Source organism: Phaseolus vulgaris, chromosome 3 (assembly GCF_000499845.2).
Source record: "Phaseolus vulgaris cultivar G19833 chromosome 3, P. vulgaris v2.0, whole genome shotgun sequence".
NCBI classification, from domain to species: Eukaryota; Viridiplantae; Streptophyta; class Magnoliopsida; order Fabales; family Fabaceae; genus Phaseolus; species Phaseolus vulgaris.
Window position 1 is genome coordinate 29,185,733 of NC_023757.2, and position 72,089 is coordinate 29,257,821.

At 33.2% G+C, this 72,089-nt stretch overlaps 4 protein-coding genes across 4 annotated transcripts; 3 read left to right on the forward strand and 1 right to left on the reverse strand.

Moving 5' to 3' along the window:
* The first annotated feature begins 23,159 nt into the window (after window positions 1–23,159).
* On the forward strand, window positions 23,160–24,963 carry LOC137805857 (GDSL esterase/lipase At4g16230-like). The gene is made up of 5 exons (XM_068605758.1): window positions 23,160–23,450; window positions 23,548–23,675; window positions 23,821–24,066; window positions 24,161–24,416; window positions 24,520–24,963. The coding sequence occupies exons 1-5, from the start codon at window positions 23,219–23,221 to the stop codon at window positions 24,741–24,743; spliced, it is 1,086 nt and encodes a 361-aa protein (XP_068461859.1). The 5' UTR covers window positions 23,160–23,218; the 3' UTR covers window positions 24,744–24,963.
* A 6,971-nt stretch (window positions 24,964–31,934) lies between these two features.
* Window positions 31,935–32,318, forward strand: LOC137805517 (uncharacterized). The gene has a single exon (XM_068605458.1). It carries the CDS (start codon window positions 31,935–31,937, stop codon window positions 32,316–32,318), a length of 384 nt encoding a protein of 127 aa, XP_068461559.1.
* A 12,721-nt stretch (window positions 32,319–45,039) lies between these two features.
* LOC137805858 (protein EXORDIUM-like 6) lies at window positions 45,040–46,087 on the forward strand. Its single transcript, XM_068605759.1, has one exon. It carries the CDS (start codon window positions 45,094–45,096, stop codon window positions 46,000–46,002), a length of 909 nt encoding a protein of 302 aa, XP_068461860.1. The 5' UTR covers window positions 45,040–45,093; the 3' UTR covers window positions 46,003–46,087.
* Window positions 46,088–52,739: 6,652 nt separating this feature from the next.
* On the reverse strand, window positions 52,740–54,287 carry LOC137805518 (uncharacterized). Its single transcript, XM_068605459.1, has one exon. It carries the CDS (start codon window positions 54,285–54,287, stop codon window positions 52,740–52,742), a length of 1,548 nt encoding a protein of 515 aa, XP_068461560.1.
* Window positions 54,288–72,089: the final 17,802 nt, after the last annotated feature.

Genomic DNA, 72,089 nt, shown 5'->3' on the forward strand with positions numbered 1-72,089 from the left:
AAAGGCTACCCCAATCACAAAAACGACGCGAGAAAAACCAATCCAGAATTTGTTCAAATGAAAACATAGCTGCACGTTATGATCTGTCCAGAACAACTAGTCGTCTTTGAGTTTGAAATGCGGAAAGTGGATGCAGATTCGGTCTCCTTGAGGAACATGCACGCACTCACTCTTCCTTCGTCGAGAGAAACCTGGAAGCGTTTCTAGTTGGCGTGCTCTGCACCGAGTTAGCTTTGGAATGCGAGTTCTCGATCATAGCGGAGAGCCTGAGAGTGGCGCTTCCGAACTGAGGCTGGCGAGCAGGTTCGAGTTTCTAACAGTAAGAAAGGGTCCAGTATAGAGTTCAATGGATTTTCATAGGTGGAAAGAGAGAGGAAAAGAGTAAGAGAATCAAAGTGAGAAAGATTATACCTAAAAACATTTTCTTGAACCGATATAATAAGCATTTGTTATGTCAACTAAAAAAATAACTGACAAAATAATTTTGTATTTATCTCTATGACTTTATAGGATTGTAATTTTACACACTAGCCATAGAATTGTAATTTTGCACAGGGAATTTGTGTGAGAAATCCTTTTACATGTTTCTTGTTTTAGAAAGTCGATGTAGTATGACATTGATACGAACTTTGATACGATGATACGACACGAACACGAATATAATTTCTAAAATGTAGGACACAAGGACATGAATATGTATATTATATAATTATGAATTATATAAATTGACAATACATATTTATGTGCACAAGTATGTTTTAGTTTTTTTTAGTAGAAAGATATTTTTATGGCTAATTCAAAAGGATTTGTTCCTTGTTTTTATAATTATATTAAAAATTCATATAATAAGTTTGAGTTTTTAGAAAATTAATGTATTTCTTCTTTTTAAAATTGTGTTAGAATCTTGCTAAAATTATAAAAAAGTTAACAAATATTTTTTTTATTTGACACTTCACTGATATGTATCTTTCGAGTATCGGTGTCCGATATGTATGATCGACACAGACACGTCATTTAAAAAGAGTGTCCGAGCCTCATAGCACCGCATACCATGTAATCACACTCTTAATAAATAAATGAATTAATATTTTTATTATTTTTATTTTTATTTTATAAAGGTTTGTGAAATAGTGTTATTCATTGTTTGCAGTGTCAACAAAACCTTTTCGCTTTTTAGAAAATTATAGAATGGTTGATAACTTTTATTCATTTAGGTTGTTAAATGTTGATTTTTGTTGTTGTTTCACATACTATAGGACATTATATCCATACTATCTTTAAAACTGTCAAGAGACATGGTAATAATATCATCCAATGTCGATGTTATTAATGATTAATTTCTTTTTATCAGGATTTTTTTTTAACATTGTGGTGTTGCTTATCTTACTTTTTAGATGTCAATAAAATCTTTTCCTATTTTATATGATGCTTGTTTATATGTCGATGTTATTAATGATTAATTTCTTTTATCAGAGTTTTTTTTTTTAACATTGTGGTCTTGCTTCACAAATTGTATCTGGGTTTATAACTCTTCACTGTTTCATTCTCAAACCCAAAATATGTCTAGAATAAAGAAGATAAAAGAAAAGAAGAAAGAAAAAAATTATCCAAAGTTTAAGGAAAAGATTTTGTTTGACACCTAAAAAGTAAAAACTTACACTTGACACTTCTATTATAACAATATAATAATATTTTTAAATTAAAAAATAAATTAAATATAATTAAAATATTAATTTTTTAATATGTGAAGTGAATGTTTGATACTATATATGATGTTAATGTATGGTCACCCAAAGTTTAAAGATGAATGAAATTTTTTAGTTCATTTTTTAAAATCACTGTCATGCTCGGGAATGATGTCAAGAGTGCAACTGCTACAGCCATAATGGTGTGGCGTGGCTTACTATTCACCAGGAAATATTTCATTATATATATGAAGAAAGTTTGAGTAAATTTTTGGAGAAAGTTTGGATTCAGAAAATTAAGTGCTGCATGAAGAGAAAATGAAAGATTTGGGGATGTTTTGTCTCCATTTATTTAGTTAGTCATTCTTTTTATTAAATTATTTTTGTTAATTAATAAATAATATTTTTGTATTAATAATTCATTTTTATTAAATAATTTATTTTTATTTTCTCAAATAAATTTCTAAGAAAAAATGTTTAAATTTTAAAATATACACTAAAAACATTTTAGACTTTAAAAAAATCATATCAATCTTCATTAACTTAATCAAATCAACCATATATACTAATAAATTTTCTACTCAAATTTCCTATATTTCCACTAATTAAATCACTTTAATTTCTATTATTTTCTCTCCAAATCAATCCTCTAAACCCCTCAACTAATCAAAATGTAAACAACACTAGGATTAGTTTGTTGCCTTGCTCTTCTGTGTAGTTTGATAGAGTTTTACTGGGCTTTGTCCAATTTTCTTGTTTGAAAGTTTTATTTCTAGAACTATGCAATTTACACTCTTCTTTTCGCTATATACACCCAATTTGGTTTATTTCATTTAAAATTCACTAGTGCAAAAAAAAAGAAAAGGATACGCTTTATTTAGTGCGGCTTTTGCGTTACCCGCTTTCGTAAAAAACGCGGTGGCATTTTTGAAATTATTTTGATTTACGAATGCGGTTATTTGAATAGTCTCATTCGTAAATCAAAGAGCTTGATTTACGAATGCGGCTATTTGTATAACCGCATTCGTAAATCAAAGCGCTTGATTTACGAATGCGGTTATTTGAATAACTGCATTCGTAAATCCTTTTTTACCCTAAATTTTGAACCGCGCCACACACAATTTCAAACTTTATTTCTCGTCTTTGCCTTCGTTTCGCGTTCGCACTCTGAGTTCGTCTCCTTCTGCTACATCTGCATTCCATTTGTGCAATGTAAGTTTCTTGAACTCTCTTTCTTCATCTTCATCTTCACAAATATATGCATAAATGTTTTTCGTTTTTCTTATATATATTTTTTTCCTTGCATTGGTGGTCTCGAAGCACTGTTTCGTTGGCTGACATTCGTTTTTCTTACATTGTTTGGTTTATCGCTTTGCTCAGTACTCTTTCATTGTCTTCGTGGTTTCTTGTAGATTTTTTGGTTTGCTCCGTTGCTGCTTCCCTGTCCGCTGTCGCTTCTGCTGCCGCCACCGTTGTTCGCTCCCGTGACTCTTCATCAACGTTGGCTTCACACAAGATTGACGACGTTTTAAAATTTTTAATTTTTTTTAATGATTTGGCATATACAAGTGCGGTTAAAGCAAATAACCGCACTTGTAAATGGTATTTATAAATGCGGCTATATAACCGCATTTATATTTCTTGATTTACAAGTGCGTGTTGATCAAATGCGGTTATAAAGCCGCATTTATAAATTCGAAATAGCCGCATTTGTTTTATGTTTCTGCACTAGTGATTATACGAATAAATTTAAATTTCCCTCTTTTTCAAAACACACATATCTCTTTGTACTCACTCACACACTCCCTACATGCTATACATACCCTTTCAGTTCCTCAGCTACGTGACAATGCTTTCGGTACATAAAGATTCAACTAAAATCAAGTTTTTTTCTAGCCAATTGATTAAAATAACTTTCTCTCCTTCACCTTTATTAAGGAAATAATAATTATCAAATTATACATAACTATTGTATATAATTATTGTATGATATTGTGCGATATTATACACAATTATATGTAATTAATTTAATAATTATATAATCCCATGATTAGTGGATCCCTACCTAATTAGCTTGTAATTTGTAATTTGGAGAGAGAAAGACTCCATACACTTGTATATATTTTCTATACATTGAGTGATGTAAATACACACAAGAGAATAAGAAATATCTTTTTTTCTTGCCATCATTTTATTATATATATCATTTTTCTTATATGGTATCAGAGCACCGATCTCGGTGCTCTAACAACCTCTCCATTTTTATCCCCCTAAATAAGAGATCATGTCTGACACATAAGGCATTAGTAATCCCTACTATATTCATCATTAAGACCAACTAGGAAACATGTTGGTGTCGACCAAATTGAACGACGCCAATTATCAATCCTGGAAGACAACAATGGTACACACACTCACGGCGAAGAAGAAACTCGGATTTGTTGACGGTACCATAGAAAGATCGTCACAAGAAAAAGACCCATCCCAATTCGAATTGTGGAATCAATGTAATTCCATGATTCTTTCATGGTTAAGTCACTCCATCGAGACAGAGATAGTCGCAAGGGTAATTCACGCGAAGACCGCCCGTCAAGTTTGGGAAGATCTTCGCGATCAGTTCAGACAGAAGAATGCGCCAACCATTTTTCAAATTCAGAAGGAAATAGCAACCATGTCCCAAGGTACGATGCCAGTGGTTTCATACTACATCAAACTCAAAGCGCTGTGGGATGAACTCGAGCTATATCGTTCACCCATAGTTTGTAATCAGACAAAGGAACACCAGATCGAGAAGGAAGAAGATAAACTGATGCAATTCCTCATGGGGTTGAATAATTCATTCAAAAAAATCAGGTCCAATATTCTCATCATGAACCCTCTACCAAATGTCCGACAAGCATACTCTCTGATTGTGCAAGAAGAGACACAACAACAGATGAATTAGGATCCTGACAAGAATTTTTCAATCGCGACATCAGTACAGGGTCGATCTGTCAATTGGAAGTAATTAAAAGGTAAGACCTGTGAACACTGTAACAAACCAGGTCATACCATAGACGAATGTCGTACTTTGAAATTTCATTGCACATACTGTGATAAAAGAGGACACACGGAAGATAGGTGTCGCATAAAAAATGGGACGTGGAACTCCAATGGGCGCCATGGCCAGGAGCATCAAATAAAAAATAACCCCAAAAGCTCTCATTCATCAGCAATAAACATGGCAAATTCCTCTTCATTACCACATGACAACAATGAGTCTGATAGAAACCTTGTACAAGGGTTCACTGCTGAGCAAATTCAGCAATTGGTAAAGGTTGTTTACTCGCTCAACAATAATAGTAAAAGTGAAGGGTTTATAAACGTTGTAGGTCTATTTGCTCATAACTCGTATATTAATTCTGCTTTTACAAAACCATGGATTTTGGATAGCGGGGCAACCGATCACATTGCATCTGATTCACAATTTTTCACACACACTTCATCATCATTTATTCTAAATGTTAATCTGCCCACATGCTCAATTGCGACCATCTCATCTGCAAGCACGATTAAATTCAATGGCAATATCACTCTCAAAGATGTTCTTTGTGTTCCTTCTTTTAATTTAAATATCATGTTTGTTAGTAAGATAACCAGTACACTAAATTGTTGTGTCGTTCTTTTTCCACATGGTTGCATCTTGCAGGACTTGGTCACGGGGAGGATGATTGGCTCGGGTAAACAATATGCAGGCTTATACTACATGTCTCCTCTTCCAAACTAAGCCCACGCATCTTAAATTTCGACCGACCCTGATTTATGGCACAAGCGCCTCGGACATCCTTCTCCAACACATCTACAACTTGCATCTTCATTACTACCTATCAATAAAAATCTCATTTCCATTCATAATAATTGTAGTGTTTGTCCCAAAGATAAACAGGCAAGGCTACCCTTTCCTTTAAGCACAATAAAATCTCATTCTCCATTTAATTTATTGCATTGTGACATTTGGGGTCCTCATAAAACCCCAACTCATTTTGGAAAACGTTTTTTTTTCACTATAGTCGATGACTATACTAGATGTACTTGGCTATTTCTTATGAATCACAAATCTGAAACCCAACATCTTTTATAATCATTCATTACATTTGCACAAAATCAATTTCAGGCATCTATTAAAACCATCCGCGTTGACAACGGATTGGAATTTATTTCAATGCATGATTTTTTCCTCAAAAAAGGTATTGAATGTCAACGCACTTGCGTCTACACTCCTCAACAAAATGGAGTAGTAGAATGCAAACATAGACATGTTTAAAACACAGCACGAACCCTCCTATTTCAGTCCAATTTACCATTAGAATTTTGGGGGGAATGCGTTTTAACCGCCACATATATCATTAATCGCTTGCCATCACCTTTACTAAAAAATAAATCACCTTTTGAGCTACTATATAATCAACCACCTTCTCTTTCTCACCTAAAAACTTTTGGTTGCCTCTGTTACACAACTGTTGTTTCACCTAAGCAAAAATTTGATCCGCGCGACCGAAAATGTATCTTCATTAGTTATCCTCACAATCAAAAAGCATACAAATTATTTGATATAGATGCAGACACTTTTTTTACAAGTCAGGATGTCACCTTCCATGAAAGTGTTTTCCCATTCTGTCAACACTCTCAGACGCAATCCTCACATCCAATACTAGATATTTTGCCCGCCATTGACATTGACTTACCCACTTCTGTCCAACATTCACTTGATCCACCATCTTCTCCTACTGAACCTCCAGCAGATCAACCTTCTTCTCCCGCGCCAGGAAGTCCTACACCCATTACCAAACCTTCTCCAGCCAACCTTCCTGTTCGACGATCAAGTCGCACATCAACCCCACCTTCCTGGCTTCAAGACTACATAACGGAATCCCAAGCCAATCATTTGACCACTGCCCAAGACCGACCGAATGGAACCAAGTATCCTATGCATCATTTTCTTTCTAATTCACGATTTTCTTCTATACATAGTGCATATCTTGCTAACATCACAACCACCAAAGAACGTCACACTTATGCTCAAGCTATCCTTGATCCAAATTGGCAAAAAGCAATGAACGAAGAGCTTTCCGCCTTACAGCTAAATCAAACGTGGACCTTGACATCGTACACGCTGGACAGAAACCCATAGGATGAAAATGGGTCTATAAAATAAAGTACAACTCAGATGGCAGCGTCGACAGATATAAGGCGCGCCTTGTCGCAAAGGGATACACTCAGATTGAAGGTGTTAACTATTCTGAAACTTTTTCACCAACAACAAAATTAACAACTTTGAGGTGTCTCCTCACCATTGCAACAACTAGAAGTTGGTTTAATCACCAACTAGATGTGCAAAATGCCTTCTTACATGGCACATTGCATGAAATTTACATGAACTTGCCACCCAGGCATCATCGACAAGGGGAGAACATTGTATGTCGACTCAACAAATCCCTTTATGGTCTCAAACAGGCATCCCGGACATGGTTTTCAACATTTTCTTATGTGATTAAATTTGTAGGATTTCAACAGTCCAAGACAGACTACTCTCTATTCACAAGACAAAATAACTCATCATTTACTGCCCTTTTGATTTATGTGGATGATATGCTTTTGACAGGAAATGATTTGACAGAAATTCAGCGTGTTAAAGACTGTCTATTACAACAATTTCGCTTTAAAGATCTTGGAGAATATTTTCTATGGATTGAATTTTCCCGTTCCAAAGCTGGTATTTACATGTCACAAAGAAAATATGTGCTTGATATTTTGCAGGATACGGGACTCACCGGTGCTCATCCAGACAAATTTCCAATGGAGCAAAACTTAAAACTCACACCAGACGGTGGAGAGTTATTAAAAGATCCAGTCAAATACAGGCAACTTGTGGGATGACTGATATACCTCACGGTTACTCGGCCTGACATAGTATTTTCGGTTCGGACCCTAAGTGATGGAGATCAAGCTCAAGAGGACATGGAGGCCAATCAACAAGATCAAGAAGAGGTAGAGGCACAAATGGAGGACGCCCATGGAGGTCAAAGCCCACCTCAAAGGATTACAAGAAGCATGTTCAAAGCTTTAGGAGCTAGGGGACATTTATTTTCTCTTTTTGTAATTTCTTTAGTTGAAGGTGCTTAGAGGGAAACATTAGAAACCTCTTTTGTTATAACATCTTTTAGGCTTTAGTTAGGAGCTTTAGGGGGGGGGTGTTAGTAGATAGGTGTAGAAGTAGAATAGGAGGTGCCAAAGTGAAGGAAGGAGTCACACCTTCCTCATGACTTGAAATAGGCGCCGGTTTTAGCTTGCTTTAGGAGGGAAATTTGAATTGTTTTAGCTTGCATTTTCAGCACCTTAGGCTATAAATAGAGGTGCTCTCTTTGTAAAATTCAGATTTGAATTTATCTAAAGAAACTATACTCAAAATTGGAGTGAGCATTTGGAGAGCTTTTGAGCCTTCTTCTCTAGTCTTATCTTGAAGGATCCATGGTGTCCTCAAGTGGCGGCAACACTCTCATCTAGGAGCAACCACACTTCTAGTGGCGAGATCATCCAACCATTCTTCCATCTTCATGAGCACTCTCTTCTCCTTCCTTTCTTCTCTTTCAATTGTTCATGTTGTCTTGTTTTCTTGAGTTTTTGGTTCGGTTCTTTGGTTTTTCCAGCAACTGTTCTTGTTTTTCTTGTGTTTTGGTTCGGTACCTTTCATTTCCAGCTTTCCTTTATAGTTTGGTTGCCTTTTACTTCATTTTGTTCGGTTCAAATGTGTTCTTATTCAATTCTATTCGGTGCTTTTTAGTTTTACCTCTTTTTGTTGGTTCAATTTGACAATATGTGGAACATCCAAATGAGTTTGGGATTTGGTACTAGTTTTTGGTGAGTTCTTGTCTTAGAACAATGATCCAACTCTAAGAAAAGTGCCTCAATAATGTCCAGCTCAAGGTGATTCCTAAGAATGTCAAGAATCATTCTCTATATGGCTAGTGGAATCACATCATGTGGTATCATGAGTCTTAGGTTCTTCTTGTTTAATTGTTGAGTTGTGTGCACTTTAATTTCAAGAGCTCTTTAATTTTTCTTGCAATTTAAGTTTCTGTTTTAGATTTTTACTTGAGTATTCTTGCTGTTTTTCTTTTATACCAAGTGTTTGTGAAAAGGTTTATGACACTCATTCTTCTTATGAGTATGGTTGCTCTTTTGGAATGGCATTATCCTTCCTAGAGTTTACCTTAAGCTTCCTTTCACTTGTTGTTAAAATTTGTGATGTGTCTTTTAATTTTGTAATAATCATGTCAAGTTTTGATTTTCGGTTCGGACCCTAAGTCAATATATACAGGCTCCACGGAAACCTCATTGGGATGATGTAATTTGAGTCCTAAAGTACATCAAAGGATCACCGGGACAATGATTGTTATTGCCATCTGAGAACAATTTGACATTGAGAGCTTATTGCGACTCAGATTGGGGAGGTTGTCAGACAACTCGGAGATCAGTATCTAGGTATTGTATTTTTCTTGGTTCCTTTATTATCTCATGGAAATAAAAAAAAAAACAGAATACCGCACGATGACCAATACTTGTTTGGAGATAGTTTGGTTGCGATATCCGTTGTAGGATTTAAAGGTGTCATGTAACTTGCCAGCTCAACTTTTCTGTGACAATTAAGCAGCATTACATATAACAGCAAACCTAATATTTCATGAACGCACAAAACACATTGAGATAGACTGTTACATTGTGCGAGAAAAATTGCAAGTCGGGATAATCAGTCCTTCATATGTACCGACACAGTATCAGCTCGCAGATATTTTTACGAAGGCACTGGGCAAGGAACAATTTTTGACGTTGCGACACAAGTTGGGAGTTTATGATCTTCACCTACCAACTTGAGGGGAGTATTAAGGAAATAATAATTATCAAATTATACACAATTATTTTGTATAATTTGATAATTATTATTTCCTTAATAACCTTCATTATTTTTTCTTTCTTTTTCCTTTTTTTACAAAAACTTTGGACATAAATGTGTCTTCACAATTTTTTCTCAAAACACATATTTGGTTTGTTAATAGTTTGAAGAATACTTTTCGTAATATCTTTTGATTTTTCTGTTTAAAAAAAAATACTTTCCAAACCAAATTTTAAGAAAACTATAAAAAAATACTTTTAAAATGCATTTCTCGAGTTCAAAAGATAAATATCTCGTTATGGTGTCAATATGCTACTTTGGTGTAATTGAAGACATCTGAGTGATAAATTACACGAGTTTTGGAGTGTCTCTTTTTAAATGTAAGTGGGTTGACACTAATAATATCGTGAAGATTGGTGATCTAAGTTTTACCTTGATTGATCTAGAAAATGTAGGTTATATTGAAGAGTCATTCATCATGGCATCTCAAACAAAAAAAATGAGTATTTTATGTTGACTATCAACTGTGATGTTAATAAGAGATTATCAATCCAGTTTGATATGCAGACAAGTAAAGCTTTAGGGGAGCATAACACAAAATTTACCAGCTATGTGGTCTTGCTTGGTAGAAGCAAAGTTAACATTTTTATTGATGATTGAGACCATGTTCCAGATATGGTGAAGAACCAGATTTTGCAAAGTATCATTGTATGAAATCTTAACTTATTTGTTTTATAATAAACATACATAGTTGATATTTAACATATATAATTGATATTTATTGTACAAGTCACATATGGCGTCCCAAACAATAATTTATTGAGGACGAAATAGATTTCATATGTTGGGGCACGATGGAGGGGTTTTAAGAGTGACCTTAATAATCACTATATTTATGGTGCATTGAGTGACAAAAATCCATGTGAGCAATATCATTTTCTCAATGAGTGGCATACTTTTCAAGAAAGACAATTAGACCCTACCTTTTAGGTAAATTGATATCATGTGTTGGTTAAGTATTTAATTATCTAGCAATGTAATTATTTAATTAATGTATAGAATAGGTTAAGAGGAAAGTTGCACAAGAGATTAAAAAAAAGAATGTTCATCCCATAAACTGTATCGTGGGGGTTATGATAAATTAAAGCCAAATATTATAAAAATAGGCATATTCCTATTATACCATTGAGGACTCAAATTGCGCATTATAACTCGTCCTCCCCGACATGACATAATGGAAGAAAGTTCATCAAAGACCATAAAGGGATTACACATATGAAGAAGTTCAAAGTGTAACTAAGTGCATTAAGCAACTCATATTGTAGGTTATGTTTGGATGCTTATTTTCATTTTTCTAAATTAAGTGTTCAAAATTTATTTTGTAGAATGCATTGGTGGGGCAAAGCACACAAGGATTGTTCATTCCAACGAGGCTTGAGGACTAATTGGCAGTTGCCACGGTCGTCAAAAGCATTATAGACAAGTTTATGCTACTGGACGAGGGTTGAGCATTTGACAATTCTTTGCTCCTCCACCTCGATATTATAGTAAATCACATCTTAGTGAGATCGAGATGGAGTCCCTCACAGAAGAGATTGGGAAGGACATTAAAAAGGAGGTATACTCTGAATTTAAGGTAGAGTTATTATTAGACATGCAAGCAGAATTAGCATCCATGTTTATTCAACATTCTGTTTAGGGATGGCAATGCAGGGCCAGACCGCCCTACATTTAGTCTGCTCCTCGTAGAAAATATGGGTTGATTTTATTGGCCCACTTAAGAATTTTTTTTAAAAAAAAATTTTGAATATTTTTTTTTATTAAGTTAAACTTTTTTTCTTATTTAGATGAATTAGATAAATGGTCTCACAATATTATTCTTACGATACATGCATAATAAGATGAGTAAAAAATATTATAATGATGTTATGATTTTTAATGAAATTTGAATTTCAATAATACTAATAAATTGACTAATAAAATATTTTATTAAATATATACACCTTTTAAGGTAATACATGTAGACAAATGATTACTATTTAAATTTGAAAAATAATATATATATATATATATATAATACAATATTATAATTTTATTATAAAAAAACTAAGGTATGCATACTGCATTTAACATTTGATGAATATTAAAATCTAAACAATTTATGCATTTCAGAAAAGGAAACAAAACATTATTAAATATTAAAAAATTATTATCGAATTTCGTGAAGGTGTTATGAATTAGAGATTGAGGGTAGTTTCTTTCTGCACCCCATACTTAAAAAATAATACTCAAATTACCCTCTGACATTTTTCATTGAATGTTTTTTTTTTTAATTTTAGAATGTGGAATTCAGAGACATCTCGGGTTATAGAATTTGGAAGTTAAAATTTGTGTTTTGGATTGTATAATGTTCCAGATTGTACAACCCAAAATACAAATTTCTATTCCATATTATAGAACTTGGAATGAATAATTTTAGATTTTTTTGAAAATATGAGATTGCAAGAAGAAATTATAGGCGTATAGAAAGAAATTTTAAAATATACGAGTTATGCGGGCCAACCCACCCCGTCCCACACTTGGCCCGCACATGATGCGAGTTATGTGGGGTGAGCCTAAGCAGGCCAGCGGGTTGAAATAGGTAGCCCACCCGCCATGCTTTGTCATCCCTACTTTTGTTGCCCCTCCAGAACTTCCCCTATTCGTATAAGTACAAAAGGGAGTTTGATACAAACCGACAGATGACTAAGGATACAACAAGCACTTCCCAAAAGGGTCAATCATCTCAAGATACAAAGCCAGGCCCCAACAAGCCTTGAGAAAGAATCAACAAAAGAAGAAGAATCTATAAACCAAAATATCAAAAGTTCTTCCTTTTGGTCTTCTTAAAAAATAGAATATGTTTGTAAATAATTTGAGCTCACTTTGAGGGTCCAAATAGCAAATATAAGCTAGAATAAAGTACATTTAGCATAGTAGGGGGTGTGGGTAGCATTTTAGCTTGTTTCTAGCCCATTTGGAGATATTTTGACATAGTTTCTAGAAGGACAAACCTAGGATGCGGGATTGACTTAATCAAACCCTAAGACTGCCCAGTTTTTCCCTTTTCTCGTCCTACCCCTTTAGCTTGTTCTCCAAGGCTCCTTCACCTATAAATAGGAGGCCTACCTAGTGTATTTGAAAAGTTGAATGAAATAGAGAAAAGTTACTCTGCACATTTTGTGTGAGATGCTAGTGAGGCTTGTCCTCTTAGTCTTTTAGTCTTATCTTGTGAGTGTGCGAGATCTCAAGTGATGACATCCTTCACTTATCTTAGAGTCATTTCACTATCCAAGTGGCGTGTTCATCATCTCAAACCCTTTTTCTCATAAGCTTCCTTTCCCTTCATCTTTTCCTTCCATTATCATTCCATTCTATTCATAAACATGTTCTTATTTTGCTTCCTTGAATTACATTCGGTCACTCCTTTTATTCTTGTGTTACTTGTTTAAATTCCGCACCATATTTGTCATCATCTTCACCATATAATTGTGTTTTCATTTTGCCTTTGTGAAATGAACTTTCATATCTACTTAACCACTTGGTTAAATTAATGTCCAGTGGGGATTTTCCTTAGGTTTTCACTCTTTAACTGTCTTAAAAACTCAATCATAAATCTAAAGTGTCACCTAAATGAACAATCCTAAAATCAACTCACATCAGAGTTATGATGCTTCTGAAGGATCAGGGTAAGTTGGTCCTACTATCCTTGCAAATTACAAATTGTACATTGATGATCCCCTAGAATGCTTGGTGGTCTTAAGTAATTTTTATTTTAATGATATTGTTTAATGAACATATGTTTTAGCCTAATTATATTATTTATTTATTTCAATTACATTATTCGGTTGCCTTAGGTAAAATGTATACGCTAGGGTTTACCATCCACCACCAGACAATTGCAGATGATATGGTAAGAGTGATGGTTATAAACATTTGAGATGGTTTTGCTCGAATCCATATGCCCATTGAGGAGTTTCAAACAATAGGATAGGCCCCTGAGAATTTTATTCTTTGGCCAGCTAGATTAGAAAACCCGATTGTACTGAGGGTAATTTTCTTTACTTGTTTTAATTTTGCATATGTCTTTTGTAGGTATTATACTTAATTAAATTGATATATACTAGTGTTATTTATTTATTTTTAATATATGCATATAATAATATTAAAAAAGAAAAGGAAGTTGTGAATCATTCACAACAACATCGAAGTACTTTTCAACAACTCGGTGCAATGACAACGATTATCAGGATGCAACCTATAGAATTAGATATGCCACCCGAAGTTTAGGCAAGACTAAAAACATCCCTTTTTTCTATGCCAAAGGGATGTTTTTTATATTCTCACTAGCATTGATATGATATGTGTATCAATAATACAACTTTGGTTAATGTAAGTAAGCTTCCCATATTAACTTTTAACAAGTTTTAATACATTCAACATGTGATTATAACATTATTTTTTTCAATGTTCAAGATATTTACATCATCTCTATATTGAGAAAAAAAAATGTTTACATATATGGATTCCTTGACCCTGCTGTCATTCAGAGTGTTGAGAATAAAGCTAGTGAGGTGCAAATGTATTTAATATAGACATTTCAAAATGAAAGAAAAAAAGTGCACTTAGCACTTTACTTGAATAAGCAAGTATACATTTTATAATTTAATGCACAACGTAAAATTTCATACTAATATTATTTCATCTTGTAGGGGCTACTCATAATTGATAGTAATTATTCATCAACAATCTCTTATTGTTTTGTTGTGTTCATTGCACAAGAAAAATAATAGTTTGACAATTAGAAGTATACTAGACACGTAAGTTTTCTATTATTTTGTTTCCTATGATTTTATAATTAAAAAAATTTTATTGTATGTAACTATTTATAGACACTACAAGAAAAATCCATTTTAACTGCCAAACAAAAAGCGGGGACTACAAAAATGAAGCCACTAGCATAGGTGAAGTCTACTCAAGTTGGACACAAAAATAAATGTCAAATACTGTGTCCACAGTAGAGACCTTTAACTCACACTAAAAATTATTAAAATAATAATAATAAATTAGTGTCTAAAATGAGGACACAAAGTAGATGCAATTAAAAAAATTAAGTGACAAAATAATATTGAGTCTAGAATGGGGACACAAAGTGGATGTAAGTTAAAAATTATTAAAGTAATAATAGTAATAATAAGTTAGCGTCTAGAATAGGGACACAAAGTAAATGTAATAAAAAAAATAAGTTACAAAATGATACTGCGTCAAGAATGAGGACACAAAGTGGATGCAAGTTAATATTTTATTACATTTAAAGTAGGTCTAGGCGACACTAAGGTGACTTACACGTTTATTGTCACCTTAGCTCACTCTAAGTTATTTAATGAGAAAAAAAATAAAACATTAAACATTTTTGTCTCACATTTTCATTTTCTCACTTTCAATTTCTCATTTCTGTCTCACACTTTCAAACTCATAATCCCAAACTTTCTTCCAAAAACCCTACGTCTTCTTCGTGGCCATTTCACTCTCCTTAATTTCGTTTTCGTTTTTGTCTTTGTTGCCAATTTGCTCTCCTTAAGTGAATTTTACTCATATTTATTTCCCAGGTAGTGTCTCCAATGGCGGCAATTTACTCACATTTGTTTTCTCACGTAGTGTCCCCAACGGCGATGCTAAGTTTAATTATTGTTGGAGATCCCACATCGACTAGAGATTAGAACATTTTATAGTATATAAGTGGGTGCAAACCTTCTCCTTATGAGTCAGTTTTATGAGGTTGACTTAGGCTTAATGTTCACTTCTTAATATGGTATCAAAGTCATTTCAAGCATATCCTAGCGATTGTTTGGGCTTATCATGTCACATACTATCAGGTCGTTATCAGACCACCCATAATATATAGTCCTACACACAAGTTCGTAGCTTCAACATGAGGAGATCCTACATCGACTAGAGATTAGGACATTTCATAGTATATAAGTGGGTGCAAACATCACCTTATAAATTAGTTTTATAAGGTTGAATTAGGCTTAAAGTTCAATTCTTAATAATTATTTAATTTTATATTTATTTTAGTGTCCCCCAAATCTACGCTATAGTTAAATAATATATTTTCCTTTATGTAGGCTTAGCCAACACTACCTTGTAAATTTGTGTCCCATAGGAGGTCGTCTCTAATGCTTAGCCATCAAAAGATTAACTTCCATTTCTATTGGGACGCTAAACCCACATTAGCCCCATGTAGCGTCTCTCTTTTGCTCTTTGAGTTGCTCTTTTGGGAACTCTACCATCATTATTTCTTGTAGTGAGAGTTATGGAAGCTCATTTAAAGTTGTAAGAGCTTCCACATGTTACTAGAAAGAAACTACAATACATTGCACCAAGCGAAGTTATTTGTCTTACTACTATTAAATTGCAATATATAAATTACTATAATATAATATTTGTATTTAACTTATTGACGGAAGAATGCCAAGCTCAAGCCCAAGTTCAGGCCCAACAACTAGGTCAATGTCAAGGAAGATTCAAGAAGACTAGGACTTTGCTATTGGCAGAGAAACTTTCCTATACATGTTAAAAAATGTCATAAACCTAAAGTAGAATTTATTTTCTTGTCAAAGTAGAATAGGAATTTTACTTGTATTTGTTTAGGATTTCATGGGCCATGTATTGGGCCTAGTAGCATAGGTTTTTGGGCTTGTATTTGGGCCAATAGTAAAATAGGTCTAGTTAGGATTAAAAGTGACTAGTTGGGGTAACAATTGGGCTTCTTTGAGCCCAATGTAACCTTAAAACGTCTAGGGTATATTGGAGGATGAAAATTACCTTGACATGGAGCACATGGACGTCCACATGGCAGCCTAGGAGTGGAGAGTATTTAGCATGGAAGGTGTGAGCTTAATATGGAAAGCATGACTCCACATAGCACCTTCTCATCGGAGAGTTTTATTTTGAATTTTCAAATTTTGGCTCCAAAATATTCAGCTCTCTCTCCTATAAATTGAGGTGTTTGGCTCTCATTTTCTAAGATTAATGAATGAGTGAAATTGCTGCCAAAGTTGCTAGCCTTTCTCACTCCCTTGTCTTGTGTCTCTAGGATAAACACTTTAATCTTCTTCTTCACCTAGCTCAAGTGATATGGCCCAACCAATCACTCTCCCTACCTATCATGCACCTTCAAGGAAACCATAGCTCTATATGAGCCATCCTTGTTCATCTCTCCATTGAAGCTTCCTCCAATCCTCTCCAAAAATCAAGAAAATAATTCGGTCATGAAGGCACACCAACGTTTTCCATCACTTATAGTACCCACATCAACCGGGAAGTTATGAGTGCATGTATTATGTCATGAGACATATGCATAGAATCATATATACTAACATTAATGACTCGTGGAATGAGGTAATATACAATTAACTCAAATATGTTAAATGTGTTAAATGTTAATTTCATCTTCAATATTTAATTATGTAGATATTCAGTGATTTATCTCCATTGAAGGAAGAAGTGTTACAAGAAATTCGAGAGCAGTGACATGATTTCTTTTAAGTATTTACTATAAATGATCATGTTAGAACTAGTTAACAAATTTGTATGAACTTGAACACATTAACTTTTCATAAAGTTTATAATTATTTATGTAGATCGTTAAGATTTTAATTTGAAAATATTTGCTTGAGAAATGTGCTTATGAATGGTATGATTTACAAGTAGGAAAATTAATTTATCACAAAAGAAAATTAAAAAAATATTTTCTATGATGATTATTATTAAACATGTTAAAAAAAATATTATTTTCTTTGACTGAGTTATCTTTAACCATCATAAAAAATAACACATTTTATAACATTAAAATATCATTTATTATATGACAAATGAAATATTATCTAATATAAAAAGTAATATTTTCTATTATAAATATTTTAAATTTAATTAGAAAGTAATATTCTCTATTGTACAACGATTATAGAAAGTATAAACTATTTATATTATACGTATTTATGACAATTCTAAAACTGACATAAAAATATATTTTAACCGTCATAGAAAGTGTCTATTACATTTACTAAGTAAAATATTAACCAAAAGTAATCTATACGTACTTTTGTTGGAAATTACTATGAAACTGCTCAAAATTTTATCTCTATATAGTTTTTATTTATTTGTAATTAAAAGATGACAAAAAAAATTACTTACTAACGTTCTATATATGCTGAAAATGGAAATAATAACAAAAGGAAAAGTAATAACGTTTTTGTTTACGAATCCTTTTAATTTTTAATTTTATTTAAGTTCTTGCCATTGTTCTTATTTACTTTGCTTATTAAACTTGCTTTAAAAACACCATAAAAAAATTAATTTTAGTTGTTACTTCATATTAGTAATATATTTGTAAGTTTAGTTTCTTTTAATTTTTATTTGATTCTTATTTTCCTTATAATGATAAGTAATTTTTATAATATTTTTTTCCTTTCGAGGTGATATATAATTTATAAAAATTATCGTAAAAATGTTTTCAGTTGATTTAATTTGTGTTATAGATTTATTGTCTTTGATATATAAAATATTGATTTAATACGTTTAAATTAAAAATCATATTTGATTTCTAGTCTAAATAAAAAAAAAATTATTAAATTAATTGTCATTGCTAATTTATATTTAAATTAATTTATTGCTAATTTTTTTAATGGTCATTGAAAACATCAATGTAGGAATATTATAATAAAAATTTATTTTATATCATGTCTCGAATCGTGTCTTATTATTTTAAAGATCTTTTTATTATAGTGTTTGTTTAAATGTTTTTTACGAATGCGGCTTTACAAATAATTGTATTCTTAAAACCTTTTTAACTTTAATTCATAAACACACCAATTACGTTTTGATATTCTTCTTTCTCTTGCGCTTAGTTTATCTAATGTGCTTCTTCCATTAATTATGTTTCCTCTTTTCTTTCTCTCTTATTTGCATTGTCCTCGTGTTATTGGTAAGCATTGTCAAGTTGAGAACTTTAATTAGAAACCCAATCAACAACGAAAAAGAAAAGAAACCTAAACGCCTATGGTAAAGCGATTTATAAATGTGACTATGTAAATAGCCGCATTTGTAAATCAAATTTACGAATGAGACTATGTAGTCACCTTCTTATCTCTTCAATTTAAAAATGCGTGCTCGTCAAATGCGATTATAAATGTAAAATAGTTACACTCGTTTTGCTTTTATGTAGAAGTGAAGTCTTAAATTTAAGAGGATTTTAAATATTAGTGATATGAACTTCAAATATTCAGATATTAAATAACAACATTTCAGTTTAAATATATTAATTAACATCTATGAAATATTCCTTAATATACATTAACCTTATGTCTTGTTTGATTGTCCCAATTGTATTAGAAAAAAAGAGACAAATATTTACAAGTAAATAGTTTGCTTTGACAAAAGAGACAGTTTTTTTTTTAAAAGTGTTGATCTCGTAATTTCTTTTTATTGTGAACAAAAAGTGGAAATGAACAGTAAAAAGTAAATTTACTTTACCATGATTATGTGTACATCTGTAGTGAAAATTATTAATTAATAATTCATTTAAAAATAAAAAATTAATTATTATATGAACTAAATTAAATTATATTTTATAAATTAAAAATTATTGATATTTAATTTTTTGGTTATTAATCAATTAATAAAATAATTTTTAAATTATTATATAATATTAACTTATAAAATCTTAATTACTTTAATTCTAAATTAATAATTAATAGTTAAAATTTTGTAGCTAATGTTAGATATAATTTAAAAACTCTATTATAATTTTTTTTAACTGAATATACGAAAGAGTATTTTATATATAAACTTTATAAAAAAAATAAACTAAATAACGTGAGACTTTATTAATTTTTAAATATTAAAATTTATTAAAAAACCGACAATAATAAAATAACTAAAGTCAATCGGCTTAAAGTATGCATAAAAAATTAAAATAATTGGCTCAAAGTCAAAAAGGTGAAACCAGAATCACATCGAACTTCATTATTTACCAAAGTAGTTGAGTTTAGGTAGAGATGAGGCAAGTTTCCGTCGATCGAATTCTTTCCTTTTTTTTTCATTATAGTTTACGCAGTTATGAATATGATGCCACACATCATCAACAACCAAGTATGGTACTTCCTTTTTTTTCTTACTGTTCATAGCTGTAATTCAGTTTAGAAAATCTCTTTAAGTGTATGCATGTTCATATATGCTACCTGCACCATTTATGATTGATAACAAATGGGAAAAAAATGCATGCACAATTAATCATTTATGTACTACATACTGCCTAGTAGCTCATACCGTGTTGAAACTTTCTCCATATCTAGATACATCTCACAAAATTTACAGGAAATTTTTAAACGTTTTAATCAATAATGCGTTACGTTACCCAAAAAATATAATTAAAACGTAATTAGATTTTGTCTGAATCTAACATGCAAGTTGATACCAACAAAAATTAAAATCAAAGATATAAATAGAGAGATATTTAAGAGACAAAGATAATAATAAATTTAAATTAATATTTATAAATTATATATAAACTAACTTGAAAGTCTAAATATCTTTTATAATTAATGAAAAATTATACTCAAACTAACTTAAATATCAAAACATCTTAAATACCTTCACTTACTAAAAGACTGTTGTCAAAGACAGACATGGTTTAAGTGTTGGTTTTTGTGTCTATCATGAGTGTGTGCTTTACAGGTGGGTTGATGTTATTAGAAATTCTGTATCTTGTTTTGGTTTGTAATTTGGGTAACTTGGTGTAAGGTCTATTGGATTTTTAGCTGGTTGGGAACAAGAAAACTGTTTTTTTTTGTACGGGTTGAGCATCTCTGAAGTCCTTCATTTTATTTTATTTATTTCACTACAAGAAAATCATGAAATAGAAACCAATTTTTAAAAATCAAAATAATTAGTTGCAATAGTAACTAAATTAGAGACCATTTTAGAAACTAAAAAAAAATTGGTTTATAAATTAGTTTCTATTAGTTTTTAAGTTAGTATCTAATTAGCAACCAAGGTTTTAGATACCAATTTAAAAACTATTTAACAATAATAGAAATTAATTTAGAAACCAATTTTTTTTTTAGTTTTTAAAATGATATCTAATTTAGTTACTATTGCAACTAATTATTTTAGTCTCTAAAAATTAATTTTTTTTTTCATGATTTTCTTATAATGTTTATTGTTGATAAAAAAATAGAAAAAGTAGAGGTAACATATAATTCATTTTTCAAGTTAAATTTTCACATAGCTATATTAATTCAAAGTTGTGTTTATCCCTTCATTTTCGTTCTCTCCCCATTTCATGATGATAGTTTAAGTTATTTGTGTACATATTCATGATAATATACAAATTTTAAGCATGTTAGTATCAGGGGATGTAGAGAAAAGAAAAGGAAAAAGTGTTACTGAAGAAAAAGCCACAGTGTGGGTTTTCTGATATTTAAAGCTGCAACGAAAATATTAATTGAAGGAAGTCCCTGCAAACATTAAAAACTCTCCCTTCTTTTACTGAGATGCATTTAATTAAAAAGCGAGAAGATTCATTGCTCTGAACTTTGAAGTTTGAAGTACCAGTTGCATTGTTAGCATAGTAGAGTAGGTAGAGAAGATTTTAAATTTGAGAAGCAGGTAAACAAAGCTATGATTTCCTTGTGTTGCACAAAAAATTCAAAAACTTCACAACATAGTATAGCAGAACCCGTGGTCTGATAGTAGAAAGATTTTATACTACACTCCCGCTAAAATATTTTATATTTAAGGTTTTTTAGACGGCTTAAGAAGTAATAATATATCATATATAATATTTTAACTATTTTAGAAACACCCTTCAATTAATTGAGATTATATTTTGAATAACTCTTTTACTTTTAGATAAATAATTTTTGTTTCTTAAAAGTTTATGGATTTTTTTATATGTGATCATTGATAAGAAAAAAACATTCCATTTTGGTCATTAATAAAGAATATAATATGATCTCTATTATTTGATGGGATTTGATAAGAGATAACATGTTCGATAAGTGATAATTCGATTGTTATGTAAGACTCATACATGTGTGTTTTATTTTACTTTTTAGTGTCCAATAAACTTTCATATTTTACTTTTGCTTCTCAATATTTTTTTCCATTTTAATCTTTCATAAAAAAAACTTATTTCTCTTTTAGTTTTTATTGTTTATTGACATCATTAAATGATCCGTCATTAAGTGATTATGTGACTAATATATATATTAATGATTTTATATATATATTTTTTTATCAGCATTTTATATTTTAAATTAATTACTATAAAATTAATTTATAATTTAAAATAATTAATAGTTAAATTTTTTATAACTAATGTTAAATATCAATTTAAAAATTAATTTGTAAATTTTTATCAGTAATAAAAATTACTTTATACATCAATAATATAAATAGTATATAATTTAGTTAATATAATAATAATAATTATTATTTTAAAATTTAATTATTATTTATTGATTTTTTTATCATGTTATACTTAATAATTTATTTGTCACGACTTAATGAATGTTAATAAGTAGTAGGAATGTAACACACAAGATTTGAGAATCAACACTAGAAAAGAAAAATTACCTTTGCGAATTTGTAAAGGACCAAAAATTTATTTTTTAAACATGATTAATAGAAACAAACATATTAATTAGTATTACTAATTAACATAAATATAGTTAATTTTGTATATACTTAAGTTCGAAAGGATTAATAAGTCTTTCCATATTCTCTTTAAAATATGCTGACAAAAACACTTTTGTACTATCTTTCTTACTTAATAAGTAATATAATATTAGTTCAAACTTGTAAATTCGGAGATAATTTTTTCTTCTTCTTCTTCTGGGGTAACCAAAGAGTGAAAAAAGTAATTAATCGTTTCAATTTTGCTAAGTAATATCTTTAAATATTATATTTTCGGATAAAAGCTTTTTTATTCTTAAGAAGAAGTAATTATTGGTATTAATTATATCCTTTTCAGTATCTCTTTACGAAATAAAGATAAATCTATGATTTTAAATTTGACGGAGAGCTACTTGATTTCCAAAATTCATTGTTTTCAATATTTTTTTATCTTTCTAAATGTTTCATTTACTAAAGCAAATGATGGATGAACTCACTAACCCACACATATGCATTCACATCTGAGTTTTTTTCTTTTTATGAGCAAGCAAAACCAAAAAATTATATATATATATATATATATATATATATATAATTTTTTATGGTATCGATATTTAGTTTGAAATGTCATTTATTCCCTCCAACTACACGGTCAAGGCTAGTAGGTTTATAGGCAGAGCAATTAATGTTGCCCACTGCATGATATTATGCTCTCACATGATTTATTATTATAATATTTCAATTATTATTACCCAATGCAAATGTCTTGTGCACATTATAAAGCCCATTGTTTTTGGTACAATGTAGCACAGGAATACGTACAATATCGGAGGATCCTGATTTAGTACTTCATTGAGTCATCAGTTATTGTTCTTTCTCTCAAATGGGTATCCTTTTGAATCTCCTTCCACTTTTCATAGTCTTGGTCTTGTTTAAGGTTTCAACTTCAGACCATCTCCCTGCTGCAACTTTCGTATTCGGAGATTCCCTTGTTGACGTGGGAAACAATAACTACCTTATTTCCTTCTCAAAGGCTAATTATGTACCCAATGGCATTGATTTTGGACGACCAACGGGAAGGTTCACTAATGGAAGAACCATCGTCGACATCATTGGCAAGATTTACCACTATATTATTACTTTCTATGGTTTTCTGCACTTTTATTTCTTATTAATATATATATTTCTCATGACTTTTTCTTGCTGCACCAGGTCAGGAATTGGGTACGGATTTAACCCCACCCTATTTGGCACCCACCACAGTTGGACCAGTGATTCTGAAGGGTGTTAATTATGCTTCTGGCGGAGGTGGAATTCTCAATTCCACTGGACAAGCCTTTGTGAGTTTCTGCTTCGGTTGATGCTGTTTAAGATATAATAATCATGAAGAAGTTATTAGATAGTTTTACAGCATTATTATTACGTTTTTATGGTCTCAGATCATCATATAGTAATAACAATGTGCATGCATTGATGGATTGCCAGGGTGGTCGACTCAACTTCGATGCACAGATAGATTATTTTGCAAATACCAGACAAGACATTATATCCAGCATTGGTGTTCCTGCGGCTCTTAATCTATTTAATAGGTCATTGTTTTCCGTGTCAATAGGTTCAAACGATTTCATAAATAACTACCTAACACCAACACTCCCATTTTCCGAGCGGAAAACCGTGTCTCCAGAATTCTTTGTCGCAGAAATGATATCAAAATTCAGAGTTCAGCTCACTGTAATGTTTCTCAAGATTATGATTTTGTGAAATCCCTGTTTCTAAATATTTCTCCCACAAATTGTTAATATCTAAACATTTGTACCACATGCAGAGATTGTTCAATCTGGGGGCCAGAAAAGTTGTTGTGGCGAATGTGGGGCCTGTAGGGTGTATACCAAGTCAGAGGGATGCAAACCAAGGTGCTGGAGATAGCTGTATTTCTTTCCCCAATCAGTTAGCACAGCTATTTAATTCTCAATTAAAGGACCTTGTTGCAGAACTCAACTCAAATCTGGAGGGTTCAGCTTTTGTTCATGCAGATGTGTATCAAATTTTAAATGATATTCTCCAGAACTATGTAGCACTGGGTATGTGTCTATCTGGTTTGGCAAATAATTGATTATCAGAATAGAACCTTGAATTTGCATTTGCAAGGTGTTTATTATGAACAAAAGTTTTGTTATGTGGCAGGTTTTGTTAATCCATCTTCAGCTTGTTGTCACGTGGCTGGGCGCTTTGGAGGTCTGGTTCCATGTGGTCCCTCATCGAAAATTTGCTGGGACAGATCAAAGTATGTGTTTTGGGATCCCTATCATCCTTCTGATGCTGCAAATATCATCGTGGCTAAGCATCTGTTAGATGGTGCTTCCAACTATATTTGGCCAAGCAACATTCGCCGACTCTTTCAACCTTGACTTGTTATTTAATTCGTCATGCTAAATTCTACCAAATGCATCAGCACAAATGTTATAGCCTTAAAATTAAAGATCATGAGTCAGTGTTAGTGTTCGGTTTTCATGATTTCAAAGTTTATGACAATCCACAATTTCCTTAATTTGTTTCGTAAGATGTCTTTCCCTCCTAGAGAATCACGATATACAATGAAAGATATTACTGATATATTTCATGTCACCATGTTCAAGCGTATACTTTTATAGTATTTTTATGGGAAATACTAAATGAGTAACTATATAATGATTTTAAAAATAAATATATATAATAAAAAATAAATTTATAATTAAATTATATGAAAAATATTAAACTAATAATATTAGAAGTTATAATATAATTGTATAAAAAATGTGAGGTTGGATCCTTATCCTACTAAATAATACAAATAATGATTAATTTCTCCTATTAATGCTATAAAAGGATTTCATCCTTCTAGCTGTTATTTTACGACATTATCCTTTTTTTAATATAAAATGTTAACATGTTAATATAATATGAAACAGTGATATCTATTAAAGTGGTGCATTTCAATTTCTATCAATAATTAGCATACATAAGTGAGAGTAAGTGTTGTCAAGAGGAAGAAATTGCTATCCATTTTATGTTTTCTTATAACTTTTTGTCTTTTGGAAACTGTTATAATTAGTCAAGTGTTCAAGTGGTATTGCCGTAATATTAATTTTGTACGACACTGCTATGTTCCAAGAAAAAAAAAGCAAAAGCAAAAAAATACTACCAAAGTTTTCGTGTCATAGGACATTTATATAACATTAATTTAGACATTGGATGACATAATTAGATAATGTAAAGGTTTTCATGGTTATAGAAGAGGAAGAAAAAGCAGTAAGCGGAGAAAAGAGGAAGAAAGACTTTTACAGGAAAGAAAAGTTGTCTATTTCGTACATTGCAGGCACACAGAGCATTAATGTTTTAGACGGGAGAGAGAAACACATGGGCTTCGTAATTTAGAAAAATGTAAAAGGCCCATAAAGCAAATTAACGGCCCAAAACAAAAGCTGTCAAACCCTTCCTCCAGCTGGAGTGTATACGTAAAGAACTTCAAGTTTATGAAAACCGTCTCGCTCGAGGTTCCTTGTAAAAACATCCGCAGGTTGATCTGAAGATCAAATGGGTAGGAGATGGAATAGATTTTGTTGAAGCCTTTCACGCACCACATGACAATTAATGTCTATCTGTTTTGTACGTTTGTGAAAGCTACTATTAAGAGTTATGTGTTTGGTTGTTTGCAAGTTGCAATAATGACATGCAGTGTTGGAGACGGTGACATGGAGATCTCTTAGAAGAAAGGCTAACCATTATAACTTACACGAGGTCGAGGCCAAGGCGTAGTATTATGCCTTTGAGGATAATCTAGAAATCGTGATTTGCTTCTTGGTTTTCCATGAAACCAAGGTCTTCCAGGAAAATGCAGAAGTCGGTGGTTGACGTTGTGTCATGGAACATGATGCCCAGATAGAGTCGTTGAAAGCTTTTAAATGCAAAATATAATTATTTGAATAAAACAAAACCTTGTGCAAGCACAACTTTTATATACCGTAGAACATGTTGAACAACATGATGATGGTGAATCATAGTTTTCTGAACAAATTGACTCAAATGTTGAATTGCAAAGCATATATATGATCTAGTGTTTACTAGATATAGAAGACGTTGAACGAGTCTTCTATAACTTGAAGGTTCATAAATATCAGCATCTTCAAACATGTTATCTGCTTTTTTTTTTTGCATGAGTGTGATCACTGGCTTGGCAACTAGCATCCTTGCATCATCAAAAATCTCTAGTGCATATTTCTTTTGAAAAAGATGGATATATACATGTGTTCATGTTATCAGCTAAGAAAATATTTCAATATACCTAGATCTTTAATTTTAAACACTGCATTTAACAAGTTATTGACAGTAGTTATCTCATGCATATCATCCCAGTTAAAGTAATGTCATTTAAGTAAACTAATAATGCAACAAAAGATTTTTGTGTTTTCTTAATAAAAAGAATTATCAGCTTGAGATTGGATGAAACCCATGGTTAAGAGATATGAGGCAATCTTTCAATACCATTGCTACTTGTTTGTTTCAAGTCATACAAGGACTTAGTTAGATGACAAACTTGGTTTGCTATTGCACTGGTGTTTGTACCTCTCAATATTTCCATCTACTATTCTTTTAATTTTATAAACCCACTAGCACCCTATGTGAGTCTTGCCTTCTGGAAGATCCATTAACTTCCAAGTGTTGTTGATCTCAAGAACTTTAATCTCATCGCTCATGGTTGTTTTCCATTTATCAGATTGGATGGCTTTCTCATAAGTGTGTGGTTCAGTTTGTAAGAAAAGAGAAACAGAGCACTTAAAATGCTCATTAGATAATTCTTATATGATAAGACCGAATTAAGTGCATACCTTGCCTTGTTAACATTTTTTTACCTTATGTGAAGATGCTAGTAGTTGATAATGGTAACTTCGAGGTACATAGGGCTTCTTCAACTTGTTGATCTTCTAAGATCTTTAGTATCTCTTGATTCAATGTTTCCTTCTTCATTAATGTTGCCTTCGTGGTTACTGTTATGCGGGATGTCATACATATGCTCCACAAAAATTCTGATCATAACTTAGCTCATTTGTTCACTTTTACCAGTGACTTGATATAAGCTTTGTTCATATAAGAGAACATTTCTAAAGACAAATATTTCTCTTATTTGTGCAAAAATTACTATATAGCCTTTTGTCCCTGCTTTAAAACCCCAAAACATACACTTTCTAGCTCTATGATCTAGGTTATTCCTGTAATTTTCAAGAGTTGAGACAAAAAACAAACATCCAAAGATATGCAGGTTACTTATATCAGGTGTAGTGTATAATTTTTCATATAAAAATTTATTTGAAATAATAGGTGAAGGTATCTTATTTATGAGATAAACAACACTTCAAAAGAAATTTAAATTTGATATCATAAATAGAAGTATTTTCTAAGTGTATCATAGAAGTATTTTCTAAGTGTATAAAATTTAAATTTTACAGTGAAATTTATGATTTTTAATTAATGATGTTTCAATATCCTTTAATTATAATGATAATATTATATATATATATATATATATATATGAATTTGATTTTACTTGTTATTTTTTATAAATTAATAGTGTTTATCTGATTAAATACAAATTAATGGAGTATAGATATATTGAATAATACAAAATTTTAGGACATTACTTTCAATTAGTATAGAAAAATAGTTGTTATTTCTTAAAACTTGTGTACTCCCAAGTGAACAGGTTAAAATTTTGGGAAAATGTCATAAACACTACTGTTGGAAAGGGCTTAAACGACAGTTAAAAAAATCATATAAAGACGATTTGGAAATCATTTTAATTTTGGATGTCATTATAAATCAACAATTTATAACAATGGTCCTAAACCGTCATTATAAAAAATTTTAACGACACATGTAAAAAACTGTCGTTATTCTTGAAAATAAAGAGGAAAAATTCAAAAAAGAAATTGGCTTTTTAAAGATAGTTTTAAAAGAACCGCCATTATAAATGACTTTTGTATATCTTTTTTTGGTTTTTTGAAGAGGGTTCCAAGAGAATCGTTGTTATAAATGGCTTCCCAGGGTAAATTAGTGTAGTTTCTTTGTTTTATTGAAGACGCTTTCAGTCTAAATCGTCATTAAAAATGTATTTTTTTTAAAAAAAATTAATGGATTATTATATATATATATACACTGTAATTCTGCGTAAGATATCAAATTTCTAGAACAATAATGAATGTAATATTATAATTTAAATATGGAAAATTACATACAATAAATTAAGTACATATTACATTCTACAAAATGTTCTACAATATATGAAAAAGTTCTATGTTTTTCTAATGATTCGTCTATCCTAAGGTGTTATACATGGTTACAAAATATTTTGACCATTTTTTTTTTGATCAGCAATGAATAAAATTAATAAAAAGAGATACTTTAGGGGTATCCCAACCCGTATACAAAACACATGGTTACTCCTCCTTATGACTTATAACTACACACTTGCAATATGAGCTAAGCATGTAGCTAGAGCCACTTGGAACAGCACCCAAAGGTCGCACCTACATCACATAAAGCGTATAAAAGTTTCACTGTGGAGATCATCCACCGTGACTCACCAAAATCACCACTCTATCGTCCCACACAAACCCCAACGATTTTCCAATGCTGTTCATAGCTCCATTCATCGTGCTAACCATTTCAACCAAAGTTTTCTCTCTTCAAGCACAGTTGGATCCACTCTAGCAGCAGACCTAGGTAACTTGTAAATTTGTTACTACCAAACCACTCCAAATTTCAATCCTTCAAAATCCAGGACCTACAAAGCCCTTATTGTTTAGCAGCAAAAGATGACAAACCTAGCAAACTCAGTTTTGGAGGTGCTGCTGTGGTTTCTGGGAGTGGCACTGTTTCCACCCCAATAGGTTTTCATGATCAAGAGACACATTACTACCTAACGTTGGAAGCAATGAGTGTTGGAAACAACAGAATAGAGTTTAGAAACTCTTCATCTGGGTCTAATGGAGAGGGAAATATCATGATTGACTCAGGTACAACACTCAGTCTTGTGCCAGGTTATGTTTACTCAAAGTTGGAATCAGCAGTGGCAGTCTTTACATACTCCAATGCTTCCGAATCTAGCAACCATGGGTCATTGAAAAACTGTGACATTTGAATTTTTGTTTGAATCAGTGCATGAATAATAAACCCCAAATTTTAAAGTGTTTCTGTATTCAAGTATTACCTCATCCCAACTTTTATCAATTCCAGCTAGCATAATAGTGTACATCCACTACATAACATAATAACCGTACTCATAATTTCCAGATTTCCTATTACACCGCAAGTCAAAATAAATGTTATTAAATGAATGAATGAGACTCATTAAAGTGAGTGAACAAATATACTTTAAATACCTTAAAATGCATCCAAGTGAGTTTTTTGTGTTTGCACTTCCCCTCCCACTCAACATGTTATATCCAAAATAAACATTGAAATAATAAGATTTCATGTTAGAACACATAACATTATATAATGTATAGTAATAATAAATGTTAAATGAAATTGTCGTACCTATATATCTATAATGTATTTAAAATAGTTAGGGGCTTTCTTATCCAATGAGCAAAACCATGCAACAGTATGATTTTGAACAAATATGATCAATAGTTGCCAATGACGCTTATATAACAAATCAGTTAGTTTCTCTTATTTCAATAATTTAGTATAACTTATTTAATAAATATGGACTTACTCATGGATAAACAAATGAAAATAAATTCATTTTCCTCCATTCTTTAAGGCAGTGATGATGTATGTTTGTGTTTCTGACTTCTTGTTTCCAAGTGTTTGAATAGTTGAGGGTCTAAAAACTCATATGTATCTTGTTTCCCCTCATTGAAGCATAATCCACAAGTATACCTAAATTTCAATAAGTTATTACTAATATATATAATAAATCAAAAGTATAAAGATATTAATAATTGAACTTACATGATCCATAATTGCAAAACTATTATGTTAATCTTTTGATTTTCAGATGCAAGGTCCAACAAATCAGACATGTGAAAGTGCAACTGTACATCACTATGCCTTCCAAAAATATTGACATCCCATGGAACCTCTACGATAGTTGTATCTAAAGTTGTAGCAACTTCCACCAATGCTGTCAAAGGATCATCAATGGAGAATTTCTTTATTCTTTTACAACTCATCAACAAACAAAAAAATAATTAAATTAGTTAGAATATAATACATTTGATATATATTCTTACTCCATTATTTCTATTAACGACATTATGTTCTACAAACTGTATGAATTCTTCCACCTCTCTTTCGAAAGCATCACTTATCCATGGTGTATTAATCCAACTTCGATCCATAGAACTGGTAAACTAAGAAAATCTAAATTAAAATTGTTAACAATCAAACACCCCCAGAATCAGAATCAACTCGTTCCATATAATCAAATGTACTATTGATAAGTTTCTAATTTCAGTAATATTTCATATTAAAATATAGGCACTTATGAGGATTCATTGCTAATTTACATATAAAATAATCCCCAATTTATGAATTTATACCTTTTTACATTTTTATGAGCTTTATTTGAATAAGAGAATTTTATTCCCAAATTTGGTGTTAATTGTAGCTTTCTAGAGAGGATTGAAGATTTGGAGTAAAGGAGAATAATTTGAGCTAAAAAGAGAAAGTTGGAAGGTCCTAGAATGGAAGAAGATGCAAAGAAAGATTAGGCCTTTTTTTATGTTTTATCATTTAGCCCATTAGCGCGACATAGGAAGCAACCTAACCCTAGAAAACTAGGATAAATAGAAGGCTAGAGGCTCAACCCTAGTGTGCCAGATTGAGAGGAAAATACCATAGAGTGAATTGTAACCCAATTGGAAGAATGGAAGGTGTTAGAAGTACACGTGGCTAATTCTACCCTTTGGGATTTGGAGTAATCTGCTCAAACTCTTATGTATTGAGGTGATATCTTATATATTAATATTCAGTTGTTGATTGAATATTGGTATTGTTGTTTAACTTTTAATTTTCCGTGACAAATTGAGAATCTTAAATCTGACCGGGAGGTATTTTTAGGGTTCGGACCTAAACAACAATACTTAACATATTTGAGTGCTAGGAATAGACTTGAAATGTTAATTGCTATTAACGTCTGAGCTTCGTTCTAAGTTGTTCTTATAATTATGCGAGGGATCGATAATTAGGGGACATTTGAAAGGATTTTATATGCGAGGAATCGATATAAATGATTTTTATACGGACATCAATTTCAATCAAAGAACTTAATATTGACATGCTAATCAAAATGCATGAGAGTGAGAGAGATGAAACCTAATCCCTATTTTTCCAATTGAAGCAACTAATTCTTTGTTTGTTTTCTTATTGATCAGTGCCAACATAACCAACTCAAAACTCTTTTTATCGTTCCGTTGTTATATTTAGCGAATATTGCACTCGATAATTCATTGTTCCTTGTGGGATCGATATCTGTCCTTAGGGACAATTATTACTTTTGACAAACGTGGTGAACTTGCCGTAAAAAGTCATCAAGTATAAATCTAATTCCTTGGGCAATGCTGAAGAAAATAGATGATTTGGAGATTAAACCCACCAAGATGACTTTAAAGTTAGCTGATCAAGTAAGCAAGTATCCATATGGTGTGGTTGAAGATGTTCTTGTCAAGGTGGATAAATTCACATTCCCTGTGGATTTTGTTGTGATGGACATGAAAGAAGATGAAGAGGTTCCCTTGATACTTGGAAAACCCTTTATGAAGACTGGTAGAATCATAGTTGATGTTGACAAAGGAGCACTTCAAGTTAGAACTCAAGATGAGGAGGTAACTTTAAATCTTTTTGGTGGTCTTAAAAATTTTAAGGCAGGGGAAGAATGTGTACAAAAGGATGCAACAAAGGGAGTTTTTCACCTTGAAACAAACAGGTGTCAAGCTAGATGACATTAAACGAGCGTTTACTGGGAGGCAACCCAGTCCACATTTTAGTTTTATGTTGTTTTGTTACCTTTGTTGATTTTATTTTAAATATATATATATATATATAATAAAATAATAATAATAATAATAATAATAATAAATCCTATATGCCTCCTAATCATTTTGTAGTTTATGTATTTTGACCTGGGGACAAGTTCTATTATTCAGGGGTGCAGATCCATCAAATGAAGCAAAACTGTAGATAAAGATTTTAAGAAAAAGCTGGATGACTTCTTAAGAAGAGAGGATTAAGCAAAAATATGGTTTTATCTTTCTAATTCTCTTTTATATTCAGTTATTTAAATTTTATTTTTTGTTTAGTTTTATTTTATTTTATTTTTCGGTTATTTTGTTTTTTGTTTATTTGCTTGTGTTTTAGTTTGTTTTAATTGCTTATTTTGTATTTTGAATAAATTTGTTGTTTTTGTTAGTTTGCTAGTTTTAGGTTTTGAATTATCTTTCTTGAATAAATTTCAGTTTTAATTTGTTTGTTTTCTAGTTTATTCTTTCAAATAAAAAAGAACTAGAATATTAATTTTGAATTGTGGAAAAAAGAATTTGTGTTTAAATATTAAATAGTGAGATGAATTAGACACAGGTTAGAAAAGAAAATGTGATTGAATCCCTATTCAATTGTAGTTAAAATTATGATACATGAAAATTTAACAGGATGATTGATTAGGACAAATAATGACAAGACAAAAAGGAATGAGACCAATTAAACCAAGTGAGTGTGTGAACCTTGAACAATTTTGAGAGTTTTACCGATGAATTGACAGTTGTGGTTGCTTAATTTTTATTTTTGTTACATCATAAAAGAACATGAAGATGATTGAGGCATTTGTTTGTGATAATTAGGAACCCAAGACCAAAGATTCAACCTTTATCTTATTAGAATTCCATTTTTTTTGTATATCCCCTTTGGGCCAATAAATTTTTTGTTAATATTGCACCTTAACCTTTAATGATATATTTTCCTACCCTTTAGCATGTTTAAGGAAGGAGAACATAGATGCAATACATATAGAAAAGGGAATGATTGATTTTAATTGTTGAAAATTCAAAAAGTTGAAAATAGGAAAAATCTATTCCTATTGATTGAAAAAAATATGAAAAAAAAATGAAAAATTGTTGGAAATCATAAAAAGGGTAGAAAGAAAAATGAGGAAAAGTGTGATCTTGAAAGAAAGCGGTCATTAGATAACATTAATGTTCTCTATAAATTGGATTGTAGGTATGTTCTTCTTCTTTAAGATGTGAATTTTGTTATCTGAAAAACCAATATTTTTTTGGAAGTCCAGCCTCATTACAACCCTGGAAAAGATCTCAAGATTCATGTTTCTAATATGTTTGTTATTTGAAGATGAAATGAAAAACAACTGTGATTTGTTATGATTCAGTGAAAATAGAGAGAAACACTTACCCATGAGCATATGAGAAGATATTCCTTAATGAATTGTCATTTATTTGTTTTGATTTGATCCAGGAAGTTGATTTTGTCTATATTTTTCTATATTTGAATTTGGAAGCATCATAAGTTTTTAATTTGATATGTTGTTTAGTGAATTAAGCTGTTTGATATTTAAATTCAAAATATATTCATTTACTTTGCTTAAGGACAAACAAGATTCTAATTTCAGTAATATTTCATATTAAAATATAGGCACTTATGAGGATTTATTGTTAATTTACATATAAAATAATCCCTAACTTATGAATTTATACCTTTTTACATATTTATGAGCTTTATTTGAATAAGAGCATTTTATTCCCAAATTTGGTGTTAATTGCAGCTTTCTAGGCAAGATTGAAGATTTGGAGTAAAGGAGAATAATTTGAGCTAAAAAGAGAAAACTGGAAGGTCCTAGAATGGAAAAAGATGCAAAGAAAGTTTGAGCCTTTTTTTTATGTTTTATCATTTAGCCCATTAGCGTGACATAGGAAGCAACCTAAACCTAGAAAACTAGGATAAATAGAGGGCTAGAGGCTCAACCCTAGTGTGCCAGATTGAGAGGAAAACACCATAGAGTGAATTGTAACCCAATTGGGAGAATGGAAGGTGCTAGAAGTATGCGTGGCTAATTCTACCCTTTGGGATAGGGAGTAATCTGCTCAAACTCTTATCTACTGAGGTGATATCTTATATATTAATATTCAGTTCTTGATTGATTATTGGTATTGTTGTTTTACTTTTAATTTTCCGTGACAAATTGAGAATCTTAAATCTGACCGAGAGGTATTTTTAGGGTTCGGACCTAAACAACAATACTTAACATATTTGAGTGCTAGGAATAGACTTGAAATGTTAATTGCTATTAACGTCTGAGCTTCGTTCTAAGTTGTTCTTATAATTATGCAAGGGATCGATAGTTAGGGGACATTTGAAAGGATTTTATATGCGAGGAATCGATATAAATGATTTTTATATGGGCATCAATTTCAATCAAAGAACTTAATATTAACATGCTAATCAAAATACATGAGAGTGAGAGAGATGAAACCTAATCCCTATTTTTCCAATTGAAGCAACTAATTCTTTGTTTGTTTTCTTATTGATCAGTGCCAACATAACCAACTCAAAACTCTTTTTATCGTTCCGTTGTTATATTTAGCGAATATTGCACTCGATAATTCATTGTTCCTTGTGGGATCGATATCTGTCCTTAGGGATAATTATTACTTTTGACAAACGCGGTGCATTTGCCGTAAAAAGTCATCAACTATCTAATTCATTATAAAACTAAATCAAAATTGTCGAAAGTTGGACACCTTCGGACTCAGAATCAGTGCGTTCAATGTGTAAAAACAATATTTAATCATGAAAAGCTAAATCAAAATTGTCGAAGGTCCGACACCTTCGGACTTATAATCTGTGCGTTCAATATGTAAAAAAAATATCTAATAATTAAAAACTAAATCAAAATTACCGAAGGTCGGACACCTCCGGACTCAGAATTAGTGCATTCAATATGTAAAAGCAATATCTATTCATTAAAACCTAAATCAAAATTGTCGAAGGTTAGACACCCTAGACTCAGAATCAATGTGTTGAATACATACATATACTAATCATTACTAATCAACACATACACGCAAATATTTATTATAAAATTAATTAAATAAACTAACATACTAAACTTTAATTTTTAGCAAATATTTATTATAAAATTAACCTTTTATTTTTGGCACGTACAACGATAGAGTTGAGGGTGCAAGGAAGTCTGGCATAGTGGTTGTGGCGGGACGAGCGCGATGGAGAAGCCCGCACGGTGGAGAGACACGTGCAACTGCAACACTCCGACTGGTGGCTAGGCGTCAGGAAAACACCGATGATGTCGGACGATGCAAAGGAGAGAAGAAGACGAAGGCTTAGCGACGTGGGGGGGGGGCTCAGAGGATTTGTGGGGAAAGGTGGGGAGAGCTCGAGGCATGGAGATGCTCGGTGACAGTGGCAATGGTGACCTCGCAAGCAACACCAATGGAGAAGAAGAGGGACAACAATGGAGAATAAGAGTGAGCGTGATGGAGAAAAAGAGTGAGTGCGAGCGCGAGTTGGGGCATTTTGATTTTATATTCAGTTTTATAACGACGGTTCATTAAAGTAATCATCGTCATTACACTAGTGCAAAATGAAGAAAAAGAATGCTCTTTATTTAGTGTGGCTTTGTGCTTACACACATTCGTAAAAAATGCGGTGGCAATTATGAAATTATGTTGATTTACAAGTGCAGCTATGTGTAAAGCCGCATTTGTAAATCAAGCGTTTTGATTTACAAATGCGGTTATTGGTAAAACCGCATTTGTAAATCAAAGCGTTTGGATTTACAAGTGCGGTTTTAGCAATAGTCGCACTTGTAAATCAAAACGCTTGATTTACAAATGCGGTTTTACCTAATAGCCGCACTTGTAAACCTTTTTTACCCTAACTTTTGGAGCGCGCCACATTCTTTCATAGTTTCTTTCTCCTCTCTGTGTTTCCTTTGCATTGTTCCTGCTCTGTTCCAACTCGCGTTTGCACTTCGCGTCCATTTGTTCTTCTGCAGCTTCATTCATTTGGTAAGTTCTTCGAGCTCTCTTTGTTCTGCACCGAATGTATGTATACATCTTTTTCGTTTTTCTTTAGTTTGGTTTCTTACATGGTTTTGCATTGCTCGAAGTACTGTTACATTGCCTTCGTGGGTTCTTGTTGTGGGTTTTTCTCTTTGCTCTGTCGCTGCTTCCTTATCCGCCACCGCTTCCGCTGCCGCCGCCATTGCTGGTGCTCCTGTGCACTCTTCACCAACGAAGCCTTCTCACACAAGGTTGGTGGTTTTTTAAATTTTTTGATTTTTTTTTAATGTTATGAATTTGTTTTTTTTTATGTATTATAATTTGTATTTTTTAAAATTTGTATTATTCAATATTTATTATAATTTGTACTTATGTTATGTTAGTTGTTAGTTTAGAATAGAATTATCGTGGTTGTATTGAGTATGAGGGTGTTCGACCATCGACAATAATACGTGCTGGTATTGAGTCCGGGGGTGTCCGACCCTCGGCAAACACGTGAGATAGAACCCTGATTCTGAATGACTATTGCAGAATATAATGGATCGAAATTGGTTTAATTATGTTCGTATAAGCGATGAGTACGAAAGAGGAGTAGAAGAATTTATACAATTTGCACAACCTAACGCAATTAATAGTGGCCATGATGGAGTAAAGATCAGGTGTCCGTGCGTTAACTGTTTGAATGGAAGGATACTGGATGTTAATATAATGAGGAAGCACCTTTATGTGATGGGTTTCTTCAATCTTATATAACTTGGACATGACATGGTGAATTATTAAATTTACCACGTATTTTCGTAACTGAAGAATATGTGGGGTCCACCATGGATGAAGCAGTACATGATGATGTAGATGATGATCGATTGGAGGACATGATTCATGATGTAGGAGCTGAGTCTTTTGAAAAAGTGCATGGATATGGAAGTATGTCAAGCGATACAGAGACTCCATTGTATCATGGATCAACTAACTTCACACGGTTGTCGGTTGTGTTAGAATTGATGAATTTGAAGGCAATAAATGGATGGACTGATAAAAGCTTCACGGAATTGCTTCAGTTGTTGAAGGATATGCTTCCAGAGGGAAATACTCTACCTAATCGTAATTACAAGGCCAAAAAGATTCTTTGTCTAATGGGTATGGAGTATAAAAAGATACATGCATGTCCTAATGATTGTATATTATATCGGAAAGATTTTGAATTGTTGAAAAGTTGTTAGAGGTGTGGGTTATCACGTTATAAGTTGAAATCAAAAGATGATGATACTATTGAAGAGATAGAAAAGCATGGACCCCCAATGAAGGTTATGTGGTATCTTCCCATCATTCCGAGGATGAAGCGTTTGTTTGCAAACCCAGACGATGCTAAGAATCTTAGATGGCATGCAGATGAGAGGAAATGTGATGACATGTACCGACATCCAACTAATTCTATTCAGTGGAAGAAATTTGATGATGAGTTTCCAGAGTTTGGTAAAGAATCAAGAAACATCTGACTTGGTTTAGCTACAGACAAAATGAATCTGTTTGGTAATATGAGTACAAATCACCGTTCATGGCCTGTTTTACTAGTTATTTACAACTTACCTCCTGGATTGTGCATGAAGCGAATACATGATGTTGTCTATGATGATATCTGGTCTGAAACAGCCAGGGAATGATATTGATGTTTATCTAAGTCCCCTAATTGAAAGATTTGAAGTTAATGTGGGACCAGGGTGTTGAAGTATTTGACAGATTTGCTAATGAAACTTTCAAGCTTCATGCCATGTTATTTTGCATCATCAATGAATTTCCGGCGTATGGTAACTTATCAGGTTATAGTGTTAAGGGTCATAAAGCATGTCCAATATGCGAAGAAGACATTGCTTCTCAACAATTGAAACATGGAAGGAAGACAATATAGCTTTGGCATCAGAGGTTTCTTAGAAGTCATCATCCTTACCGGAGGTTGAAAAAAGCCTTTAATGGACACCAAAAGGCTAGTGGTCCACCAACTCCATTAACCGGTGTTGAGGTTTACGAAAAGGTAAATAACATAGACCACACCTTCGGTAAGTAAAAAAAACGTCATTTGTGACAAACATTTGAAAGAAGAAATCAATCTTCTTTGATCTTCCGTACTGGTCGAGGTTAGAAGTCAGACATTGTATAGATGTAATGCATGTTGAGAAGAATGTGTGTGATAGCTTAATTGGTACACTTCTTAACATTAACGGGAAGACAAAAGATGATCTAAATGCTCGTTTAGATTTGATTGAGATAAACATACGAGGCGAGTTGGCACCCATAGAAATGGGTAAGCGTACATATTTGCCCCCAGCCTGTTACACAATGTCAAAAGATGAAAACAATTAGTTTTTGTCAATGTCTAAAGGGTATGAAAGTGCCACAAGGACATTCCTCAAATGTGAAGAGCCTAGTGTCAATGCAAGATTTGAAGTTATTTGGGTTGAAGTCTCATGATTGTCATATCTTGATGCAACAGTTGTTGCCGATAGGTATTCGTGGGATTTTACCAAAAAATGTTAGACATACCATAACCCGTTTGTGCTCATTCTTCTCTTCCATCTGTTGTAAAGTCATTGATCCATCAAAACTAGATGAACTTCAAAATGAAATTATTGTTATCTTGTGTGAATTGGAGATGTTTTTTCCTCAATATTTTTTTGACATCATGGTTCATCTAGTGGTGCATCTGGTAAGAGAGGTTAGATTCTGTGGATCAGTGTACTTAAGATGGATGTATCCTGTTGAGCGGTATATGAAAATTTTGAAAGGTTATGTTAAAAATCATTATCGTCGAGAGGCTTCAATGATTGAAAGGTACATAGCTGAAGAAAGTATTGAATTTTGTTTAGAGTACATGTCAAAAGCAAATCCAATTGGTCTTCCATCTAATTCATGGCACCACAGGCGTTCTACAAGTAAATGTTTACGTGGTGTGAATATTGTAAGCAAATCTCGATCAGAAGTCTTGCAAGCACATTTGTACATATTGAATAACACAAATGAAGTTATACCTTACATAAAAGCACATATAGCCATTGTGAAGGCAAATAACCTAAGACAAGCAGAGAAATGAGTCTTGATGGAACATAATAGAACTTTCATGCCTTGGTTTAAAGACGAGGTGTTCAAGGATTCAACGGCATCAGAGACCTTGACCTGGTTGGCTGCTGGATTGAAGTTTGATGTCATCTCATGTACAACGTATGAAGTGAATAATTGTATATTTTACACAAAGTCCATGGATGAAAAGAGTACAATTCAAAATTCTGGTGTTACTCTTGAAGTCGAGTCAATGCAGTTTTCGACTTCGAAAGATACAAATCTAGTACTTGGATCAATGGCATACTATGGGTTTATAGAAGAGATATGGGAGGTTGACTACACTAAGTTTTTCGTTCCAGTTTTCAAGTGTAAATGGGTTGACAATAAAAGTGGGGTTAAAATTGATGAATCAGGATTCACACCAGTGGACTTTCGAAAGATAGGTATCGAGATGAGCCATTTATAATGGTTCAACAAGCATCTCAAGTTTTCTATGTGAAAGATCCTACGTCAGAACATTGGTATGTCGTTTTACACGGGAAAAAACAAGGGGAGGTCATAGATGATATTGAAAATGGTGACCCCCGTTCATTCACACCAATGATAATTTATAAAGATGACGATGTACTTGATGATGTACATGCAACCCGTAAATAAGCATTTAGAATTTTATGTATTATTTTTATATGATTTTAATTCGATGCAGATTAACTAATGTTTGTTACCTAATTTTTTTAACAGCGACATGGATGACGATCAGACCCTAATCAGACCTCGATCTGGACGAGGCAGTAGAGGACCTACTAGATTGAAGCGTCTCGCATTGAGACGTGCTGCTGGTGAGAAGACACGTGTTGACATTGACGTCAACACTGGGGTGGCTTTTGGTCCTAAAGCAGATGAGTTTATGAGCTATCTTGGAGTTGTTTCTTGTGAGAGGCTCTCCATTTTGATTAATTCATGGGATGAGGTGTCAAAGGTCGATCAGAACATAATCTGGGAGGATGTTCTAGTAAGCTTTACATTATTATTGTTACCATATAATGCTTTTTAATATTCATTGATTAATTTTAATTTGGTGATGTTATTTTCCAGGCAAACTTTGAAATTCCTAATGTGGAACCGCTTCGATCAAAGATTATATCCAATATCGGACTTAAATTTCGTACCTTTAAGTCAAGACTAACTTTGAGAGACGTTTTTGGCGACCTTAAAGACGAAAATCCATGTTTAAAGTAGAAACATATTGATGAAGAAACATGGCGTCTTTTTAAAGAAAGCCGTGAAAATGAGGCTTGAATGATAAGTGAAGTAACTTAACTATTTTTATTTATATAACATTAATAAGTTTATCTTATTTAATTCACTTTGTTTATTTCAATTATGACAGGATCTTTGAAAGAAAGCTCAAGAGATAGCTTCGAAGAATGTTACCCCTCACATACTCTTTCGTTCAGGGTATCGAAAATTTGAGCAATCACTGATGGTGGAAAATGAGCAATCTAGACAAGGGACGTCGTCTGAGAATGTGGAAACAGGGGTCACTTCTCCTCCATCTCCACCTTTTCGCCATGTAAAATGGAAGAGGGCCCGAATTAAAAAGTCGGGTGCACCAAGTTCTGAGCAATCCGGGGTTATCATCGAAAAAACTGTAAGTTATTTTTAGTTATTTTCATTTATTTTAAAGCTTTAATTATATTAAAAACTGATATGATTTTTGTCTCTTGCAAGATTCCTTGGAATCCCAAGGTAATTTTGTTGCTGAAGGAAGTCACGATATCCTGGTTGAAGCAATTGGACGACCTGAGCATTGTGGTCGTGTTCGTGCAGCTGGACAAGGGGTTGAAATTAAACTATATTTTGGAGTTTCACAATGAAAGTCATCCTTCTCCTCCAAAGAGAGCAAAGCTGAAATGAAGACTAAGATACGTGAAGAATTAATGGAGGAGATGAGAAAGGAGACTGATCTGATGCGGCTAGAGATGAGAAAGAAGAATGATCAAATGCGACAAGTGTTTCTATCGCAACAACTTTGTGCTGAGCCGATTCAACCCCTTGTTATTCCCACTCCCAAAAGCACAAAGGGGAGTTGTGCGGCTCCTACAACATCAAGGGATGATATCATTGGGCAGACGAGGGAATGTGAGCTACTGGTAGCGGCCGACAAGCTTCCTCGGGTGGTGGCCCTTGGAAAAGTCTATGAAGAGGAAACCACCTTACATAACGTTCCTCTCTCCCCTGATGTGGCAAAGGTAACAGTTGAAAAAGTACGAGTACCTGATGCTCGTGTTCCACTACCTTCAGATGAGATAACCACTGTGGTCGATGCATTTCAGACATTCGTTTCCTGGCTCAGACACCTCATTCGATTTATGCCACAACCTCATGTAATAATTTCATTTCATTATATTAATTTATATTTATATTTATATATTACATATAATTTAATACAAATTTTCTTTATCATGTAGTAACCTCTTCGGAAACCAAGTCCGGAGAAGAAGCGTGAGGTTCCAGTTCACGATCCTATAGCTTCCTCAGGTCTAGTTGCTAGTCAGATTGGTCATCAACCTTTTGAAGTTCCGTGGGATGATACGTTTTTTCAAATAAACACTGAACTGCCATTGATGATGTACAACACAGATTTATTAGAATTTGTAGCTGGGGATCAGGAGCTCAATATAAATATAATTCAATTTTTTATGATGTAAGTATCTTTACCTATATTTCAATTTACTTTATGTTAAATTATTATTGATCATGCTTTAACTAATAACTTGTAGGTTTTTGCATGGAGTCTGTCTCACTGAGGAGAAGAAAAATGTGTATGGATTCTTAGATCCTGCATATACTAATCCCGTTTGACCAAGGTCATATGAGACCCAAGCATACATCACTAACACCCTGGAAAAAGAGGGAAAACAAATTTATTTATGCCCTTATATTAATGAGTAACTTTAATTATATGTCATCAATTATTACTATTTCATGTTTTAAATATTTACTAACACTTTTCATGGATGATATAGGCATCATTGGCAGTTACTTGTCTTATCAATGGTTGATAAGACTATTGTGTGGTTTTGTTCCCTACGCAAGAAGATACCCACAAATTTTAAGAATATCATTAATACATAAGTACACTATAAACTTAACTTTATATGTTACTAATTAACCATCTACTAACGAGGTTTTTTGTATTAACCAATTCATGGCGTGGATATAACATCCTAAAAGGTCGATCCAGGACAAATAATTTGAACTGGATAAGAATAAAGTTTGTAATTTTTTTCTTTCTCTTATCATTGTTTATCAATATACTAACTTTTACTTTTTATTGAATTATAGTGTAATAAACAACTAGGAAGCTATGAGTGTGGCTATTACATTATGCAATGGATGATTACCATTGTAAGACTAGGTGTTAAAACTGGTTGGAAAGAGGTAACATGATATGTTAAATCATTTTTATAATTCTTGAACATATATGTATCTTAAAACTAATTTATGTCAACTATATTTTGAAATGCAGTTATTCACAGAAGAAATACCAATGAGTTCGGAAGCCACGTCATATGTGAGACATTCTTGGTCCACATATTTCATAAATTTGTATAACTCTAGGATAGTTGATCAATAGTGTAGGGATTATATGTAATTTAATTACTGTTTGTAATGTACATTTTGATCAATATATATTTGATTCTCTGAATTTATCTGAATTTATTTATTTGTCTGGCTGAGTATATATAATTGAATAAGTTAATTTATATGGGTTTAACACTAAACAGATTGCACTAAAAGAAACCACTATTTACAAGTGCGGTTATTTACCAAAGCCGCATTTGTAAATCCAGCGCATGATTTATGAATGCGACTATGGTAATAGCCGCATTTGTAAATGTTATACCCCTAAACCCTGTCACATGATTCAGAAGCATATACAAATGCGGCTACCAGAAATAGCCGCACTTATAAATAGTATTTACAAATGCGGCTATATAGCCGCATTTGTATCTCTTTGATTTACGAATGTATGCTGATCAAATGCGGCTCACTTGTAAATGTAAAATAACCACCCTTCTTTAGCATTTCTGCGCTAATGTTATTTTAAACTCAATCCAAGTGTAATGATGGTTATAATTATAATCGTATAATCGTCGTTATTTCTCACCAAATATTAAAAAAATTAAAAAAATGTCATCGCGCTCTTTGTTACGACGAATTTCTATTAAATATCGTTATTCTTAGTCGTTATTAAATTTTTTTGTACTAATAAAAATGTAAGAGTTAATTAGTGATGGGGAATATATATATTCTCGCAAAGAAAAAAAAATCTCATTATATGATGCGATAAATTGAAATTTTCTTGAATAAAGTATATATATATATATATATATTTATTTTTTTTTATTTTTTTTTCCAAAGATGATTTATGTATTTGATTAAGATATTTAATCTTTTTATTATTATAAAATTAACATTTATTTGTGATGGTATATTGTAGTGTTTACCTAAAGATAAAACATCCTTAATTACCTTATCAATTTTTTATGTCATAACGTTTAATATATAAATAAAATTTATATCATCATATTACTATATCATAAAATGTTATTCCTTCGTATAAGGATTTTTAAATATTTACATCGTCAAAGAAAACATCAAAGAACTAAAAAGAAAATTTCATCATCTTTACTCTGATGTCTTAAAACCTGCAACATCCTCTGCTCACGTGCAACGCACGAACATCGCAAATTTTTAAAAAGAGTAATACTAACAAGAAAGTGGAGTAAGTCAGTGACTTTAAACCTTCAATAAAAATTTAAATTTGAATCATCCAATCACAATCATATGAATTTTCACACTTTATTTGTTCCAGATATACTAAAGAGTCAAGTGTTTGTAAATATTTCATGTTTTACATCATTCATGTGCATACTCATCTAAATATCAAATCACCTCATATAATAGGTAAATCCATATGAATCTTTTTCGAGTGTCACCACCTAATACTATTAATCTATGTTATTCCAATACACTAGTAGAGTTAAGATTGTCCCTTCCACATAGTATTCACAAATCCCACTTTCCTAACCATCTCAACCCGGTATTTTCTTTCTTGAAAATACTGTCTTGATCACAATCCCCATAATTCATATTTCATCTCATTCATCAACATACAATTCAATCACATATAAACATATAAATGTTTGTACTTTTAAAACGATTAAAAAATAACAACAATAATCACATGAGATACAAATTTCCCAAATCAATTGAATAGATTATTTTAAAAACTTATGTTGCATAATAACTTAAATCAAATATAGCTATGTGAAAGATGTAACAACTTTCAATTTACAAAATATAATGTTTTTAAAAATATTTAATTCAGTTTCATGATCTATAAAAAAAAAGGAAAAAATAAACAAGCAGAATAACGAATATTGTAAAAATAGCTTAAACCAATTAAAATTAGCTTTGAGTCGAGAAAAATTTGTTGAACCCATAGAAATTTAGCTAAGCGAAATTTGAGGCACAAAACACCAAAAACTGCATCTCAGATATCAAATAAATACATCTCAAATATGAAATAAAGTGAAAGAAGAAAATAAAATAAAGTGAGAAGAAGATGGCCTCCTTTATCCCAAGGCACCTTCTTCTCTCTTTGGCTCTCTCCTTCTCTATTCTTCTTCTTCTTCCTGTCGCCCTTTCCGATGGCCCCGAAGAAGCAGAAGCCATCTCCCACCACGGCGGACAGTTAATCACCGGAATCTTGAGAGTTGGCATCGCCTGGTACGGCCCAATTCCAAGAGTCCAAAGGAGAGCCATTTTGTCCTTTTTCAGGTCCCTCAACACCATCCAACCCAGCGACGATAACCTACCCCAGGTCGCAACGTGGTGGAACATGGTCGAGAGTTATCAAGCATACGCCAAACCAGGTACCGTTGCTTCACCCAAGATCAGGGTGAAGGTGGTAAATGAAGTCTTCGACGAAGAGTTTTCGTACGGAAAAGTACTCATCTCAGATTTCATCAAGCCCCTTATCCCCTTGGCAACTGGCGGAATTCCAAACACCCTCGCTCTCATCGTGGCCTCCAAGGGTGTGAGCGTACAGGACATGTGTGCAGGATCATGCGCCCAGCACGGTCTTCTAGATAACCAAACTTTTGTTGCCGTGGGTAACCCGGAGGACGAGTGCCCTGAATGTGCGTGGCCATTCGTCGCGAGCAGTGGAAAAACCGGCGAAGTGATGATCCCACCAAGCGGTGATATTGGAGCAGATGTGATGGTGAAGTTGTTGGCAGGAGGTTTGGCCGGAGCAGTGACAAACCCTTACGGTGATGGGTTTTTCTCAAGTGCACGAGGAAACCATTTTTACGAAGCCACAAGCAAATGCCCTGATCTTTTTGCTTCAGACCAAATACCCGTGGACCCTGAAACTGGTGCTGCCTTTAATGTTGTTGGCGAGAAGGGCACCAAGTTCTTGCTCCCTGCCATTTGGAACCCCAAAACTTCTTCCTGCTGGACTCCTCTCTAGATTATTTTCTCATTCCTTTATCAAATCTCTATGTCATTTTTACCATTTTTATGACAGTATAAACTAATTTTTTCGGGATAAAAAAATAAAAAATAAATTAAAAATAATGTATGTGTGTGTATATATATATATATATAGATTAAGCGCATGAAATTTGAGGTGACCATCATTTAATATGATACGTATAATTATTAATGAGTTCTGTAATTTCTTATTGCCTTAATTTTTAAAACATGGATAAATAGTATATTAAGTTTCTTAAATTGTATAAAAAATCCATAGAATAAACAAATTATGTTGTCATCCATGTATTATGGTAATTATTTGGTAAAAGTGTATTTAAAAGTACAAAATGAGAAAATTTCACAAAAATATCATATTTGGATTCTGTACTATCTTCGTGCTATCAACTTCGGTCGGGCGGGGGAGGGTACCTGCGAAGGCACTCCGACGCTCAAGTAAGTATGAGATTCTAAGCGCAGTTTCGTAAGTGAATGAAAACGTACCTTTCTCTGGCTTGAGCACAGTATTTATAGGATTGCCTAATGGGCTTTCTATCCCTTGGGCTCAGGGTGGTTATGGATATGTCTTGTCAGTCGTGCTCCGGAATACCCGGGGAACATATCTTCTCTAAACGCATATTCCTTATTCTTCGGAGGTGTATCTTAACCACCTTAGCTTGTCACATAAATGCCCTTACATTTATTGTGTACACGGCCGGTCGGCCACGTGCGTTCGTTTCCATTTAGTGTATAAGGCCGGTCGGCCACGTGCGTTCGTCCGGTGCCTACCAGTACACTTGCCCCCCAGGCTCGAGGTGAATAAAAGCCGAAGAGTCGTAATAATTGTTGTGCCTTTCGAGTTGTCAGACATTAAACTTAACGGAATGGCGGGACGTTCGCATTAGCGAAGAATATTTTCGGGTAGGCATCGGACAAGCGGCCTGCCTGCATGGAGCACCCCTGGAGGACGACCAGTACGACAGAAAAAATAATAGTTGATGGAAAGCTGGTGCCGATCAACCCCGATGATAATTTAAATGAGGAGGCCGAGGGGGAGACCCCTGGCCCACAGCCTGACGCCTCTTTTGAAGAGTTAATGAACAATGTGGCATAGAAAATTGCTGGATCCGACATGTGGGCAATGCACACTTGCATAAATAATTCTGATTACATTAAAGTAATAAGATAATTCTGATGCCGGACGAGGCATAAATAATTCTGATTACATTAGTAATAAGATAATTCTGATGCCGAACGAGGCATAAATAAGTGAATAATTCTGATGCCGAACGAGGCATAAATAAGTGAATAATTCTGATGCCGAACGAGGCATAAATAAGTGAATAATTCTGATGCCGAACGTGGCATAAAAAAGTCTGATTACGTTAAGGTAATAATTCAGATGCCGAACGAGGCATAAGATTGAGTAAATAATTCGGATGCCGAACGTGGCATAATAATTCTGATTACGTTAAGGTAATAATTCAGATGTCGAACGAGGCATAAGATTGAGTAAATAATTCTGATGCCGAACGTGGCATAAATAATTATGATTACGTTGAGGTAATAATATAATTCTGATGCCGAACGAGGCATAAATAAGTGAATAATTCTGATGCCGAACGAGGCATAAATAAATGAATAATTCTGATGCCAAACGTGGCATAAAAAAGTCTGATTACGTTAAGGTAATAATTCAGATGCCGAACGAGGCATAAGATTGAGTAAATAATTCGGATGCCGAACGTGGCATAATAATTCTGATTACGTTAAGGTAATAATATAATTCTGATGCCGAACGAGGCATAAATAAGTGAATAATTCTGATGCCGAACGAGGCATAAATAAATGAATAATTCTGATGCCGAACGTGGCATAAAAAAGTCTGATTACGTTAAGGTAATAATTCAGATGCCGAACGAGGCATAAGATTGAGTAAATAATTCGGATGCCGAACGTGGCATAATAATTCTGATTACGTTAAGGTAATAATTCAGATGTCGAACGAGGCATAAGATTGAGTAAATAATTCTGATGCCGAACGTGGCATAAATAATTCTGATTACGTTGAGGTAATAATATAATTCTGATGCCGAACGAGGCATAAATAAGTGAATAATTCTGATGCCGAACGAGGCATAAATAAATGAATAATTCTGATGCCGAACGTGGCATAAAAAAGTCTGATTACGTTAAGGTAATAATTCAGATGTCGAACGAGGCATAAGATTGAGTAAATAATTCTGATGCCTAACGTGGCATAAATAATTATGATTACGTTGAGGTAATAATATAATTCTGATGCCGAACGAGGCATAAATAAGTGAATAATTCTGATGCCGAACGAGGCATAAATAAATGAATAATTCTGATGCCGAACGTGGCATAAAAAAGTCTGATTACGTTAAGGTAATAATTCAGATGCCGAACGAGGCATAAGATTGAGTAAATAATTCGGATGCCGAACGTGGCATAATAATTCTGATTACGTTAAGGTAATAATTCAGATGTCGAACGAGGCATAAGATTGAGTAAATAATTCTGATGCCGAACGTGGCATAAATAATTCTGATTACGTTGAGGTAATAATATAATTCTGATGCCGAACGAGGCATAAATAAGTGAATAATTCTGATGCCGAACGAGGCATAAATAAATGAATAATTCTGATGCCGAACGTGGCATAAAAAAGTCTGATTACGTTAAGGTAATAATTCAGATGCCGAACGAGGTATGAATTGAGTAAAGGACTAGGAGATTTGGACTTTAATTTAGTGCCTCGTTAAAACCTTCCCAGTCGTAAACCCTCCTTAGGGAAAAACCGACTGAGCGAGGAAAGAGTGCACTTTTATTATTAAAGTTCAACTGTAATAAAATTTGAGATGTGTGGCATTCCACGTTCTCGGTATTTCCTTCCCAGATAAATATTCTAAATAATAGGCTCCACCGGCTGCCGTATCAGCTATGCGGAAAGGTCCTTCCCAATTGCTGGAGAACTTGCCTCCTTCCTTCCGTGCGCTGCTCCGCATTCGCCATACTAAGTCGCCTTTGTGGAACAATCTTGGTTTAACTTTGGAGTTGTATCGTCTGGCCGCCCGAATTTTGCATGCTTCTTCTCTAATTCTACACTTGTCCCGGAATTCGTTGATGAGATCGAGACCGACCGAGAGGCTTTCCTTGTTTAGATCAAGATCAAGGGTTTGCCGGCGGAGAGAGGGTTCGCCAATCTCGACGGGGATCATAGCTTCGGTGCCATACGTTAGGCTGTACGGCGTTTCTTGTGTAGTCGTCTGAGGAGTACAGCGATATGCCCATAATACTTCTAAGAGTTCTTCAGTCCAGTTGCCCTTTGCTGGGCCGAGACGTTTCTTCAGTTCGTTCAAAATAACTTTGTTTCCAGCTTCTGCCTGTCCGTTTGTTTGCGGATGTTCGACTGAACTAGCGATGTGTTTGATGTGGAGCTTCTCGTAAAATTCAGCTAACGTTCGGTCGGTGAATTGCCGACCGTTATCGGTGATGATGATTTGTGGAAGCCCGAAGCGGCAAACGATATTTTTCCATACGAAATTTTGAACATTGCGGGCGGTGATTGCAGTCAGGGGCTCGGCTTCGATCCACTTGGTGAAGTAATCAATGCCGACTAGTAAGAATTTACACTGGCCTTTACCGGGGGCGAAAGGACCAATGATGTCCATACCCCATTGGACGAACGGCCAAGGTGATAACATAAAATGGAGTTCCTCAGGCTTTTGATGGGACAAAGTGCCAAACTCTTGGCATTTAAGACATTTTTGTACGAAATTGGTGCAGTCACCCTGGACGGTCGGCCAGTAGTATCCAGCCCGGAATACTTTGGCAGCCATTGTCCGTGCGCCGGAGTGAGTTCCGCAAGTTCCTTCGTGCAACTCTTGGATGACATAGGAAGCTTGGTCTGGTGTCAAGCATTTAAGGAGTGGTTGGGTATAACCTCGGCGATAAAGGTCGTCGCCGATTAAGACAAAACGGGCGGCCTGCAGCTTCATGGTTTTTTCGCCGAGAGGACTACATGTGCCGTCGAGTAAATATTGCTTGATTGGGGTAATCCAAGTAGATTCCGTGTCGGTCGTCAGGCATTCCTGTAGGTCGATGCTTGGGCGTGCAAGCGTAACATGGATGACCGACCGATGCATTCCTTTACACTTCGTGGTTGCTAACCGGGACAAGGCGTCCGCGCGGGTATTGTGATCGCGTCGAACGTGCTGCATAGAAATTTCAGAAAAGGTGCTCATCGACTGTTTGACTAAGTGATAGTATCGCTGTAAAAAGCTTTCTCGGACTTCATATTCGTCGTTAAGCTGACCGATGACAAGCCGGGAATCACTTTTGCAAATTAACTTAGTGATTTCTAATTCTTGAGCGAGACGTAGACCGGCTAATATGGCTTCATATTCGGCCTGATTGTTTGAAGCTTTGAAGTCGAATTTGAGGGCTTGCTCGATGACAATCTCGCCGGGGCCTTCCAAAACAACTCCAGCGCCGCACGACCTCTCGTTCGAGGAGCCATCAACATATAAGATCCATGATGAATGTTCGGTCTCGGCTGAAGAAGTAGTGAGTTCAGCTGCGAAGTCGGCGAGAGCTTGCGACTTGATCGCTCCGCGTGGTTGGTACTGAATATGGAATTCGGATAGTTCGATCGTCCAACCGATCATTCGTCCGGCTAAATCTGGTTTAGTGAGGATCTTTACAATAGGGTAATTTGTCCGAACAATAATCCGATGATTCTGAAAATACATACGCATTCGTCGGGCGGTAATGATGAGGGCCATGGCTACCTTTTCGATCGTCTGGTATCGGATTTCGGCGCCATGAAGGGCGCGGCTGACGAAGTAAACCGGCCGTTCTTCAAAATTAATTTCTTGCACTAAGACTGAGTTGACGGCTTCGTGTGAAACGGCGAGGTAGACTATGATGGGTTCTCGTGCGTCCGGTTTCTGGATGACCGGCGGGGTTGATAAAAAAGTTTTCAAATCGAGGAAAATTTCCTCACATTCGGTCGACCACTCGAAGCGGAATGCTTTTTTCAGTAGTCGGACGATTGGCCGCGTTCGTTCGGCGAGTTTAGGAACAAATCTGGATAGTGCGGTGAGTCGGCCGATAAGTCTCTGAATTTCCTGAATGGAGTTGGGACTTCGCATTTCGGAGATAGCTTTGCACTTCTCGGGGTTAGCTTCTATGCCTCTATGAGTTAGCATAAAACCTAAGAACTTCCCCCCTTCGACGCCGAACGCACACTTGTCCGGATTGAGTCGCATCTGGTGTTGGCGGAGGGCCTGAAAAACTTCTTTTAGGTCGGCAATATGTTGTTTGCATGAGTCGGACTTGACGACGATGTCATCGACATAGACTTCAACATTCCTACCAATCATGTCGTGGAATACGTGGTCCATTAGTCTTTGATAAGTGGCTCCGGCATTTTTGAGTCCGAAGGGCATTACTTCATAGTAGAAATTGCCGGAATCAGTCATGAAGGCCGTCTTCTTCCGGTCGGCCGGGTGCATTTGGATTTGATTATAGCCAGAGTAGGCATCAAGGAAGCTGAGGATGTGATGCCCGGCTGCACCGTCGACGAGACGATCAATGGTAGGCAGAGGATACGAGTCTTTTGGGCAAGCTTTATTGAGGTCTGTGTAGTCAACACACATACGCCATTTTCCGTTCGCTTTCTTCACCATAACCACGTTGGCTAGCCATGTGGTGTAATGGGCCTTCCGAATGAATCCAGGCTGTAACAATTTGTCGGCTTCCTCACGTGCGGCTTGACGTCGTTCCTCGCCTATATGTCTTTTCTTTTGAGCTATTGGTTTAGCTTCGCTATACAGTGATAATCGGTGAGTGATAACCTGTGGGTCTACGCCAGGCATATCAGCGGCTGTCCAGGCGAAAAGATCGGAATTTTTAACAAGTGTCGTCCCGACGGCCATTCGGTCGTCCGGTTTCAGCGAAGTACCGATGTGCGTAGTGTGGCGATCATCGCAAAGCGGGAATGGATGCAAGTCTTCTCCTGCTTCCATACGGGGATCGTCCATGCGAGGGTCGAGGTCAACAAGGGCTATCATTTGACGACGGGACATGTGTCGTCCGGAACGCCGTGTGGGGGAACGTCCTCGTTTTTGCGGGACTCGGTCGTCCGTATTGGTTGTATAGAGTCGTCGAGTTGGCTCACTTTTCAAACTTGCTACATAGCATTCCCTAGCGGTTTTTTGATCGACATGGATGGTTGCAATGTCGTTGTTAGCCGAGGGGAATTTCATGGCTAAGTGTGGAGTGGACACAATGGCTTTTAATCTGTTAATGGACGGACGACCGAGCAAGATGTTGTAGGAAGTTTGTGCGTTAACCAGGAGGTATCGTACGTTTATTGTTTTATGGGGGCCGTCTTCCTCACCAAAGGTTGTGTACAAGTCTATGTACCCCTTAGTATCGACCCGTTCACCTGAGAACCCTACAATTTGTTCGTTATAGGGCTGAATATGTGCTTCTGGGATGCGCATTTTCTTGAAAATGTCCCAATACAGTATGTCGACCGAGCTACCCTGATCTACCAAAGTCTTGGCAATTGCGAACTTGTCAATTTCTACAGTGATGACCATGGGGTCGTCCTGGGCTGGATCTATGGCTGTAAAGTCTTCGTCAGTGAAAGTAATCGGAGGTATATGTGGACGCCTCCTCGTGGTAGCATGAGCGGACTGGATGTCACGAAGATGTTTCTTTCGGGCGGAAGGAGGCAAGTTCTCCAGCTATATAATTTGTTTCGTGGTTCGGTTCGCCCAAGTTAACGGGTCCAGCAATCATGTTGATGACTTCGCGGATTCGTTGGCGAGGTCGGGCGTTTCGGTCGGGACTTGTGCTACGGGGGCGTGTACGCCGAACGGGGCTTTCGCTGCGTTTTCGCGAAGTCTGGCTACGGTCAGTGTGGCGTTTGTAATCGTTACGGTACGACCGGTCGACACCACGGGAAGGACGGTCAGTATTCCGTGGTGGGGATCTTGAACTCCTTGTCCTCTTGACGAACTGCCGTAAATGGCCAGCTTGGATGAGTTCTTCAATTTTATCCTTCAAAGCTTGACATCCTTCGGTCGTGTGACCGAAATTCTGATGGTATTGACAACGCTTAGCAGTATCTGCATTCGGTGGTGTTTGATACTGCTTCAATGTCGGGATTAGGTCCGTTTGTAGTGCTTCATCTAGGGCTCGTCCCCTCGGCACAGTTAAAGGGGTGTAACTGTTAAACCTGGGGATTCGGCCTCCCCTATTCCGGTCGGACCTTGGAGTGGTTCGGACAGTTCGTTCGATCGCGACTTCTCTTTCTTTGCTCGGGGTTTGGTCTTTGAGGACTCCGGATCCGACGGTTTTGAACCGTTGGTGGTAATCAATGTGTTCCTCGATTTGCATGAATTTGGTTGCTCGAGTTCGAAGGTCTTCCATGTCTTGAGGCGGCTTCTTGATGAGACTTTCAGTAAAACGGCTCGGCCGGATGACCGAGACCAAATGGTGCAATGCAACCTCTTGTTTAAGCCCTCGGATGTTCATGCATGCTTTGTTGAACCTATCTAGAAAGGTTCTAAGAGATTCACCTTTTTCTTGTTGTACCGCTAGGAGAGACATGGAGGACATGTGATGCGGTCGGCTAGTGGCATATTGAGTGGAGAATTTTGCGGCTAGGGTGTCAAAATCGTTAATGGAGTTTGGAGGCAGCTCTGTGAACCAGGTAAGAGGTTCTCCCTGGAGCGACGTGGGAAATACTTTACACCACACATTGTTATCTGTGGTATACAAAGTCATTTGCGTCTTGTAGACATTTAAGTGTTCGTCCGGGTCGGTCGAGCCGTCATAGAGTTTAATGACGAGGCCTCTCCATTTGTCAGGAAGTGGAGTGGTGATAATTTCGTCTGTAAAAGGATGACCCCTTTTCCTTGACTTTCTTTCGACTGTTTCAGCTCTGGAAGCAGGATTGGTATTGGCAGGTGTAGGTATGCGAGAGGCGGTTCGGTCGGCCATATGGGATTGGCCTTCTCGTTCGGGATTATCGACCTGTTGTTGGAGTCGTGCATTCTGCTCTCTTAATAAGGCGATTTCTTCTTCTTGGCGGCGTCTATCTTCTTCTTGGAGGCGTCTATCTTCTTCATGTTGACGATGGTCTTCCATCCCCTTTTGTCGCAGTTCCTCCATCTGAGCTTGGAGGATTTGAATCATAGTCATCTGTTCTGCCATAGCGTCGTTGTTGTTTCTTGTCGCAACCATTATAGCTTCAAAAATTGAAGATTTGCCTCGGCCCCACGGTGGGCGCCAATTGTACCTGAGTGGAGAGATGGGGCCCAGGCACGGTCGGTTGACGTGGTGTAATTGCTGACGTGTTGATCTTCTTCTCCTCTGGTCGATTGTCCTTTCTTGTTGTCTCCTTTGGTCGGTCGTCCCTTCGTGCTATCAACTTCGGTCGGGCGGGGGAGGGTACCTGCGAAGGCACTCCGACGCTCAAGTAAGTATGAGATTCTAAGCGCAGTTTCGTAAGTGAATGAAAACGTACCTTTCTCTGGCTTGAGCACAGTATTTATAGGATTGCCTAATGGGCTTTCTATCCCTTGGGCTCAGGGTGGTTATGGATATGTCTTGTCAGTCGTGCTCCGGAATACCCGGGGAACATATCTTCTCTAAACGCATATTCCTTATTCTTCGGAGGTGTATCTTAACCACCTTAGCTTGTCACATAAATGCCCTTACATTTATTGTGTACACGGCCGGTCGGCCACGTGCGTTCGTTTCCATTTAGTGTATAAGGCCGGTCGGCCACGTGCGTTCGTCCGGTGCCTACCAGTACAGATTCTTTATTTCATAAGATAGGATATTGTGAAAAATATTTACCCAGATTAATAAATAATTATATAAATAGCACAATTTACTCTAACAATTCATAACTCGGTTCCATTCTTAACTTGATTTTATAGTTTTATTTATTCATTTAAAAATAAAGAAAAAACAATTTTAAAACTTTAAATCGAAAAATATTATCTTAAAAAATAAATATTATAAATAAAATTGTATAAAAATATGTATTTAAAAAATAAAAATTTAGAAAGGTAATTGTATTGAGGAATAATATTTTAGAAAAATAAATATATTAAAAAATATAAATTTAGTAAACTAATTATATTAAGAAATAATTATTTAAAAATAATATACGTTTAATAATAATTATTTAGAGAAGTAATTATTTTAAGAACTAATTAATTAGAAAATAAAAAAAAATGTGAAAATTTAATTTGTTAAAAAAATATAAGTGATTGTTTAGTTTTGTATTGAATTAAAAAACATAATATTAATAGCTATTTATTTACAAATAAAATACATATTAAGTAAATGTAAAAATGTTAAAACAAATCCTATACTAAAAAATATTCTAGTCAGTTTTCAATATTACATTTACAAATATTTGTTGTTACAAATCAATAATTTTAATATTGTTACAAATTTCTACTTAGTTTTTAAAATTCCTTTCCTTTTTTTCTATGATTTTTTCAAACTAAAAGTTCAAATATATCGTTTTCTAAATTATTATATCCTATATAATTATTTTTATAATTGTACCCGGGACTAGACCAATCACATTACCTATAAATAAGCATGTCCTAGGTAATAAATAAGCATGTCCTACCACTGAAGGAAGAAACATTAACCACTAGACCAGATAAGTTCTTTGGTCATATTATCATTTTTATTATATTTATTATTATTAATATAATTTATACTTATTAATATAATTATTATTAATAATAATAAAAAAATAAATTATATTCATATTATTAACATTTATTAATATTATTCATATTATTAATATTATTCATATTATTAATATTATTACTAATATTATTATTATTATTATTATTATTATTATTATTATTATTAATATTATTAATATTATTAATATTGTTATTAATATTATTAATATTTTTAATATTATTAATATTATTAATATTTTTAATATTATTAATATTATTATTAATAATATTAATATTATTATTAATATTATTAATATTATTATTAATATTAATATTATTAATATTATTATTATTATTATTATTATTAATATTATTATAAACCCTAAACCCTAAACCAAAACTGTGGTTTTAACCATGGTCAACACCCTAGGCAACCCCTCTCCCTTGTCATTTCTACCCTTCACCCATCTTGCCCACCAAGGCACCCCTTCCTATCAATAGGATGTCTTGTCGCATGTATTTTCAACATTGAAATTTTAAGTAAAGAAACTCTGCTTGGGTAAATTGAGAGTTTGAGTACTCCGTTTTATCTGGGTCTTATCTTGGGTGGGCAGTATCCTAAGTGGCGACTCTGGGTCTTATCTTGAGTGAATGACATCTCAAGTGGCGGCTCTTGCATCACTCATCTTAGAGTCCCTCTGCTCCAAGTGGAGTGAATTCTCTTTCTAATCCATAAATTATTTTCATCCCTTCATCTTTTCCTTCTTTATTTGCGCCATTATCCATTTCCATTTCATGTTCCTTCCATTAGGTCATTCTTTATCATTTTAGTCTTGTTTCGTTTCCTCTTTTATGTTCTCTTCAATTCCGCACCTTTACATCATAGGCACCATAGTATTGTATTTTTCTCTTTGCCCTTGTGAAGTGGACCTTCACACTTACTTAACCACTTGATTAAGTTCGTGTCCAGTGGGGATCTTCTTAGGGTTCTCACCTTTAAATTGCTAAACTCCAAAATCTAAACAAAAGCGAAACCTTTAAAATGTGCAATCTAAAATAAACTCACATCATGTGGTAATCAGAGCATGGTTCTAATTGTGCTTATCTTTTTTGAGTTGATTTCTGCCTTTAATTTTTCAGCATATTTCAATTCTTGTTTTTACCTTCACGCAATTAATTTCCGCTTTACAATTCAGCACCTTTCTTTTCCGCCTTAAATTCCTGTCATTTACAATTCCGCTTTTTATTCATTAAGCACCTGAAATTCTGCTTTTGAATTTTTTTGTGTCAATTTTTTTTCCTTACCTTATTTGCTTGAGTCTTATGTTCTTAGTGTTCTAGGAGTCTTTAAATCCTTTCCACTTATTTTGCTTTTAATTGTGAAGAACTAAAAGGAGTTAGAAATTTGTTTGAGTAGAAGTTAATTTAGTTCCAAACAAAGAATTCAAGTGATCATATAAATTGAATCCCAATCTATTTGTGAAAATTGAAAGTGAATTAAAATATGCATGCCAATATAATAGAAATTTTGAATCCATAAAACAAAAGCAAAGACAAAAAAAAAAGTTAGTGCAATTCACTTTTCAAATTCAAAATTATTAAAAGAGGATTCCTTTTACGTGACAAATTGTTTTCATATTTGTGGAATTTTTCCTTCTTGATTTTACAATTTCTAAGAAAATTCAAACTTCATAGTTAAAAGTTTAAGTAAGTTTCTTTGAGTCTTCATTCTTGCTTTTCTTGTTTGTCTTCTTAAAGTTGTCATTATCTTAATTCCAATTTGGTTTAGCTTTCTTTCTTTTAAGCTTTTCTTGCTTGTCTTTCAAATCTTTCTTAAGTTTTGTTGTGGGGATCTTTGGTGAGCAAGTGTAAGAGCTTTGTCATCTTTCACTTGAAGTATTGCTACCAAGTGTAGACCTTTTGGAGTGTGAATCTTTCTTGAGTGATACACATGAGTGAAGTTTTAAATTAAAATTTTCACTAATTGTTTGTTTCCTTGTGCAAAATCATGGCTCAGGCTGGTGGAGGGACAATATTGGGTGCAGGAGTAGAGGCACATGGCTCAGCAGGAGGTGTAGTATCAGAAAAAAAAATCAAAATCAGAATTATATGTGTTAGAAATAGGGAGAAATAAAGTGTTAAGGTCCCTAGGCAAGTCACTCTCCAATTTATATGGAAAGTGGTTTTCATGAAAGATTACATGTCTTGATATCTCTATGCTATGAAACTTTAAATTTAAGATAATATAACCTTTTGTATTTTGCGGGAAGCCAAGAAAAATACCTTTGATAGATCTATCATCTAATTTTTTCCTATGTGCAGTAATGGTACTAGCATAACAGAGACAACCAAACACTTTTAAAAAGGAAATGTCATACGGTTTTCCAAACAACTTTTCATGAGGAGTGATGTTATTAAGTAATGGAGTAGGAATAGCATTTATTAAGAAAACAACATGATTTACAACAAATTCCCAAAAAATAGGAGGAAGATTTGCTTGAAAAAGTAAAGCCCAGGTTACATTTAGTATGTGTTAATGTTTACGTTCTACAATGCCATTTTGTTGTGGTGTTTCAACACAAGATTTTTTATGTATAATTTCCTTTGAAGCATAAAAATTTGACATAACAAACTCAACATCATTGTCAGTACGAATCGTTTTGATATTAGTTTTGAAATGATTTTGAACGAAAACAGTGAAGTTAATGATGTGCTGACGCACTTCGGATTTGTTATGCAGCAGAATAACCCAAATATAACGCGAGTAATCATCAACAATAGTCAAGAAATAACGAAAACCTTGCATAGAAATTATGGAACATGGTCCCCAAATATCAAAGTGTAAAAGATAAAAAAAATAGCAGAGGTAACAATATTACTTAAAGTGAAAGAAAGTTTTCTATGTTTTGCACGACTACAAGTGTCACATACATGATGAGTATCAACAATAATAAAAGAGTATTATTTGCTTAAGACATGTAATCTTTCAAGTGAAGGGTGTCCTAGTCTATAATGCCACAGTGTTTTGTCCGTGATATTACAATTAATAAAAGGAGCAAAACAATGCGGTTTAGAACGGCTAGAAACAGGCAAGGTAGTGACAAGGTACAAGCCAACAATGGCTTTAACTATACCAATCCTCTATTAGGTGAGATTGTTCTGTATAATGTAATGGGTTGAAGTGAAAGTTAAAGTGCATTTAAGTTGATGTGTGAGTTTAGAAACCAATATTAAGTTTAATTGAAAATGAGGCACATATAACAAATCAGACAAATAAAAATTATCAGAAAAACGTACTAAACCAAAATATGTGGCATAAACAGTTTGGTCATTTAGAAGACTAATTAAGACAGGTTTAATTTTAGTATAAGTAGTAAAAACGTTCAAATTGTGGCAAACATCCGTGGCACCAAAATCAATAATCCAAGATTCTTTTATAGCAGATAGTGAAGAGAGAAACTTACCTGTTGAAGAATGCTCAGTATTAGGGATTTCATCCGCAGAGAAGCGCAACAGAGCTCTTCATTCGAAGAGCTCTGATACCATATTACAGTCAATGAGGATGAATATTCTTTGTCTGATGTGGTGCATCAAATGGAGCGCACGTAATTACAATGGAGAAAGGGAGGTTCTGATGAACCCTAATTGCAAATGAAAAAGAGACAATGACTTAAACATAAAAGAGAGAAAAGCAGAGAAAAGAAAATACAAAAGAAATTCTTATTTACTTGTGTATTAGAAAGTAAAATACATGGTGTATATATAAGAAAAATACTAATACTTAGCTGAGACAGAAAAGGAAAGTTGGGCCAAACAAACAAAGCCCAGTAACTTAAAACAGAAAAACTAAATATGTTAACAATTTCGACAATAGAATGTGTCATCTTCAAATAGACAACTTGGCATATCATCCTTTAATGTGTATGATGACGAGTCCCTATTAATAATAAGATTTCTGAAGCCATCGTAAACAATAAATTAGAGTTTTAAGGCAAATGGGACATAAATGTGAATATCAAGTAATGAATTAAAAGCATAAAATGATAAAAAAAAATATAATTTACAACACTTTTGTGAGCCTTAGAAGATTCACACATGCATAAATTTTAGTAGTTTTATGGATCTTCTGGAAAGGATCTAAGTGATATTTGTCTTTTTGTTTAAGATATAAAGTAAATGGAATAAAAATAAAATTAAAGTATATTAAATACCAATCTTTTTTAATGTTATGATGCAAGGTTTAATTCTCTTATATGCAATGAACCATAAATTATGTGATGGACATTAATCTTTTCTCGTCTTATCAATCTTGGTTCTTGTCATTCTATCGAAAATCCAAGCCTCCAAATCAACATTGTTATGCATAACATTGCATAATAACATTTTGATAAATCTTTAAATGTTTTATTTTCATATATATTATCCAAATTCGTGTCTCGTTCTTTCTATTAAAAATATTCGACATTATTAATATATATAAAAAAATTGTTAGGTAATCATAAACCACATATTCCTTATCCGCGTTCCCCAGATTGTACACCATATCATGTAATCAGAGTCAAATAGTGGAAGAGGTAGTCATGTGGGAAGGGGACGTCTGGCGATGGAACTTAAGATGGAGGCGGGCCAGGTTCGAGTGGCAGTCGGTGATGGAAACAGACCTAGTCTCATATATTTCTAGGGTTCTTATTACACGACAGGAGCAAGACACTCGGGTATGGGGGATCAATGATAAGGGGTGTTTCTCAGTGAAATCAGCTTATGCGAGCATAAGAGGAGATGGCACCTGCAATACTGTTTTAGACCTCCTTTGGAAGGCCAAGGCTTTTCCCTCTGTTCTGACCACTGCGTGGAGGTCCTTACTGGATAGACTACCAACTAGAGAATGCCTGAGTAGGAGGGGGGTGACGATGGAATCCACTTTATGCGAGTTTTGCCATTCTAAAATTGAAACCAGCCATCACTTATTTTTGGAGTGTGAAGTGGTAGTGCGTGTTTGGGACTTATGTCATAGATGGCTAGGCATCCTTTCTGTTCAACACAATGTTCTGAGTAATCACTTTGAAAATTTCACTTTGATTCAGGCCAGTAACAAACAAGACTTGATTTGGAAAGGTATCTGGACTGCTATAGTACGTAGTGTATAGGAACATAGGAACTTGGTCGCGTTCAAGCAAGGAGTTGTAGATGCTGAAGAGATGTTACAGCAAGCTCAACTGAAATCATGGCTGTGGATGAAGCATAAGGTATGCAGGTTCAATTACTCTTTTGTGGATTGGGTTTTAAACCCAATCTTATGTATCAAGAGCTATAAGTAATGGACCTCCAAAGTAAAGTCCGGTCCAGGAAAGGCAGAAGGGTCCGTGGAAGATTGGAAGATCTGTAGGCATGCTAGCATTTGTGGTAAGATCGTTGGTTTGTAGGTGTTGTGTTCAATAGGTGCAAGCCAAGGCGCGACTGGGATGGATGGAGGCTATGGTTCTGTTTGCTCGGCGGAATGGCTAGGGCATGCTCGAAGAGATTGTTGCCTTGGCCTGGGGAGCTCTATTATAAACGGGGTATATGACTGTTACGTAACATGGTGCATGTATGGACTGGTATGGAGTAAGGATTGTAGGGGACGTCTGTGGTTGATCGAAGTTATGCAAAGGTCAACATGATCGCCGGTCGACGAAGCGGCGTTCTCCATACGTGTGTAATCGGTGGTCGCCGGTCGTTATACAAGGTTAACATGATCGCCGGTCGATGACACGGCGATCTCCATGCGTGTGGAGTCGGTGGTCGTCGAAGTTATGCAAAGGTCATCGCGGGTCGATGAAGCGGCGTTCTCCATATGTGTGTAGTCGGTGGTCACCGAAGTTATACAAGGTTAACATGATCGCCGGTCGATGAAACGGCGATCTCCATGCGTGCGTAGCTGGTGGTCGTCGAAATTATGCAAAGGTAAACATGACCTCCATGGTCGATGAAATGGCGATCTCCATGCGCTAGTCGGTGGTCGCCGAAGGCAAAGGTAAACATGATCACCGTGAGCGAGTAGTCGGTGGTCGGTGAAGTTGTGTATCATGGCCGTATTCGAAGAACGGAAGATCAGGTACTGAAAATCACCGAGGTAGACACATCGCCGGGTTTGTGCTGGTTCGATAAAGATGTCTGTTAACCTTAATAAGAGCAATGAGATGGGGATTTCCCGAGTGGATCCTCCTCGAGAGCAGGGTTTACTTAGGTCAAAGCATACATGGCAAGAAGCATTGGCGGCAGGCGATCTTGCTTGGGTATATTTTTGGGTATGTTTTTCTCACTTTAAGGTTGTTTTTTTCCAACCATAAAGGAGAGATATGAAGTACTTTTGTGGTTTCTGTATATGGGTTGGGATACCCCTGAAGTATCCCCTTTAATTTTATTTATTCATTGCTGATAAAAAAAAAATAAACCACATATTCCTCACACTTAAGTATAACCTTTTTACCTCTTTTGTATTATTCTTGACTACTCACAAATTCTCTTTTATATCTAGGAAATCTCCAAGTATGAGCTAAATAAGCCGATCACACTTATAAAACGACACACAATAAACAACAAATACAAATTTAAATAAATATAACCACTACAAGAAAATGATTAAATGGTAACAAATTTAGAAAAAAAAATTAGTTTCTATAGTAACTAATTTAGATACCATTTTATAAACTAAAAATTATTGGTTACTAAAATGGTATCTACCATTAATAAAAATTATAATATAATTAGATACTATATTTTTGGTAGTTAAAAAAAAAGTTTTTTTTATATAAACCATTTTTTTAGTCTCTTGTTAAAATGTAAAGGGAAACCATTTTTTTAGTCACTTTTAATCTATTTTAGAAACTAATTTTTGGTCTAAAAATAATAAAATTAGAAACTAATTTTTTAGTTTCTAATCATCATATAATTAGATACTTAAATTTTTAGTCACTATTATTTAAAATTAGATACTAATTTTGGACTAATTAAATTTTATAAAATTAATTATTAATTATTAATTTATAAAATTAATTATTAATTTATAAAATTAATTATTAATTTATAAAATTAATTATTAATTTATAAAATTAATTATTAATTATTAATTTATAAAATATTTTAAATTGATATGAATAAAATTACTAATTTATTAATTTTAGTATAATATTAAAATAATTAATATCAGTTTAAAAATTACATTTATAAAAATTATATTAAAATAAAATAATCTTTTAATTTTATTTAAATATAAAATTAAATTAATAATTAATATAAGTTTTATAAAATTAATTATTAAATTAATTTTTTTTATATTTGAGAAAATAGGCTGCAGGGGCTGTAGGGTTTGAATTTCAATCTTTTTCTTTTTCTTTAATATTTTCTACATTTTCTGTTCATCTTTCACTCTCACGGTAACGCACTCTGCAATTGGAACGGTACCTACGCAACGTACCCGCCCGCGACGGCAACGCATTGCACCCTACGACGGCAACGCACAACGACAGCATGTAACAGCAGCACACCTTGCGACGGTAACACGCTCAGCGAAAACGACGCTTCTCTGCTTTAAAGGAGGCTCTATTCTCGCTCTATTGTAAGTTTCAATTCATGCTCTATTCTCTCTGTATTTTTTAATTTTAAGGAGATATCAGATTTGATTTTGAATCTTTTATTTTCAATGTTTTTTCATTACAATGAACATATTCTTTATAGATTTTAGGAACCTGGCTAAACTTTGTTTCGTTGCATCAGAGTAGGATGTTTTTCCTTATCTCAAATTTAACAATTATATTCCAATGTGGAGTTTAAACATTTGATCTTCAATCCCGTAGACTCTTTGAATAGTTCTCCTACACATTTTTTTAATTATTACCATTTCAGAAATCCAAGACTTGGCAATTCTTTTTAATCTTCTCATCCAGTAATTGCGTAAATACTTAACTAACTATCTCAAGTGATAATTCTTTTAATCTATGTATAGATTCTTTATAAGATAATAGTGTTAGGTTTTTGGAATAGAGTGTTCCCTGTGTGGTATAAAATCAAAATCAATCCGTTAATTTATTCACAAAATTCTCCATCACTTAAATTTATGCATCTTGAACACATTAATAAGATATATTTTTATGAAATTGGCCTTGTAATCTTGCACACACTTTTTGATTCTATAAACAATACATATGATGTTTCTATTCCAATCTTTTTAGCCCTCTTAACCACTGTGTGGCTTTTGGTATTTCCCTGCGATGCTATATGCTGTATGATATTGGCTTTTGAGCTTTTAGAATATTAACAATGTTGTTTGTAGTCTGACATGCAAGTTTCTCCAAGGATCTTCAATACCCTCTTCCTTTGAGAAACAACACTTCAATATTGGAACAATTCAATTTCCAAAAGTATTGAAGTAAGCTCTTGGTCTAAAGTTGACGGAACAAATGTTTCTTCAACTTTTCAGAACAATTTTGATCATGTCTTGTTATGATAATATCACCAACATAAATTACTAGATAGAGATGTTATGTATATAAAAGATTGTAGGACTAGAATCAGAACAAGACATGCCAAATTTTTTAACATAGCTAAACCTTCAAACCAAGCATGAGGCAACCATAAAAAAAAAATGAAATTTAGTACAAGGCACATACGAGACACAAACTTTGGAGGAATGGAAGATATGCGAAATTTCAAATACAGTATATATCCCTACTGTCCAAATTTTCTGACACCGGGATAACCTCAAATTCCTGCGGCTTGATGACTAAATTTGATTTCTGAACTGTTTGTATGTTTTAAAAAATTGAAATTGTTGTGTGAGATTGTACTCCTTGAATGTGTAGGTTCAGTTTCGTGGAATGCATTATGTTGTGAAATTGATGTTTGTTGTTGTATGATTTGAAAAAGTTGTTAATAACCTACTACAATTTGTAATTTAAATGCATAGTTACATGGACGACTTCATGTGTAGGGAAAAGAAATTTCAGTACATATATTAAATTCCATTTGAAACATAATTTATTCTTTGAGAGTGAATACCCTTGTATCAGCTAGTCAGTCAATTTCTTGTGTTTTAATAAGTCCCCTTTTGTGCAATTTTTTTTTGAAAATTTTCAGTTGTACTTTCATTTTCATAGGGCACTACCATCAATGTTTCATATAGGATGTCTTTCTGCTTTCCACAAACTTAAATGACACTGGAAAAGGAAAATTTTCCATAATTGGATTAGATCTTAAATGTTTTTATGGTTTGAATATATGTCCAATTATACGTTATACTACAATTGCACATTATATTTCCAGACATTTTTTAAGTAATTTGGGGATGCATTGATCTATCCAGCTATTTCTTCTGTGATGTTGGTTTTATTGTTATGATTAAAAGAATTCTGCATAACCCTTATATATATATGTACTTTTCACTTCCTTTTTATTCATAGATTATCTATGGTAGAAATTGTGTCCGTTAGTCCCTGAAGAGTTAAAAAAATAGCAGATCTTTTGTTTCTTCGCTGCTATTACTAATTACAATGGACTTTTGTTGTTATCCAATTGAATGGGTAGAGTTCTGCAACTTAGACGTCTTTGTTGTCTTTCACTCTAAAATTTTGTTATTTTTCTGTTTGAAAGGAGTCTAAATGCAAGACCTCAACCACTTCCAACATGGGAGGTTTTCTCGAGATGTATTGTTGGTGCATGCAGAATTATCAGAGGAAAAGGTGACAAGTTTTTGGTTGGCCGACCTACTAACTCAGATAATAATACCTTTCAGAGTGTGACTATATAGGGTTTTTGACCATGATGGGGTTATTTTTTTTTTTTTTTTACCAAAATGGGGTCCGTTTAAAAAAAATTACAAATTTAGGCAAGTCGTGCCAATTTGGCACGACTTCATATGCATAAATTGTCCCAAATTGACACGACTCTGTCATGTCATACTGAAGTCGTGCCAAGTTGGCACGACTTCTGCCCTGTCATACTGAAGTTGTGCCAACTTGGCATGACTTCTGCCACGTCATATTTTTATTTTTATTTTATTGTTTATATATTGGGTAGTAAGTTATGTAATGTTAAAAATTAATTTGATACATAATTTTCTAAGAGTGTTAGTTTTAAGGAACAAAAAATTGGATAATCGTGTATGGATCATGTTTGACGGTAATGTAATACAATAACTTGTTTATTTGATTAATTAAAAAATGATGAAAATTGTTATTGAATTTGGAAATAAATAGATAAATGAAAATTTATTGTATTTGGAAAATAAATAGAGAATTATTGTTGCGAATTAGCAAAATAAATAGCTTGAGAAGTAATGATTATTAGCTGACTTGACCCATGTCGCCACTTATAGTCATTACTTCTCAAGCTATTTATTTTGCTAATTCACAACAATAACTCTCTATTTATTTTCCAAATACAATAAATTTTCATTTATCTATTTATTTCCAAATTCAATAACAATTTTCTTCATTTTTTAATTAATAAAATAATCAAGTTATTGTATTACATTATCGTCAAACATGATCCATACACGATTATCCAATTTTTTGTTCCTTAAAACTAACACTCTTAGAAAATTATGTATCAAATTAATTTTTAACATTACATAACTTACTACCCTATATAAACAATAAAATTAAAAAAAAAATTATGACGTGGCAGAAGTCGTGCCAAGTTGGCACGACTTCAGGATGACATGGCAGAGTCGTGTTTAATTGAGACGATTTGTGCATATGAAGTCGTGCCAAATTGGCACGACTTGCCTAAATTAGTAATTTTTTTTAAACGGACCCCATTTTGGTAAAAAGCAAAAAAATAACCCCATAATGGTAAAAAAACCGACTATATAAGTTTTATGCAGTCCAAATCTGAGAAGAAAAGGTGGAAAGATATAGTTAGAGATGTTTTAAAACTGCTTGCCCTTTGGATTTAAGAATCTGTTATTTTTCTTGATCAGGGATCATAATTTGGTGTTACCCCTAGTATCAATCTGTGCACATACAAGGTGTTACTCACTTGTGGGCATATATTTTTGTGTGTCCAGTTTTAATGAAACGCATCAGTATCTTGCCTAATACTATCACTACAAGAAAATGATGGATTTGCGTGGGCCAGAAACGGACGCAAAACTTGAAAAACGGACGCTTATGCGTCCGCTAAGCATCCCACGAAAAAACCCTGGAAGCAAATCGAAATTAACGTGAGCCAGCAAATTGGACGCATTTTGCGTGGGTCAAGCCCACGCAAAAAGCCAGCAAATTAATATTCCAAGGAAACTGCAAAAGCCAGGATTTGAGCTTGAGTCCTTCAAGTGACCCAGGGTAGCATTAACCACTAGACCAGAGAAATTCTCTGGTTATATTATCATTTTTATTATATTTATTATTAATATAATTTATACATATTAATATAATTATTATTAATAATAATAAAATAAATTATACTTATTAAATTATTATTAAATTATTATTAACATTATTATTAATATTATTATTAACATTATTATTAATATTATTATTAACATTATAATTAATATTATAATTAACATTATAATTAATATTATAATTAACATTATTATTAATATTATAATTAATATTATTATAAATATTATTATACATATTATTAATATTATTAGTATTAATATTTAATAAATTTAATTTAACTAATTTATATCATAATTTCAAAAATAAAATAGTTATGACAATATATAAATAAAATAAATTTAAAATAAATAATATTTAAAATAAACAAATATTTTATATAACATTTAAATAATTTAAATATATATTTTATTTTACTCAATTAATTTTAAATCAAACGCTTATTTAATTTAATAAATCTAATTTAATTAATTTATATTCAAAATTGATAAATTAAATAATTTATTATGAAATAATTCTAAAATAAATATAATAAAGAATTCAAAATTAAAATATTTATTATACATTAAAAATATTTAAATTTTAAAATTCTAAACATGCGTGGGCTATAGCGAACGCATATGTGTGGGTTCTGTGGGCAATGCAAAACGGACGCATATGCGTGGGCCGCGGCCGACGCAAAACCGACGCCTATGCGTGGGCCGCGGCCGACGCAAAAAAAATTTTTAAAAAAATAAAATTAAATCAATATATGCGTCCGTTTTGCGTCCAATGTAAATCTTGCGTGGGCTTTTACTCATTTTGGCCGACGAAAATAGTTTCCGCAAATGGCCCACGCAAAAATTTAGAAGCTAAATCAAGTTTTTCTTGTAGTGTATGGAAAGAATGTAACTTTTGTTTTTATTAGTGTTTCCATCCAGGGTGGGGTATTCTGGATGTGGGTTATTCCTGGAGTCTACAGTAGGCTGTGAAAATCTTAAAGAATACTAAGGAATCGAAGATATTGGATCTTGGCCTTTCATGTACCTATTGGGTGAAAAATATGATTGTGTATATAATTTTGGATGGGAGTGTGTTTTTGATATGATTGCAACCACTTTGAATGTTACTGCATTTATTAGTTTCATCATAATATTTTAGCTAATTGTGTTGGTTTTTATGTGGCAACAGTTCTCCTTCTATAGTTGACTATACTTAGATGAAATATTTCATGAATTGCTTGATTGTGTGTTTATAATTATTAATGTTGATTTTTTGGATGCGATAAGTGTAAGTGATAATTATGTCAGTCAGAAGGAGTTTATTTTATCATATTTTTGAGTGGTATTTAATTTTTCTATATTCGAGTTTTTTACTCAATAAGATCATGTTCGATGACCATATATTTTCGCCTCAAGGTTAAGATGATTTTCTTTGTTCTTCAAGTATTTGTGTTTAATAATCACCTAATTGAATCAATTACTGAAGAATAAATAAATAATAATAAAATAATATTTTATAATAAATTATATTATTTAGAGACCAATATAATGACCATTTTTTAGTATTTATATATTTGGTCACTAAATGAATTTCTATATATTTTGGTCACTAAATTGGTTTAAATAAAATTGGTTGTTAATTTGGTTTTATATAATTGGTCACTAAATTAGTTTTTACATATTTGGTCACTAAATTAGTTTCTATATATTTGGTCACTAAATTGATTTCTAAATTAAAATCTAAATTGGTATTTAAAATTAGCGACCATGATTTTAGCCACTTAAGACTATTAGTTTCTAAATTAGTTTCTTATTAAGTTAGTTTCTAATTTTATCATTTTAGAACAAAAATTTAGTTTTTAAAAACATTGTAGTGTAACAAGTGATTTAATAATTAAAAAAATTCTCATTTCTTAAACATTTTGTGAATTTGGACGAATCTATCTACATCTAACGGTATCAACCTTTCAATCAAGTTAGTGCTTCTACTTAACATGTTGTTATTAACATTAAGCATTGTTAAGGACAACACAGGAGAAGAAAGAGAAGAGAAAACACAAAAACTTATGATAGAATTAAAGAAAATGAGTGTTGAATCGTCATCATAAATATAAATTTCAAAACAATTATCATTTAAAAATTCTTTTTTAATTATAAAAATATCACAAGGTCACTCTCAACAAGAGTTTACATTTAAAATATTTTTTAAAGACAATTTTAATATTAGTGCACATATAATAATATGTTAGTTTTATTCTTATAAAAAAAATCTATATAATTTGTATTTAAATTACTATTTTAATGAATTAATTAATAATTTTTTAATGATTGCAATATTATTTTCCTTTTATGAAATGTATTGTTATCACATTCATTTTGAAAGAAATAAAGAATTAAAAAGAATTTCTAAAAGTGCAAGTAAGTGTCGTTTAAGTCCTTAATTAAGCTTTTTTATGAGTTCCTAAATATAACCACACTTTATGGTTTTGATTCATAAGGATAATATTTTTAAGTCGCACATTAAAAGTTAAAATAAAGTGAAGGGCAAATTATACTTTTTTTAAAATTATTTTAAACTTTTAAATTGTAGATATTATTTTGTTAATACCAAAATAACCTTTTAATAATTTTCAATGGAGTAATTTTTTTTCGTTAGTCGCTTGGATTTGTAAAACTATAAATTACTTTCTATCCGACATAAACCAATTTCAAAGACCTGTATTTTTGGTTTAGAAATCAAATAAAAAACAATTTAATATGTGAATCTATTTTTAAAAAATTAACATAATTCAGAGACCTCTTTAGTTTAGAAATAAATTTAAAAATAATTTAACTTTCTTAACCTATTTAATAAGTTAGAGATTATTTGTATTACTATTGCAATGGCGGGAAACAGGAAATTGTTTCCATTATTTATAATAATTGAAAAAGTTATTTTGATACCATTACTCATAAGTTACTTTCATCTTACAACCCTTTTCTTTAATAAAATAATTTGTTTTAAAGTGAGTGTAAAATTAAAAAGGAGTTGTGAAAATATAATGACTCATTTTGTAATTTTTAAAGAAGATACTCAAATTTCCGTAGCATGCGAAAGTCAAGAAACCTGAAATTTACATCAAAATTGAGAATTAATGTGACAGGAAAGGCATAAATTAAATTATTTATTTAAAAAAAAATTAAATAAAAAATGTAAAGTATATTAATCATTAATTAGTAGGTGATTATGATGGAAACTATGTTGATTGCGTTTGGATTTGCTTAACTTAATTGTAATGTCCATGAGACCATCTAGATTTATAGGATTTGGATCTTCGAATAGTATTATTAAGAAATTATTAAATAAAAATCAATTTGTAAATAAAATTAAATAATTATTATATTGATGATTAAATTAAATATTATTTTAAAAATTAAAAAAATTATTGATATTTAAATTAATTTTTATTATTGATAAATAATATTTAATTAACAATTAATTATCAATTTTTTTTTTATCTTTAAAATTGATTTATTTGAATCTTCAAGGAATGCAACACAAAAGTTTATAAATAAGATATTTGCACTCTTTGAACGTTGAATGAAAGAGAAGCACAAAGGTATAAGTGATCTTTTTAATCAAAACTCTAATAGATAGAGTGCGTTTGTGAGAAAATATATAGGATAAGTGGCAAACAAAACCAATTTAACTGTTTAAATTCCAAAACATATTTCTTGAGTAATAAACCTGGAGACTGAATTTTAATTAGAATAATATATTATAATGGATAATTTATATAATAACTGATAATAATGTTAAAAGGATAAAACTTATAGATTTATAAATGTTATTGGTACTGTTCTCTAATTAGAATTGAATTTTACTTCAATAATTAAGATTAACATTTAAATAAATAATTTATTATTTTGACTATTAAGATAAACTTTCAATCTTGAACGAGAACACTAACTAATTTTAGACTATGTAATTTAAAAGTAAATAAAGAAAGAAAATGTCAAATATGAAATGACAGATAAAAAAGTAAAAGACAAAATCCAAAAAGATGCTCGCATCAGCAAAAACCAACAGATAGAAATAATAAATGAAGGGAAAAGATTTCTACATCACACACAGTAAAAACATATATTTAATATGACATTATAATAATACAATAATATTTAATAAATTAAATATAATTAAAATATTATTTTATTGTATTTGTAAAATATACGTTCTCTACCGTTTATGGTGATATATGACCATTCTAAATGAAGTTTATTAGTAGTTAGTTACATATGTTGAAGTATGAATCGAATAGAAGACTTTTAGCTCCTAAAGAGATGTTGAAAACTATTTTGACGAGGGATGCTTTAAGATTTGGAGAACAACGAGAGGTATTACGTTGAGTTTGAAGTAGGCGTTATTCTCCGTTGTTAAAGGAGAGTTGTTCCCTGTGGGATTGGCGAATAACAGTTGACAACCCACTGGGGTATCTAAGGATTCGCTGAGCTTGGTGCCAGCAGTGTCAAAATCCTTGGCCTTGAAAGCAACCACAGCAGCATCTAATTCCACAATGGTATCCTTGTAAGAAACAAAGCAACCATTTAGGCCATCCTTCACCTGTTCATCAATGCTTTTGTCCTCCAAGAGCTTCGAAATTAAAGAAACCATGTTGGTTCCGTTCGATTTTAATAACTCAATTGAATTCACCCAGTAATCTTCCAGGTTGCTGCTTGGTGGCTGCCAATTCGAAAGGAATGCAACACAGAAATCAAAGCTCAAACCTGGGTCAAATTTAGAGGCCTCCATGCAATATTCAGAGACCGACCCACCTGAGCATTGAGAGACAAACACACAGAAAACGATAAGGCATGCTGAGAATTTCATTTCTTTATCTTTTTGTTTGTGATAAATTCTGTGAGTGAAAGGATTTGTGTCATGCAATGCAAATTCCCTGTGCATATATAATGAGAAGGGAGATACCATTT

What these genes read in the sequence shown, in the direction of transcription:
- LOC137805857 (XM_068605758.1), top strand. Translation starts at nt 23,219, where the DNA reads ATGGGTATCCTTTTGAATCTCCTTCCACTTTTCATAGTCTTGGTCTTG. An exon ending in ATTCCACTGGACAAGCCTTT is followed by an intron (nt 23,676 to 23,820) that starts GTGAGTTTCTGC and finishes ATGGATTGCCAG; the next exon opens with GGTGGTCGACTCAACTTCGA. An exon ending in CCAGAACTATGTAGCACTGG is followed by an intron (nt 24,417 to 24,519) that starts GTATGTGTCTAT and finishes GTTATGTGGCAG; the next exon opens with GTTTTGTTAATCCATCTTCA.
- LOC137805517 (XM_068605458.1), top strand. Translation starts at nt 31,935, where the DNA reads ATGCTGAAGAAAATAGATGATTTGGAGATTAAACCCACCAAGATGACT.
- LOC137805858 (XM_068605759.1), top strand. Translation starts at nt 45,094, where the DNA reads ATGGCCTCCTTTATCCCAAGGCACCTTCTTCTCTCTTTGGCTCTCTCC.
- LOC137805518 (XM_068605459.1), bottom strand. Translation starts at nt 54,287, where the DNA reads ATGGTTGCGACAAGAAACAACAACGACGCTATGGCAGAACAGATGACT.